At 43.8% G+C, this 72089-nt stretch overlaps 3 protein-coding genes, 2 non-coding genes and 1 pseudogene across 17 annotated transcripts; 4 read left to right on the top strand and 2 right to left on the bottom strand.

The window, feature by feature from the left end:
- Positions 1-673: 673 nt before the first annotated feature.
- On the bottom strand, positions 674-3904 carry LOC136493734 (pentatricopeptide repeat-containing protein At3g14580, mitochondrial-like). Of its 13 annotated transcripts, none has more exons than XM_066489873.1 (5): positions 3642-3904; positions 1884-3249; positions 1710-1804; positions 1496-1591; positions 674-1423 (listed from the first exon to the last, which is right to left on the bottom strand). In XM_066489873.1, the coding sequence occupies exon 2, from the start codon at positions 3244-3246 to the stop codon at positions 2155-2157; it is 1092 nt and encodes a 363-aa protein (XP_066345970.1). In that variant the 5' UTR covers positions 3247-3249; positions 3642-3904; the 3' UTR covers positions 674-1423; positions 1496-1591; positions 1710-1804; positions 1884-2154. The 13 variants fall into 13 exon arrangements, with proteins under 13 accessions (XP_066345970.1, XP_066345968.1, XP_066345967.1 ...); XM_066489871.1 differs by having other exon boundaries at positions 1515-1591; XM_066489870.1 differs by having other exon boundaries at positions 1496-1804.
- A 91-nt stretch (positions 3905-3995) lies between these two features.
- On the top strand, positions 3996-4068 carry TRNAR-CCG (transfer RNA arginine (anticodon CCG)). The gene has a single exon. It is a non-coding gene; the product is annotated as a tRNA-Arg (tRNA).
- Positions 4069-7230: 3162 nt separating this feature from the next.
- On the bottom strand, positions 7231-11980 carry LOC136493733 (imidazoleglycerol-phosphate dehydratase 3, chloroplastic-like). The gene is made up of 6 exons (XM_066489866.1): positions 11699-11980; positions 11407-11534; positions 9858-9962; positions 9510-9602; positions 8735-8844; positions 7231-8475 (listed from the first exon to the last, which is right to left on the bottom strand). The coding sequence occupies exons 1-4, from the start codon at positions 11910-11912 to the stop codon at positions 9561-9563; spliced, it is 489 nt and encodes a 162-aa protein (XP_066345963.1). The 5' UTR covers positions 11913-11980; the 3' UTR covers positions 7231-8475; positions 8735-8844; positions 9510-9560.
- Positions 11981-37939: 25959 nt separating this feature from the next.
- On the top strand, positions 37940-39384 carry LOC136494023 (uncharacterized). Its single transcript, XM_066490162.1, has 2 exons — positions 37940-38232; positions 38539-39384. Exons 1-2 carry the CDS (start codon positions 38047-38049, stop codon positions 38989-38991), a joined length of 639 nt encoding a protein of 212 aa, XP_066346259.1. The 5' UTR covers positions 37940-38046; the 3' UTR covers positions 38992-39384.
- Positions 39385-45592: 6208 nt separating this feature from the next.
- Positions 45593-45746, top strand: LOC136495081 (small nucleolar RNA U3). The gene has a single exon (XR_010768866.1). It is a non-coding gene; the product is annotated as a small nucleolar RNA U3 (small nucleolar RNA).
- Positions 45747-47870: 2124 nt separating this feature from the next.
- On the top strand, positions 47871-52041 carry LOC136492354 (peroxisomal ATPase PEX6-like; annotated as a pseudogene).
- The last annotated feature ends 20048 nt before the right edge of the window (positions 52042-72089 follow it).

The raw sequence follows: 72089 nt of genomic DNA, 5'->3' as shown, positions 1-72089 counted from the left end.
CACCAGCCGAACAGGCTGCTGATCTTCTGGCTGCGGCTGCAGGCACACAGTATTTCTCTAGTACACAAATAGAGGTACCCGCGCCCGAACGTTCGGCGCCAACAGCGCGTCTGGACACAGCTTCCAGTCCCAGACCCATCAACAGGAGCATCGCATTTCAGCATCAGAAAAAGTGAACCGAAGCCCTAACTGCCCATGTGACGAAGGGGAGAGCGTGCGCTCGCGTTCGCGCTGCCATCCGCTGCCGCGCCCCGTCCGCCGGCCCCCCGCCGCACCCCCTCTGCAGTCTGAGAAGGATGCAAGATAGCAAAAGGCGAGGAGAAGACACCAAGTCAAAGCAACAGAAGACGAGGAAGGAGATGCAACACACGATCTACTTTTAAAACATCTAGATGAAATATTTGCAACATATAAAAAAAGACAAATGAAACACTTAAAACATGTGTCTGAAACACTTGCAAAAAAGCGTAAAAAACACTTAAAACCATTACAAACATAAGCAACATCTAAATAAAACACTTACAACATAAGTATAAAACATATGCAACATACTTACAATATACGTCTGAAAATAGATGAAACATTGGGAACAGACGCTTACAACATACTGTACAAACCATTGCAACATATACAACATTCGTATAAAATACTTACAACATATCTCTGACTGAAACATACGTTTGTAACACACGTTTTTTAGCGAGGTGGAGGTGGCCGCGGCTGTCGGACGGAGGTATCCCGCAACGATGGAGTCAGCCAGCAGGCCTACCTGGGCGCTGCAGCTCGAGGATGACGATGAGGACGGACAGGGGCTACGTGGCCAAAGAGCTCGGCGGCAAAGACGATGGCTTCCTCTACCTCGGCGCCGTCGATCCACAACTGCCGCTGCCAGTCAGTACTGGAGGCACACTAGTGACCCCGCGATTTCAAAAAAGGAATCCTGCCACGACATTCTCAACAGGCCAAATTTACAGTTCTTGGAAACAAAATATGGAGAATTTATAGTGACAGAGTACTGCAACGGCAATGTACTGTGCAATACTGTACACTTATTCAGATACAAGATATAGTTGACAACGCGTATACCAGTACAGTAGCATGGTCCAAGTGTCCTAGGCAGGTGCACATGATTGGCTAAGTACAATGCAAACAATAGTTCAAATGGTGTTTCAAGACCACCACATACGCAGTTATATTGCTGAACCAGGTAATTTCTATTTTCTCAACAGTATATTGCCGTGGGCATCAAAATTGATGTGCCCATTGTTCTTTTTCCGAAACAACTGCAGTAATGCACAAAACGCATGTCCACCTTTAAGGCTTTAAACCCAGGCTTTCCAGTCAAACAGTGATAGCATGGTCCCATGCAGCTGCTTCCTTGGTCACCAGATCCTTTCCCTGCTGTGAATAGATCGTATCAAAACTGCAAATAAAATTGCAACAAGTAAATCGCTGAGAGTAATATAGTTTAAAAATCTTCATCTAGTGGGCTTACAAGACCCTCTTGTACGTACAGATCCATAACCACATAATTCTCCACGTACAGTTGTCATGCAAGGCTAACATGTGGATTTCATGACTATCAGGCAACCTAGTGAGCAGAATATATTAGTCATGCGATTACTTAAGGAGCCGAACACCAAACAGAAGAGCTAACTATTTAGGATGCTCTGTTTCTCTTCAAGGATGTAAAAGGCCAAAAGGACTACCTCATGGCATGCATCTTCATATTGTTAGCCTGGAAACTAGATTCCACAGAAAGGTCCAGAGAAGATTAGTTATTCAACTGCCAAGCATAAATCACCTGCAAATGGATTCAGATTAATATTTCACATTTTAACCTTATGAGTATTGGAAAGGTTTTTAAATTTGAAGCTACAAACCTACAAAATTGAATGGATTTTTTTGCCAGCCTTATATATTTCAGGTTGACATCCGTGGAAGCTAACACCGGACTGTAAGTCTGTAATCATGTACAGGCAGCATTCATATGGCTGCAGTATGCAAGACTACAAGCACAAACTCAAGCCAGCATTGGTCCACTTGCTTCTCTAACAAAAACTTGACGACCTTCATTCAGGTGTATGGTAAAATTTGAAGTTTCCATTCATGTGTCTTGTTAGGCCAAGGAAATCACCTATGTTAAAACAAAAACTAGAACATAGATGTCAGAAGTTCTGTCCAAGTGCCCATTCGGGGAACAAAACCTTGGCCCACCATTTGCTTCAAGACAAGATGTGCATCATCCACGCAGTCCTCACTACAGAGGCCATCAATCAGTAGCTTGTATGATTGGAAGCTAGGCCTCACACCTTCTGTACTCATAGTGCTAACAAGGCTTTTGGCTTCAAAAAACTTCCCTAAACTGATGAGACCATCGAGAAGTACCTGATAAGTGCCTGAATTAGGATAGCACCCTTCAGAAGTCATTGATTTGAACAGATCGAATGCCTCAGTCACTCTTTCCTCCCTGCAGAGACCAGAGATCAAAATATTGTACACAACTGTATCTGCAGCAATATCCTGCTTCTGCATTCTCTCAAACAGCTCAAATGCTTTATCAACCTGACTACGCTGACAAAGGAAATGCATAAAGGTCGAGTAGGTCGCAACATTAGGCTGACACCCTTGCTTCGGCATCTCATGCAGCAAGGAGATAGCCTCATCAAATTTACCGCATTGGCACAAACCCTTGACAAGAATATTGAAGGAGCAGGTGTCCAATGTCACCCCAAGCCTGGGCGCGCTCGAGTAGACCTCATGAACAACCTCGTACTGCCGCTTGCACACAAGCATGTGAAGAACATAATTGAATGTCTTTGTAGAAGGCCAACAATTATACCCAGGCATTGCAAAGAGCGTGTCGATGGCTTTCTGAGGATGTTCTGCCACGTTGCCGTACATCTTGATCAGCCTGTAGAAGAACTCGTCTGAAAACCTGAACTTTTCAGTTCTTGCCTTGGACAGCAACTCCTCCACATCACTGAACCTCCTGGCACAGGCCAGCTTGTCAATCATCAAGCTGTAGAGCGCCTCGCTGGGCTTGTAGTCTCTCCGGCTGCATGCCTTCTTGAATACACTGTTTATCAGGCTAGGGTCCCTGATGTTCACAAATATCTTGAGCACCTCATTTGGGGCGAGCCAGTCCTTGTGGTCCAATCTGCCCGTCCAGTAGCCGTCGTCGCACACTGTGGAGCGAAGTTTCAGGAAAGGAAGCACCGGGGGACGCGCTAAGGCTCTCGACATGTTCTGTGGTCAAGGAGGTAGGAACTGGGTGAGGAGTGAGCACTGGCAGACCCTGAACCCAGGGTATGCCTAGACAAAAAACCCTAATGTGCAATACGGGATAATCCAATACATATTTCGGTAAATGGTTTGATATACGAAAATAAAGAAAACATGACAATATTTTTAAAAGGTCTCATTATACTTTTAACTAAAAAAAAGATAGCATATCAGACTTTGATTTGATTTTAGGCTAACATAGCAAATCTCTAACCAATGTCCATTGAAACAATGAATGTATCCCTATGACCCTACCCCCCACAAACATGTCAACATACACACCAATTTCAAGCTAAGCTAAAAACTGCTAATCAAATGCAAAGATTCTACACTTGAAATCGTAAATCACCACTCACCAGGGACGCAGATGCTGCACGCAAAGCGTTGACCGTCGGGGTCGGGCAGTGGCCGCCCGGCGCTCAGGCGACAGGCTGCTAGCCTGCTAGAGCCTAGGGGCGTCTCTGCACGGCGCTGGTTGAGCTCCGCAGCGGTGCGCCAGCGCTAGAGGTGGAGGACAAGGACGGCCAACGGAGGCACAGAGCTTGAGGACGGGGACGCGGCTCGGTGGACGCACACGCCCCTCGGCGGCGGTGTGCCCGGACAAGGAGGGGCACCACGAAGATGCTGGGCCTCGTGGGCCGATGGATTCTTCTTAGGGAGGCCTAAATTTCACAGATCAAGAAAACCTCATCTACGACTCGCAACAACGTGACCGCGTGGCCTAATGGATAAGGCGCTCGCCTCCGGAGCGGGAGATTGTGGGTTCGAGTTCCATCGTGGTCGACGAATTAATCTTCTAAAAACTTTTTTTATCTTAGGGAAGCATCGCTGTGCGCTGTCTACATTTCAGTGGCGGTCGAGAATTATTTTTTTAACTTTTTTTATTTTTGGGGAAATATCGCTCCCTAACGTGAGTGGCGGTTGTCACGTGTTAACAAAATTTTGATGATAAAAACCTGCTTAGGAGCTGTACCATTTTAGGTAGTTTAGTAAAGGTCATGTTCGCTTGTAAGCATGGGAAAGAATGGCCCGTGACCTAGGGCGCGTTTAGTTCGGCCACCGAATCGGCGCCGCCGAATTTGCTACGCTACTGTAGCTACAGTAGTGTTTTGTTTTTATTTGGTAATAATTGTCTAATTATTGACTAATTAGGCTCAAAACGTTTGTCTCGTTAAGTACAATCAAACTGTGCAATTAGTTTTTGATTTCGTCAACATATAGTACTCCATGCATGTATCGTAAGTTTGATGTGACGGGGAATCTTCTTTTTGCATAGTGCCAAATTCTGGAATTTGGGGCAACTAAACATGGCCCTAATGTTATTAGCCCATTACTCACCGTGTAATGTCCCCGCAGCCGCAGAGTGCTGTATGCCATCCTGGCCGGTGGGATTTCCAGTGCACTTGTTGACGAACTGATCGTATCCAACGTCACAACTCACAAGTGAAGTGGAGCTTATGGAAACCCTTGTTAGTGGTCTGGTGGATGAATTTTAGGATCGGAACTGCGCGCATGTACTGAGGACTTTTTGTTATCTTGCCGTATTTTCAAACCATGACGTATTATGAATCACAGAATGATCGAGGTTTAGTTTGGTTTTGCTATCTGTCATCAGTTATCAGCGTGCTGAAAGTTTCTTATGTACAAGTCAATTTGCTTGCTCAATGCGCTCCGATTGATGGTATCGTCGGATTTTCTCGGCATCATTTGCCAAAAAATTCTTCCTATTCACTGAAAGATAATTGACTTTATTTACCAGTTTACCTATAGCGGTAATAGATTAGGATGGATTCATATCAGACTGGATGGAAGTGGCGCGGCTTTTGTTAGCACTGCACTAGCCATGATGGATGGGCATGTTTTGTGAATAACACTTATGAACGCACGCACATACAATCTAACGAATAGACACGTTGTCTATACCACTGAATCTATAGAGGTAATAGATGAGGATGAAATCACGTCAGGGTGGATGGCAGCGGCGACGGCTTTTGCTATGGTACTGCACTAGCCATAATTTAGGATCAACCGGATGGTCACCTTGCCTATCATTGAACCTATAGAGGTAATAGATGAGGATTGGTTTCATGTCAGCGTGGATAGCTGGGGTGGCAGTTTTTGCTATGGCGCTGCACTAGCCATAATCAAGGACCAACTTTTGTGAATCAACACTTATGAAGGTACACACACTCTACTGAATAGGCATGTCGCCAACCACTAAAACAAAAACACCGCTAAATCATAGAATAAATCTAGAAAAATACGAGCACACATGTCAAGTCGAGAATTTGAAATAGAGTAGTAGGCAGAGTTCACTTCGAGGATCATGTTAGGTGGTGATTTTTTTTTTTGAAAGAGTGTTAGGTGGTGGAATAGAGCCATCTAGGATACTAGTATTCATCAGTTATCACAAGATGCCATGTTTGCGTTATTGACACAAGTGAGGATCGAACTAACAAGAATGGGGACATAAATGTTAACATTAGGGTAGCCAATTAGTAGACGTTTGGAATGAATAAAGGAAGCCAAATATGAATGATTTTGCTAACTTACATATTTGTAATTCAGTGTCCAACTTAGGGTCGAGTTTGTTGTTTGCGTACCATAGCGCATATATGGATCGTATCAACTCAACCAGATCAGGATCAGGTGCATGTGTTGCTCGGTTGTTTGTATATTATTAGTTTGGCTGATAAGAGACGTTGTTTGGTTCCCTGAGTTAAGATATGCAATATGTTGCATGAGACAAACATAATACAAGACCAGGCACGCGGCGTGCCATGCTGTCGACTCCGGCAGCGACATCACCTGTCAACTACTGATGCGTGCCACATGGCCATGCGCCAAAATTATGCCGGAGACTTGGCTGATTAGGCATCCAGCAAACGTTCACGTTCGCTGATTAGTGTAACCGCAACTGGTCCCTCTTTCCAGATAATTGGAGGGCTCATATTTTCTCAACTCCAGTTTGTTGGCAGAAACTGGACACACAAAAAACAATTTATTCCCTTCAATGGCCAAACAATTACATATGTGACCGGATGATCCACGTCGCAAAGTTCATACAAGGCGCAGCTGAAGGACCGGAAACGGCGACAGAGGAGGGTGAATGGGAGCCTCAAATTTCTTTCGAAATCTTCGACCACTGTCCCAATATTAATCCCCAAAAAGCATACACGATAGACTTGATGACCACGACCCTAGAGAAGGGTGGATGCTCCCTCAGAACACAGCGGGTCACCACAAAGCAAACGGAACACAGATCGGAGCACAAACGAGTAAACTCCCAAAAGAAAACAGCACTGCCCCTGCAAATATCGGACACGTCCGGTATTATGTCGGACACGTCCGGTATTTTCGGACACGTCCGGTATTTTCAGCAGCAAGCCGACCAAGGGAGAAAAATCCAAAACCCCGTCAAACGATGTCCAAAAAACATGAAATTTTTAACCATAGCTCTTAGACACCAAGGGAAGGTCTCCACCAAATTTCAGCTCAAAACTCCAAAGTTAGAAATATCGGACACGTCCTAGATTATATCGGACACGTCCGGTATGAACGAACAGTTTCTCGGAAAAAATCAAATCAAGCCATAACTTGATCAAATCAACTCCAAATGACTTGAAACTTTGCACAAGTGTTCACAATGGAGTAGAAAGACAACCTCTAAAGGATCATGGCCTGAGACAAACTCTAACTCCGTGAATCGAAGGAATTGAAGAATCCCCAAAAATAGGTCAAGAACTAAAATTGCCCGGATCTGCGATCTTGTGAGGAATTAGTGGATTTCCTTCGGTGGAAAGCTTCCACTCATGTAATTGATCGATCCAAGTCAACAAGAACGAACCAAAACAATCCCAAAACGAAGAATCGAGAGGGGAAACAAGAGGGGACAAAAAGAGCTCGTGAAGAACACCAAAATCACATCAAGAACACAACTAAATCATGAATCCCGGAGGGCATACGGTGGTTACGGCCACCGATTCCTTCAAAGCCAAGTCACAATTTGAGTTGTGGACCTCTCTCATACATGGAAGCAAACTAGAGGAAGAAACCCTAAAGGAGAAAATGAAAACTAGAGGAGGTAAGGGCGATTGGGGGCTCCCTCATCCTATTTAACAGGGCTATTACACATTCTCAGTTTTGCCCCTAGATACAAATGAGTTGAACCGCTAAGCCCAAGGGCGTTGTTGTCCAACCCGGTGTAATCTTGATCCGACGACCACCGCGCCTTCTCACCGATAGCTTCGCTTCGACGCGAACTCCCCGATGCCGCCACGTGCCGTCCGTCCCTCCTCGGAACCTCCGCCCGGGTTTTGAGGCCCAAACCCGTAAACCGTCCATCCGATGGTTTTGAGACCCAAACCATCAAACCGTCCACGGGTAGCGTACTTCATACGCGTCCCCCGCCATCCGACGCGTGTCACCGCCATCCTCGACCGGCCGGCCCGCCAAGTCCTCCTGAGCCTCACTCGACTCGCGCGTCCGGCGTCTTGACCCGGTCAACACCGTCACTCCATGTCTTCTTGCACTTGTCGATGTCCCAAGTGTCAGCCACCACGGCTAGTCACCCGACCTCTGGGTCCCTCGGTCCAAGCCTCACGTCCGTCCTTCACCGCTCCCGGTCTGTCGGCACGGCACGTCCTCCTTAACCTTCACCTCGCCGTCGACCACCGCATCCGAGCTCCACACCTGCACAACACAAGCCAAAAGACATGTCGCACACATAGCTTTCGCCATGGTAGGGTTAGTCATCACTCAACCCGCTTCGTGGATCACATTGACAATCACTCATCACAAAACGAACACACAAGGGTACTTGTTAACCTTGTGTTCACAGCAGCATTATTCCTGACCGGTGTAGCTCTCAAAGCCACAGCTTGTCTAGACCTATTTCAATCTTCAGATATCGTGTAACTCCAGAGAGCAGATAGAGTTGCAGTAGCGAGCAGATGCGTTATGCCACTGTCACAAGGCAGATAATGAGTAGTATTTGATTTTTGATGATCTCATTATCAAGGTCCATGCTTTGGTGTTAGAGGTGAACAGAGGCTCCCAATGTAATAAACAGCAGAAACCAAGCTGTAGCTGCCTACTCTGCAGGCTTCCTCTCATTGATGTGCGCTGCAATGAATGATATGCGTTCTTTCAAACTCGCAATGCTATGATCTTGACAAAAAACCTTTGGAGCTGCCATTGAGACAACCAAGAAACATATCAGCAGACAGCAGGGGTGTAGATCGTAGAATATGAAGAGCATACTATGTTAGTTAGCTTTTAAACCCAGCTATCCTCTACCAATGCCAGATATCAATCAACAGTAGTAAACTTGAACTACATCTGCAGAATGGTGTGGATTGAAATAACAATACTTGAAGCATTTTTTCACCTACTGGTCATGAACTAAGGAGAGTTTTCTGAATAAAGTTTTCAGTAAGGTCAGACAGACCTGGGGACAGTGCCTTGACGGCGCAAGTCATATTCTGTTGCTTGTCGAAGGGCCCTAGCAAATGCTTTGAAAGACGCCTCAATGATATGGTGTGAGTTTTTCCCAGCAAGCTTCAAAAGACAATATGGAGCGAGATAAGGTGATGGGGGCAGGGTCATGCAAATTAGCTATAAAATATAGAGAAAACTCAACCATCTCGTCCTTATGCTCAACAATATCCATAGTGAAGAGAATAATAGAATAATAGCTAACAATTTGTTTCAGCTTATTAAAAAAACAAATGAGGTGGTTAAAATTTGCATATCCATAGTGAAGAGAAGTTAAAACATCGACAACATGACCATTGTGATATGTCCAATAAAATAACTTAAACTAACATGAACCAAAAATGGCAAACAAATATATGATAAAATTTAACAGAGCAGCAATCGTATTTTTTTTTCAATTTGTATGTGATAGATGAATATGAAAAACTTCATACACAAACAAAAACCTAATAAACAGCCTGAATGTTAGTGATGAAGTATCAATAAATGCATATGAACGGGCCTCTAGTAATAGTATATGCTCATGAATACATGGAAATCCAAAAACAGAGAACTAGGTGATTGAGCATTTCTTAAGTGTAGAGCATGCCAGACATGTGCAACTCAGGTACAAGCCCACACAGCATTTGAGGCTTATGAATGCATAAATGGCACATATATTGGCACATAGAGTCAATGCAAAATCACACATTTATAGTGTGTAAATACAGCAAGAGAATGCAACTTACCAGTATAACCTCAACCGCTGCCTCATCGAGGGGTGCTGTAAAATGCCCAAATCAGTTAATTCCTTTTCGATCACCAAGTGCTTCAAGTAGTGCCTGCATAGACAATAAGAGAATATCATCTCATTGATTGTCTGCCTATCTATGCTGATGCTGATTGCATGGAATTGAATTACAGGTGATTCAGCAAAAGTAAAAAACTAAAAAAAAAAAAGTTGGTGATTCAGTTTAAGTTTAGTACAAAAGTTGGGAAAGGAAACTATATGGATGTCCTAACCTCAAGTTAATAATGATCCATACAAATGCATCTAGAGGTAAAAGGGAGAAATGTTCTTGGAAAGTAATAATCACCGTTCCAATTGCCAAAGCAATGTCCTCATTTGAGTGATGATCATCAATATGCGTGTCACCTGTTGCCTTCACGTACACGTCAAAGAGTCCATGTGATGCCAGCTGCTGCAAGTTTTAAGCTCAAAGAGTCAAAGTTAATGGCCAACTTTGACTGAGAAAAGCATACTTATCTAACTCATTTAGAACCTTCTATTTTGAACCACATGACATAAGTACAATAGAATAGAGACCATTAAAGAGCAGCAGCCTGTTCACAAATAAATGCCTTAAAAGGGAATATAATGGAAATAGGTGGCCTTTTTACACGAATATTTGCTTTCTTGCTTTGGTTTATTTTAGTATTTACAGTTATTTCTCTTCACAAGTGCTAGTCACTCACCCACGTACAGTAATAATTTCTGTTACCTGTATGGAATAACCAGAGGCATACATCCCACTAACTACATTGGTTGATTGGTGGAAGAGAAGTAGCACTCTCGCCTTGGATCACATCATACTAGGAAAAGGAAAATTGAAACAGGTATTTTGCGAAGTAATTGCTCGATAGCACAGTCCCAAGAGTGACCACCTGCAACACGTGGAACTAGAAAAGTGGTAGAGTTTTCCACGTCAGGATGGCCTCAAGTTCTCATGGTACAATACATCATCAACACAACAACAACAACAACAACAACAACAAAGTCTTTAAGTCCCAAATAAGTTGGGGTAGACTAGAGTTGAAACCCAGCAGAAGCAATCAAGGTTCAGGCACGTGAATAGTTATTTTCCATGCACTCCTATCTAAGGTTAAGTCTTTGGGTATATTTCATCCTTTCAAATATCCTTTTATTGCCTCTACCTAAAACTTTGGTCTTCCTCTGCCTCTCTTCACATTATTATCCTGGCTTAGGATTCCACTACGCACCAGTGTCTCTGGAGGTCTCCGTTGGACATGTCCAAACCATCTCAATCGGTGTTGGATAAACTTTTCTTCAATTGGTGCTACCCCTAATCTATCAAGTATATCATCGTTCCGAACTCGATCCCTTCTTGTATGACCGCAAATCCAACGCAACATACGCATTTCCGCGACACTTATCTGTTGAACATGTCGTCTTTTCGTAGGCCAACATTCTGCACCATACAACATAGCAGGTCTAATCGCCGTCCTATAAAACTTGCTTTTTAACTTCTGTGGTACCCTTTTGTCACATAGGACACCAGATGCTTGGCGTCACTTCATCCACCCTGCTTTGTACATCACTTTCTAAAAAAATGATTGTCCTACTGGCCCTCTTAAACATATTCTTAAGTTAAGAGCAGTATACAAAAAGACTTTTCCTATCAGAACATGCTTCCGTAAGTCCACTTTATGGATTTGATCAAGATACTTTCATGTTAACTACGCGGTTTTGATTTTCTCCCCTTTTGCACAAAAAGGCCTAAAGTTCCCATTCCCCTCATCCATGGACACTAGAAATCACAAAGAAAGGAACCACAAGCATATTATGTCTGTACAGATACCTCCAATTCCCTAATTACTTGTACAACGCAGATAAAGTATACTCACATCAAGCATGTGATCCAAGAACGGTATCCCTGTGCTACAATCAGCGACACCAGTGCCATCGAGGTTGATCTTCACATGCACATTTGTCTCCTTGGTCACCCTCTTAACCTCTCCAATCCTAGAAGATCCTGAAGATTTTGAACGCAATCATAAAAAAAATGTGCGTGAAATAAATACAGCCAGTCGAAATAGCTAGTAGAAGAACTATGAAGTGTTGGGCACAGCTAAGGAACAAATCAAACACGAAGCAGCACAGAGAGCAAAGAATTCCACTACCAAACACATGAACTACCTATAGAGTCTCCGGGTGCGGTCGGGGAGCCGTTGCCGCCGACGCCGGCGGTGGCCATGTCAGGCGACGGCTTGAGACGAAGCGAGAAACCGAGCGGCCTAGCGGGGAAAGCAGGGACCAGACTGATAACCCACCCCGAGGTTCTGGGAATCGGGGAAGCCGGCGTGGAGGGTAGGCGGGTGGGGCAGGTTGAGACGAACCGCGCGGTGGTCATCGCCGGCGGCGCCGCGGCTGGTTTGCTTGGTGGCAGACTGCAGTGGACAGCGGAGTCGGGAGTTGGGGGCGTGTGGACTCCCGTGCATTGGGCCTTGGGTGGTGTAGAGAAGCAGGTTTGCTTAGTTGGGCCGGCTGATGGTTAATTTTCTGGGCCATCCGAGGAAAAGACTTTCGGCCTGTTCGCTGGTTGGTTTCTGGGCTGGTTTAGGCTGGCTGGTGCTGGTTTATTGCGAGAGAAAAACACTGTTGGTTGACTGGTTTGGGCTGGCTGAAACCAACAAGCGAACATGGTATTTGTTGGGCCCGCGCTTCTAAGTTCTCTAGGCTTATTTCTATTTCGATAATAATACGATTAAAACGGACGGATGGACGCCTCCGCCAGCTCATTCCCGCACGCGCTATTTGCCCAGTAATCCTACCCACTCATCCTGTCCTCGCACCCCAATGCTCGCAGCGTCTTTTTCCTCCTTGCCTCGCCGACTCGCCGTGCCCATCCGCCCACCCCACTTCGCCTCGCCGCCACAGGTCCCCCGCCGCGCCGAGCCCCATCCCCTGCGGCCTCCTTTGTGCTGCCTTCCTGTGCTGCCTTCTCCGTGCCGCATTCCTCACCAGGCTCAGTATGCCCCGCTCGCCCACACCACACTGCCTCCTCGCCGCAGTCGGCTCGCTCGCCGCGACCACCTCCATTGAGCCGGTGAGCCTCCATGATGGAAGGTCCAGCAAACAGACGAGGGCGATGAGATTCGTGTGACACCGCACCCGTCGGCGAGTTGCTCGTGCCGCTACCGCACAGCGAGGTCCATGCGCCACCGTCGATTTGTCCAAGCAAAACCCATGTTACAAGAGTATGTTTCAAGTGTTTCAGATGTTTCATCTGGATGTTGCAAGTGTTTCATCTTGATGTTGTAAAAGTAGATCGAAATGTTGCACATGTTGCAATGGCTATACGTATGTTTCAAGTGTATATTCCAAATGTTTCATCTCCCTTTCCAGACGTATGTGTTGTAAGTGTTTTCTCTGTATGTTGCATATGTTTTCACACATATGAAGTGTTGTGTTTTTAGGTATTTTTGCAAGTGTTTTATACGCATGTTTCGAGTGTTTCAGCTGTTTTGTACGCATGTTGCAAGTGTTTCATCTGGATATTTCAAAAGTAGATCTGGTGTTGCAGCTAGTGTTTCAGATGCATGTTTCATGTGTTTCATCTGCCTTTCAGACGTATGTTACAAGTGTTGCATCCGAATATTTCAAAAAGCAGATTGGGTGTTGCACCCCTGTCTATGCTTTTTTTCTGCCTCACCTTCACCTCGGTGTCTCTTCCTCCGGTGTCGGCTAGGCATCCGCTGCCCTCCCCCTCTAATGGGTGTTGGCATAGCCACCTGCTGTAGTCACCTGCAGCAGCTGTTGGCCGCGTGCATGCACGTGAGAAAGCGAAGGGGCGCGAGCGGAGACTCCTCACATGCAGTCGAACGGCGCGGGCCCTGTGTAGGCGAGCGCGGGATGGAGGTGCGCGGGGAGAGACGGAGTGTAGGTGCGGGGGTCCGTCTGGACGTTCGAACGCTAGCACTGTCATTTCTATTTTCAATTCCATATTTCCTCTCCAAAAAAATCATTATTGTGATTTCAATTTTTCTTCAAATAATAGTAAATACACAGGCGTTACACATCCTACTCCTGTAGATCCTCTGAAAAAAATAAAGTCATATGTAAAAATATGATCACCCACATCAAATTGATAGCTTAACCCGAGTGAATAGATTTTACCTTAAAAAACTAACCACTTGAGCACATAATTTGCCAAATTATTTTATTTAATAATAAATCAAAAATCTTCCTTGAACTTGAAATGGCATATTGAAGAAATAATCTGTCTCTAGAAGATCAACCTATGCATGCTGGCACGCGGTTTTAGATTAGACACTGAAATAAAACGTTCACGTGATATATATTTGAACACTACTCCTATTTGTAATAATTCTTTTATAGTATTATCAATAAAAACAGAAGAAAGAAAGCCGAAATAGTTATCTAGGAAAAGCTACATGCAACTATTTTGTTGGTGCATGATGATTACCGAAAATCAAATATAGCAACCGATGATAACCCTCATCATTACACTCATTATTATCGAGCCAAATAACCCGTCCTACTCCAACTTGTCCTTTGCCTCTCAGAGGAGGGAGCGGTCTGCAGTAGCCTTTTCTCATTTCTGGGTGTGAGGAAATTGAAGGCGAGGATAGAGATTGCCACCAATTCAAGGTGTATTTATTGGAACAGTTGGACCAAGACGCACATAACAGCACAGCACACATAGGCACAGCACAAAAGCAGATAGATTAGGAATTGTTTTTTGAAATATACCATCTCCTGTTTCCAAACACTTGCGTTTTTTTTACAACGACACACTCTCCTAAACGTAACTTTGACGAGTATTTTCTGTTTCAAAATATAAATGAACATCTTAACAGATTTATACATATCACCCTCAAACTAAAAAAGTTTCACTCCAGATTCGTATTCTGAACATCAACTATACTAGGAGTACCCCCTCTGTCCTATAAAGAATGCAATTCTAACACAGAGCAATGTTTTGGTATCTTAACTTTGACCAATTATAAATAAAGAAGTATTAATATTTATGATATCAATAAATATTATTAGATCAATTACGAAATGTATTTTCATAATAAATTGATTTAGACCCATAAGTATGACTATTATTCACTAAAAACTTAGTCAAACGTGAATCAATTTAACTGGAACACAACCCATATATAGTTGCATTCTTTGGGACATAGGAGTATTTACAAAGAATAGATAATAAAGAGTGCGGAGTATAGACAATAGGACCAAGCCAAGGGAGGACGAAGATCTTCGATGCATGGATTTGGTGGATGCTTACGCCTTGTTTAGTTGGACCCCAAAGTCTAAAAAGTTGCTACAGTACCTGTCACATCGAATGTTTGCGGCTCGTACATGGAGCATTAAATGTAGACGAAAAGAAAAACTAATTGCACAGTTTGGTGGGAAATTGCGAGACGAACGTTTTAAGCCTAATTAGTCAATGTTTGGACACTATTTACCAAATAAAAACGAAGATGCTACAGTAGCCCCAAATTCCAAATTTCGCGAACTAAACAAGGGCTTAGTTGCTTACATCAGCTCGTTTGATAAACGTGCATGTGTTTTGTTCCTCTGTACAGTTCAGTAGGCCTAGGAGGCAAAGCATAAGCATGGACATGGATGGATGAGTGGTGGGCCCACCCTAGCCTAACTCTCTACTTCCTTCCCTCATTAAGGCCTCGTTTAGATACAAGCCAAAAACAAAAAAATTTTAAGATTCTTCGTCACATCAAATCTTGCGGCACATGCATGGAGTACTAAATGTAGACGAAAAAAAAACTAATTACACAGTTAGCCGAGAAATCGTGAGACGAATCTTTTAAGCCTAAATAGTCCATAATTAGATAATTTTTGTCAAATAAAAACGAAATTGCTACCGTAGCTAAAAGCCAAAAAATTTCGAAACTAAACGGGGCCTAAATCCCTAAAAACGACCCCTCCCCCAATATCTCTGCATAGATTTTTCAACCAGGAACCACTCTGCATTCATGGAACCATTTATGATTGTGCGGGCGTATTATTGAAGACTTGTACTTTTCCCTGCTAGTAGCTGCTGCTATAGACTCCTCTCGTCCTCGGCTGGTCTGCTTCCATATGGCATATGCTGTGTGTGAGTGAACAGGATGCAGATGATGCATACTCCTGCTGCTTTGTCAAACGATGACAATCGCTCTCTGCATCAGCATGACACCCCCCATCCGTGCAGGTGCATGCACCTAATCATCATCATTTAATAATACCCGGAGGTTGGGCTGACTTGCAAGCTTCGAGCTCGTCGAGTCTGCAGAGAATTCGCAACAACACGTCCACGCAGATTACGGAGAAAACCTATCGAGTAGCAATTTAGCCAATTTCATTATCAGTTTAATCTATAAAAATAATATTAATAGGTTTGTGACGATATATATGTGCATGTGTACATTTCTTATGAACACTACAGCATTCAGAGATAACATATGCAGAGATGACATACTGGTGAATACAGTAAAAACACAAAGTACAGAGATTAGACTGTACCCAGCGAAGGGTCCCATGCCGAGGGCATCGGAGGCTTCATTCGCACTAATTGATATAGTGCGTTGCTTGAAGTCGCGGACCACAGTCGATGCAGGAAGATGTTCGCAATGCAGTCCCACGAACGGACCACCAGAAAGAAGACGCCATAACGTTCCGTAGGCAATCACCGAGAAGAAGATGTACGGACGAGTAGTCGCGGATAGCTCCCTAAAAACCTAATCGCCGCGCACCTGCTCTCCCGCTACTCCGTGCGCGCAAAGGTACGGGACAAGGAAACTAGAAGGCTGCGGAAGTGTGGCTCTCTTGGGAGTGGTTTCGGAAGGACTTTTTCTGGACTGACGGAGGACTCGGATATATGGACGGGAAGAAGAGAGGCAGCGGAGAATCCCAGGAGACGGAGACGGAGAGACGGAAGCGGAAGAGACAGTAACTGCCACAATCAGTTTGCCGCCACCATCAAGGGTGAAAGCTCTAGTTTGGTTTTGATGAATTGATGAAACCCTAAGTGCTAACCTAGTTTATCAAGTGATCATGAGATAGGTAGCACACTCCAAGTGATGAAGCAAATGAAGATCATAGCATGATGATGATGATACCATGATGATGATCAAGTGCTTGGACTTGGAAAGAAGAAAGAGAAAAACAAAAAGCTCAAGGCAAAGGTATAAATCATAGGAGCTATTTTGTTTTGGTGATCAAGACACTTAGAGAGTGTGATCATATTTAGGATTGATAGCCGTACTATTAAGAGGGGTGAAACTCGTATCGGAATACGGTTATCAAAGTACCACTAGATGCTCTAACTCATTGCATATGCATTTAGGATCTAGTGGAGTGCTAACACCCTTGAAAATATTTGTGAAAATACGCTAACACATGTGCACAAGGTGATACACTTGGTGGTTGGCATATTTGATCAAGGATGGTGAAGTTTAGGTGCAAGGGTAAATAACTCCACCGACGGAGTGTCCGTCCGTAGAGTGTGGACAGTCCGACGGTGCCATCGACGCCCTAGACAGAAAAGACGGAGGTCACTGGAAGTGACCGGACGCTGGACTCGGTTGGACCGACGCGTCCGATCAGGTTGAAGGGTCGAGATGGCGGACTAGAGGGGGGTGAATAGTCTTTTCTAAAATTAATCGCATTGGCTAACTGATACAAATGCGGAATTAAAACTATCGGTCTAGCCAAGACTACACCCCACTATATATGTTCACTAGCACCTTGCAAAGATAACAATTATGCAACAAAGGTGCCGGGCTAGCTAGACCTCTCCTAAACAATTCTAGGAGCAAGGTTACACAAACCTATGCCACTAGTACTTTGAGCAACAAGGGAGCTCCTACACATGCTAGTAAGCAAAAGCACAAAGCTAACTAAGCTCACTAGCAATGCTCAATAACAAGGCAACCAATGCCTAATTAGATAGCGCAAATACTTAGCTACACAAACTAAGCAATGTGACTAACAAGGTTACTAAAACCAAATTAGCCACGCAATGTAGCTACTTCTATGCTACACAAGCAAGAAGATAATCAGCAAGCTACACAAGCTATTTAATTACAAGAGCAACTACACAAGCTTAATATGTATAAAAGTAATTGCAAGCTTGTGTAACGGGGATGCAAACCAACGAGAAGAATAAGGTTGACACGATGATTTTTCTCCCGAGGTTCACGTGTTTGCCAACACGCTAGTCCCCGTTGTGTCGACCGCTCACTTGGTGGTTCGGTGGCTAATTAGCATCACCCGCTAAGCTAGCACGTCGGGCGCCACAAGAACCTACCCCTTGAGTGAGGGTAGCTCAATGACACGCTTTACTAAAGTTGCTCTTCGCGGCTTCCGCGGGGCGAGCACAATGCCCCTCACAAGCACTTCTCCGGAGCGCCGCACAAGCTTCTTGCGCGCTTCGACGGAGACCACCACCAAGCCGTCTAGAATGTGGCAACCTCCAAGAGTAACAAGCATCACCGGCTTGCAACTCGGTCACCTAGTGCCACTTGATGCAACCTCACGATACAATCGCACTAGAATCGCTCACTCACACCATCGAATAATCACTATCAAGTATATGTGTGATGGAGAGCTCCCAAGCACTCACAAGCATGGACACTAAGTCCCTTGAGGTGCTCCACACTAGCCATTGCCGAAGGCCACTTCTATTTATGGATGTTACCCTTTCACTGGGCAACGGTCGGGCCGACTGGACGCTCCGATCGTGTTGACCGGACGCTGGACCTCAGCGTCCGGTCGCCCGTAGACGGCCACGTATCCCGATTCCAACGGTCACTTGACTTGACCAGACGCAGCAGCTTTCAACTGACCGGACGCTGAACCCCCAGCGTCTGGTCGTTTCCAGTAAGGTACCGACCTCGATCGGACGCGTCCGGTCACACCTGATCGGACGCAGCCAGCGTCCGGTCACACTCTAGCTTTTGCGTCATCGTACGTCAGCCTGACCGGACGTAGCCAGCCAGCGTCCGGTGCATTCAGATCCAGCGTTCGGTCAGTTGACCGACGCCAGCATCTTCGCGACCAACGCATTTTCACTTCTAACTTCTTCACCCTTGCTCCAATGAGCTAACCACCAAGAATTTGCATCCGGCGCAATAGAAAATCGGCATTCCATTTTCCCGAAAGCGCCGAATGTCATGATTGGAAGCCTACTCTATGGGACCGCATCAAGACTGGATGTCATGTTTAGTGTATGCATGTGTATAAGATTTCAAGCCTCGCCAAGAGAAAGTCATTTAAAGGCTACAAAGAGAATATTGAGGTACTTTAAGCATACACAAAATGTTGGTTTGTGGTATCCCAAAGGAGCAAAGTTTTAGCTAGCTAGTTACTCTGACTCGGATTATGCGGGATGCAACGTTGAAAGGAAGAGCATCTCGGGCACATGTCAATTGTTAGGAAGATCACTTATTTCATGGTCATCAACAAAGCAAAATAGTGTTGCATTATCAACCGCTGAAGCCGAATATATACCCGCTGGTAGTTGTTGTGCACAAATACTTTGGATGAAGGCCACCTTAAGTGATTTTGGAATGAGAGTGCAATCAAGTTAACCAACAATATGATTCAACATGCAAGAACAAAGCACATTGATGTCCACCACCATTTCATAAGAGATCACCAACAAAAATGGAACATTTGCATTGAGAGTGTAGGCACTAAAGATCAACTTGTCAACATATTCACCAAGCTATTGGATGAGAAAAGGTTTTGCAAGCTAAGGAATGAGTTGAACATATTGAATTTCTCAAATATGTGTTGATGCACCTCCCCACTTATATGACATGCCTCTCCTTCGAGCAATCCAAGGTAAAAGTTGATTGACATGGCATACATCCTTGCTAAGGACTTGTTTAGTGCATCTAGACATCTTTCATGTTTAATAGGCTCATTCATAAAAATCAAATGAATTTGATGATTGTATGGTACCACTATAGCTTCTATGCTTGACTTAATCTAGTGGTAGCATATGACATGTTTGTGGGCTTGTAAATCTAGTGTTTAATCTAGAAAATAAGCTCTAAGTGTTTAACTCAATATGGTATAGGATAACCCTTATTTGGAGGTGTGAAGAAGCTTGTCCTGGAATCAAACTGAGTTAAATATCTTTGGCAAATGATCTAGACTGGACCAAAATTGTGGGAATATGATCCTCACCCCATTGATTGACATTGATAATATTAACCTATCTACTTTTTGAACCTTTGTGGTCATTGATGATAAAGGGGGAGAGAAACAAAGATATAAGTGATAGGGGGAGAAACAACAAAGATATTAGTACATGGAGAGAAAAGACAAATGATATATTAGTGTACTAAGATGGTAAAAAGGGGGAGATATATGACAAAGAAAAGGAATTAATTCAAATTTTGAGCATATAAGTAGGGGGAGCAAGCTCATGAACTTGTATGGTGCATTTGAATGTGTATTTCATATGTTTGCTTGCATGGCACAAGTTTTAAATTTTGATATCCATGCTTGTGTGGTGTATGCTAGTTGTAGGTTTGAATGATGAAACGAAAAACTAGCATGCATAGGTTATATAGTGATTTCATTTTCAAAGTGTTGTTTCCAAGTGGTATCAAGCTAACCATGATGCTAAGGATGGTATAATGGTGCACTCCAATTGGTATCACGCTTCAAAGGTCCATCTTTTATACCTTGACATCATTTGGTAGACATTGACTCATATATTTCCTATCCAAGCATATGTGCAAGCTACAATCCAAACTCTTAGCACATATGTAGGGGGAGCAATTGCTACCATTTGGGGTTCATGAAATTTATCCATATCCTTTTACACATGGTAAATATGCTTGGGCAAGCAACATAGATTCAATTGAATTCCAATTCATATTTTTGTGAAAGGATTGTCATCAATTACCAAAAAGGAGAAGATTAAAAGCTCTAGTTTAGTTTTGGTGAATTAATAAAACCCTAAGTGCTAACCTAGTTTATCAAGTGATCATGAGATAGATAGCACAATTCAAGTGATGAAGCAAATGAAGATCATAGCATGATGATGATGATACCATGATGATGATCAAGTGCTTGGACTTGAAAAGAAGAAAGAGAAAAACAAAAAGCTCAAGGCAAAGGTATAAATCATAGGAGCTATTTTGTTTTGGTGATCAAGACACTTAGAGAGTGTGATCACATTTAGGATTGATAGCTGTACTATTAAGAGGGGTGAAACTCGTATCGGAATGCGGTTATCAAAGTGCCACTAGATGCTCTAACTTATTGCATATGCATTTAGGATCTAGTGGAGTGCTAACACCCTTGAAAATGTTTGTGAAAATACGCTAACACATGTGCACAAGGTGATACACTTGGTGGTTGGCACATTTGATCATGGGTGTTGAAGTTTAGGTGCAAGGGTAAGTAACTCCACCGGCGGAGTGTCCGCCCGTAGAGTGTGGATAGTCCGACGGTGCCACTGACACCCTAGACAGAAAAGACGGAGGTCACTGGAAGTGACTGGACGCTGGACTCGATTGGACCGGCGCGTCCAGTCAGGTGTAACAGCGAAGTCACTGGCGTCGGTCAAATGATCGGACGCTGGGTCGCTCTACGACCGGACGTTGGCAGGGTGCGTCCAGTCAGTGCTGACATATGCTGACGTGAGGCGCACAGAGGAGACGTCGTCTGACCGAACGCTGGCAGGGTCCAGTCAAGCATGACCGGACGAGTCCGGTTAGCAAAATACGTTTCTGGAACCTTACTGGAAATGACCGGACGCTGGAGGCTCAGAGTCCGGTCAGTTGTAGCGGAGCATCCGGTCAACACATGACCGTTGAGATCACACGACTCCTGTTGAACATAGTGTGACATGTGGCTAACATCGAGCGACCAGACGCTGGGTCCTGTGTCTAGTCAATCTGACCGGAGCGTCCGGTCGATCCGTGTTCAGTGCAGTGAGGAGCCCAATGACTCTATTTCATGAAGGCTTCTATTTAAACCACATAGCCAGCTCAAGCTCACTCTCTTAGCCATTTTTTATTGACATAGCAACCTTGTGAGCTTAGCCAAAGCCCTCCCACTCATCTCCATCATTGATTCATTATTTTTGTGAGATTGGGAGAGAATCCAAGTGCATTGCTTGAGTGTTTGCATCTAGAGGCACTTGGTGTTCGTGTTTTGCTACGGGATTCGCTTGTTACTCTTGGTGGTTGCCGCCACCTAGACGGCTTAGAGCAGCGAGGATCGTCGAGCGGATGGTGGTGATTGTCTCTGGCTCTGATCATGATGATTGTGAGGGGTTCTTGACCTTTCCCCGACGGAGCATCAAAAGGTACTCTAGTGGATTGCTCATGGCTTATGTGATCCTCATCTTGTGTTGGTTGTGTGGCACCCTATTAAGGGTTTGGCATGTGATGCTAATTAGCGCGTGAACCTCCAAGTGAGTGAATCGCCATAACGAAGAGTAGCTTGCCGGCAAGCAAGTGAACCTCGGTAAAAATCATTGTGTTCATCCTTTGATTCCGAGGTGATTGGTCTTCATCGTTGTTCATCCTTGTGATTGATTGGTTCCTTCATCTATATGGTGGTATAACTTTCTTTATCACTCTCTTTACATTATCGCAAACTAGTTGTCAAGCTCTTTAGTGTAGCTAGTTGTGAGAGCTTACTTGCTTGGCTGGTGTGGCTCTTTAGTTAGCCTTTGAGAGCACACTAACATAGAGTAGTGTCATAGCTATTGTGTGAAAAGATACTACCTAAACTAGAATTGTGGTAGGTGGCATGCATTTTGAGTAGGCTAGCATAACTTTTGCTTCGCATCATAATTGTCTAACCATTTTGTTAAGTTTTGTTGTAGAAATTTTATTAGGCTATTCACCCCCCTCTAGTCATCAGGACCTTTTAAAGGGGAGTAACTCCCGTTGTTATGTGGATTAAGTGGTAAAAGATGGGCCACGCCCACCCGCCTGCCACGCCCTTGGCCCCGCCCTTGGCCCGGCCCGACCGGCGGCGGCAGCAGCGTGCGCGCGTGTGGCACGTCTTTGTCCTTTTCTCAGCTTCTCAATTTAGATGAATAATTTCCAACCATATAAGCTGAGTCAGCGTTCAGTCAAAATCCTGTATGGTATTAAGCCATGCAACACTTAATGTTACGTACCATAGAGTTTTATTTGATTCATTAAATATTATATGGGCCAAGCCCATATTATTTCCAATAATCCCCACCAAACTCTAGGGTTTGTAACAAAGTAGTCTCAGAACCACATTTCTTTTATATACCAGTATTTCGATGGAGACTGTTAAGTTGAACATCCATCTAGAATAATAGTTTCACTCAGTCACAACTGAACAATGGACTAAGCCTTGAATTGACAGTTTTATGTGAGGTAAATGTCACTAAAGTCCTTAGCTGATACTAGACAGCAAAAGGCAACCCCTCTATTTGATGCATATAAGTCTTACTTCAGTGCCTTTCATGAGTATTTAGAGATCACCCAAATCTCATAGACTGTGACCAGCAGTCTAACTCATATAAGTGTGTTCCTCAAAAGATGTTCTGTAGGACAATATCTTTGCTTTAACAAGCCACTTGGAACGCATTAAGGCAAAAAACCAGCCTGCCTTACAGAAAGGAAAGATATACATCAGAAATTAGTCTTACTAAGGATCTTTCCTCACAATTTACTACTAGCTTGTTTCACCGTCCTATTTCACAGGATCTCCGATCACATAGAACATGTTACCACTATAGTAATTTTCAAGTGGGTCTCAAACCCATCTCTCTCAATGCACTTTCTATCACGTTGCGTGATAGACCCTTAGTGAACTGATCTACCAGATTGTTAGACGTGTGGACATAGTCCAACGCTATTACTCTGGAGTTTCTCAATTTTTTAACAGATTTTAGTTGTCTCTTAACATGCCTTGTGGACTTTATGTTGTCCTTAGAACTGTTAACCTTTGTAATCATAGTCTGGTTATCACAGTTCATAAAAATAGCCCGTATGGGTTTTTTAACAATCGGTAAATCCATAAGGAGATCACGAAGCTACTCAGCCTCAGATCCAGCAGTGTCTAATGCTATGAGTTCTGCTTCTATTGTAGACTTCGTTAAGATAGTCTGCTTGCAAGACTTCTAGGAAACACCACCACCTACAAGCGAAAACACATATCCACTTGTGGCATAAAGCTCATCAGCATCAAAAATCAAGTTGGCATCACAATAACCTTCCAGCACTTTCGGATGTCTGGTATAACAAATACCATAGCTCATGGTTCCTTTTAGGTAGCGCATCACTCTCTCAAGAGTATGCCAGTGATCATCTCCTGGGTTTGACACAAACCGGCTCAGCTTGCACACAGCAAATGAGATGTCAGGCCTTGTTGCACTAGCAAGATACATGAGCGAACCAATGATCTGGGAATATCTCAATTGATCCCTTGCTATTCTTTGATTTTTCCTCAAGAGCACGCTAGGGTCATAAGGTGTAGGAGTAGGTGCACAGTCACTGAACCCAAAGCGACGCATCACCTTTTCCACATAATGGGTTTGTAACAGAGTTACCCCACCATCACCTTCTCTTAGAAGCTTGATATTAAGAATAACATCAGCATCTCCCAAATCTTTTATCTCAAAACTTTTAGATAGAAATTCCTTCACCTCATCGATCACTTTGAGGCTGGATCCAAAGATCAGTATGTCATTAACATATAAGCACAGAATGACTCATTCATCCCCACCATACCGATAGTACACACATTTGTCACCTTCATTCACAACAAAGCTAGTAGATGTTAAAGTTCTGTTGAACTTCTCATGCCATTACTTAGGAGCTTATTTTAGGCCGTATAATGACTTTAATAATTTACACACCTTGCCTTCTTGACTATTTGCTACAAACCCATCAGGTTGATCCATATAGATCTCCTCCTCCAACTCACCGTTTAGGAAAGCTGTCTTAACGTCTATTTGATGAACGATAAGACCATAAGGGGCTGCCAGGAAAAGCAAAACTCAAATTATGGTCAATCAGGCAACCGGTGAATAAGTATCAAAAAAATCCTCACCTTTCTTTTGAGTATAACCCTTGGCCACAAGCCTTGCCTTGTACCTCTCAATAGTACCATCAGACCTAAGTTTTTTCTTAAACACCCATTTACACCCTATAGGCGTGCACCCATAGGGACGATCAATTATTTACCAAGTTTCATTAGACATAACAGAATCTATCTCACTCCGTACTGCTTCCTTCCATAAGTCAGCATCAGAAGAGGAATATGCCTCTTCAATGGTCGTTGGTATGTCATCCACAAGGTACACAATATAGTCATCACCAAAAGACTTTGTAGTCCTTTGTCTCTTGCTTTTCCTGGTGACTATAGTATCATCCTCCTCAGGATTTTGCACATGGGGAATTATAAATTCATGACCAGCTGTGCTACGTGCGTTTTTCATGGAAAGCTCATTTTCAAAAAATATAGCGTCTCTAGATTCTATGATTGTATCAACAGCCATCTCAAGAACACTAGAGTTTATAATTAGAAATCTATAACCCATGCTGTGAATAGCATAACCAAGAAAGACACCATCAATAGTCTTTGGTCTAAGCTTTCGCTTTTTGTTTATTAGCACATTCACCTTTGCCAAACAACCCCAAGTTTACAGGTAAGAGAGATTTAATCTCTTCTTCTCCCATTCCTCGAATGATGTAATTTCTTTATTCTTTATAGGCACTCTATTTAGGACATGACATGCTGTCAATATAGCCTCACCCTACCATTCCTTAGATAGTCCCGCAGTCTCCAACATGGCATTAACCAAATCAGTTAGAGTGCGGTTCTTTCTCTCTGCAATCCCATTGGACTGTGGTGAGTATGGTGACGTCCTCTCATGAATAATTTCATGCACCGCGCAAAACGCAGAAAATTCATTTGAGAAATATTCTCCCCCGCGATTGGACCGTAAACGCTTGATTTTCTTCTCAAGTTGATTTTCTACCTCAGCTTTATAGACCTTAAAATAATGCAACGCTTCATCTTTTGTTTTTAGCAAATACACGTAGCAAAATCTAGTGCAATCATCTATAAATGTCATGAAGTATCGTCTACCGCCTTTAGTCAATTCGCCATTCATTTCGCATAAATCAGATTGAATGAGTTCTAATGGTGTCAAGTTCCTCGCCTTAGCAGCCTTGTGAGGCTTACGCGGTTGCTTCGATTGCACACACACCTGGCACTTAGAATCTTTGACTAAGTTAAATTTTGGGATTAAATTCAGATTTGCAAGCCGTGTGAGACCGCCAAAATTAATGTGACAAAGTCGTAAATGCCATATATTCGACTCATCCGAAATATTAATATTATTCACCACTTTATTACACACATCATCAAACAAAGATAAGCGGAACAAGCCACCGCAATTATAACCTTTTCCAACAAAAGTTCTATGTCTCGACACAACATATTTATTGGACTCAAACACAATTTTAAAGCCATCGCGACACATCTGAGAAGCGCTAACAAGATTCTTCTTGATGGAGTGGACATGCTACATGTTCTTTAATAGCATCATCTTTCCTGAAGTAAACTTCAGAACGATCATACCAGCACTAAGAACACGCGCATGCGAACCGTTTCCCATCAGCAAGGCTCCACTCCTGCCGGCCTGATTGGAAATGAACAAAGAAACATCAGCACACACATGAATATTAGCACCACTATCCATCCACCACTCAGGTGAAAGACAAACTGAAAGAATAAAAGATAAAGAATTACCATACCCAGATGTTCCTCCTCTAGTCTCGCTAATTACCATGTTTGCTGATTTCTTTTCTTGCTTATATTTACGGTTAGGACACGCACTTGCCCAATGCTCATCACTCCCACAAACAAAGCATCCTTCAGCTTTCTTGTTGTTTTTCTTCTTAAACTGTGCAGTCTGCTTAGGCTTTGCATTGTTGTTCTCTTGCATGTTCTTCTTTTTATTACGAAATGCAAATGAGTTTTTTTTCTACACTATATTGGCAGCGGAAGACTCAACTCCTTTTCTATGGTTATCTTTTGCTCTCGCCCTCTCCTCAACATCAAGAGATCCAATAAGCTCAGGTACGCTAAACTCTTGTCTCTTGTGTTTTAGAGAAGTAGTAAAATCCCCCCAAGAAGGTGGCAGCTTAGTGATTATACCACCGGCCATAAACTTGTCGGGCAACAGACACGGAAAATATTCTAGTTCCTTCGCTAGCGCCTGTATCTCATGAGCCTGTTCGACCACAGAACGGTTTTCAACAATTTTGTAGTCATACAGCTGCTTCATAAGGTACAGCTCACTGTCAGCATCAGAAACCCCAAACTTTGCCTCAAGAGCTTCCTATAACTCTTTGCATGATGTGCAAGATATGTAGTTTTTCTCATACTTGGGATGAAGTGCACTAATCACGGCGTCTCGAAACAGGTTATCGGCAGCCAAGAACTTTCGCTCCTCCTCAGGAGTAAACTGTTCAGGCTTCCCCTGTGCGGCGTGATAGCAGTTCATCGCAGTCAACCACAATACCATCTTAGTACGCCATATCATGAAATTCTTGCCATCAAAATTACTTGGCTTCAAAGCAGCAGCAAAACCATTGACAGAAAATTGCCTAACATTAGGTTTTTGAATTGTTAGAAATTTAGGCAATTTCATTATCAGTTTAATCTAGAAAAATAACATCAGTAGGTTTGTGACGGCATATATGTGCATGTGTATATTTTTTATGAACACTACAGCATGCAGAGATGACATACTGGTGAATACAGTAAAAACACAAAGTACAGAGATTAGACTGTACCCAGCGGAGGGTCCCATGCCGAGGGCATCGGAGGCTCCATTCGTACTAGTTGACATAGTGCGTTGCTTGAAGTCGCGTACCACAGTCGATGCAGGAAGATATTCACAGTGTAGTCCCACAAACGGACCACCAGGAAGAAGACGACTTGACGTTCCACAGGCAATCACCGAGAAGAAGATGTACGGACGGGCAGTCGTGAATCGCTCCTCAAAAACCTAATCGCCGCGCATCCCGTGCAAGGTTCTCCAGCGGACGAGGGTTCCGGAGGCACCTGCTCTCCTACTACTCCGTACGCGCAGAGGTACAGGACGGGAAACCAGAAGGCTACAGAAGTGTGGCTCTCTCGGGTGTAGTTGTGGAAGGACTTTTTCTAGACTGACGGAGGACTCGGATATATGGACGGGGAGAAGAGAGGCAACGAAGAATCCCAGGAGACGAAAACGAAAGAGACAGTAACTACCGCAATCAGTTTGTCTCCACCATCAAGGGGAGTAACTCCCGTTGTTATATGGATTAAGTGGCAAAAGACGGGCCACACCCACGGCCTCGGCCCAGCCGGTGGCGGCGCGCGCGTGCGTGTGGCACGTCTTTGTCCTTTTCTCAGCTTCTCAATTTAGATGAATAATTTTCAAGCATATAAGCTGGGTTAGCGTTCAGTCAAAATCTTGTATGGTATTAAACCATGCAATACTTAATGTTACGTACCATAAAATTTTATTTAATTCATTAAATATTATATGGGCCAAGCAGTACATACACGACCCTCTTGGCTTAGTGTCAAGCCACACTGTAGCTGTGCGTGACTTATTGTGCCAGAGGACAGTTAGCAACTATTGCAGTGCAATTTAATTAATAATGTAATACAGCAGCGATAGTAATCGTTGCGACGAAAATAAGATATGGCACCGCCGTACACCGAAACTGCTACCACCGGTACTGTACGTAACGACTTTACTGCCGCAGTTTTTCCCCCAAAACCACTGCACATTACGCCATGGCAGTTTTGTGGCACAAGTACAGGAATTGACATTCGGAAACAAGTACAGGAATTGACATTCGGAACACGGAACTAGTGCTTGTTTAGATTGCAAGTTTTTTCACTCTTTCTTCATCACATCAAATTTTTAGACACCTGCATAAAGTATTAAATGTAGATAAAAAAATAACTAATTGCACAGTTTAATTGTAAATTACGAGACGAATCTTTTAAGCCTAGTTAGGCTATGATTGGACAATAATTGTTAAATACAAACGAAAGTGCTACGCTGCTTGCTCTTTTGAGCCTAGTTAGCCTATGATCGAACAATATTCCTGCTCGTCCTTGCAGCAGTAATGGCGTTCAATCGGTTGCGTCGCATGCATCTGCGATACGCTGCTTGCTCTTTGGTCGTAGGAGGGCCCTCGAGCTCCTCCCCTCCTTGGGCCTTGTCCAGATCCCATCAAAATTCCAAGTTTTTTCACTTTTTTTTTATCACATTAATTTTTGGACACATGCATAGAGTATTAAATGTAGGTAAAAAAATAACTAATTACACAGTTTAGTTGTAAATCACGAGACGAATCTTTTGAGCCTAGTTAGTACATAATCGGACAAAGTTTGTCAAATATAAACGAAACATGCTACAGTGTCCGGATTGCAAAAATTCTGGAAGGTCGATGATGGAGCTAGCTACACGTTTGCCTGGGAAACTGAACTAATGCTGCAATTTGTACTGTCATCCGGCAGTTATGGATCAGCCGACTTCTGAACCGTTTGCGTAGAGCACAAAGTCCACGTTCTCAACTACTGCTCCTAGCTAACTACACTATCCATTGATGATTGCGTACTCCCTCCACATAGCTTTTAGATGTTGTCCTGCGTAAATCCGTTAGTTGGGCAAAGAAAGTCGTCGCTGGCGTGTATGTGTTGTTTTGGACTGCAATGCCCCTGCTGCTTCGCATGCCACGCCACCCGTTCAAGTGCTCATTTAATCACCACGCGCATTTAATCACCGTTCAAGTACTAGCAGCGCCCTGCATGCTCACTTTCCCACCAGGTACTCGTTCGCTTGCATGCGTGAGTACTAATAGCGCAGCAAAAACAAAAGCGCTCGTGAGGACTCGAACTTGAGACCCTCGGGAGACGCTGCAACAACCAATTGAGGCAAATTCTTTTCGTGTCCATGATACACCCGCAACCCTATTTAATAAGGGTAAATAGGGAAAACTTCACCCTAATTAATCACTCCTTGGTATGCACAATTATGTACTAAATGATATCTAAAAGCTATACGGAGGGAGTATTTATTTGTATTCTCCATGGGTATACCCCTATATTATTGCAATTTGACGCATGGGGTGATGTCTGTCACTCAACTTGGATGTTTTTTTCCCTTTCTGCTCAAGTTAAAGTTGAAGAGTCAATTCAGCATGGTTTCTCCCCCATTTTCCCTCGGCTGACTATTCATGCATGCAGTTGTTGTTCAGGAATCAGGATTTTGGTTGGCAACAGTTAGTTGACCATGCATGGGCGTTGCTAGCATCTTATCATCATGTAAATAAAATACCCATTCCCGAAGCCGCACGTTAGGACGGATATGTTTTCCTCCACGGTCAACAAATATGTATATTTAATAACAGATAAATAGAATAAGAACTTGATGCTCCATTTCACATTTCATTCTCGAAAAGGCTACGTCACCTGCTTAATGGCGGTCAAACGTGTAGACAGTCATATGACGCCCACACAATCATGATTCATGGATGGATGCGCATGGGGCGGTGGATAAGCTAAATCATCCAGTCTCCCTGACTCCAATTTATATGGTTAATGTTAATAAACATGCTAGCCTATAAGAAAAGAAGATAACACTTTCGCAAAAAAAGAGAGAGAGAGAGAAGAAAATGCTATAATCTCTATGAAATTCAAGCACAACTCATGAAAAGAAGATATTTTTTCGCAAACTGGGAGTAGCTCAACTCATTAGATTTGTTGTGGTAGAACCTGACCAAGAGACTTGACATAGGTGCTACTATTTTCTTGAATTTATTTGTTGATTTAACATCACCAACGAGATGTCTATAGTGACTTTGTCAATCTCTAGATTTGTTGGCTCATGCTTTCGGATGTGATCATAAGATCTTGTATGTAAGTGTCTACGTATGTACAGTACTCCGTGAAAAAAACATTTTTTTTCTTAGGGATACCACAAATTAAAATGCTATTTGCTTGTAAGCCCTTTATATACTTAAATTTTTCTAGAGGAACTTGATCCACCAACCCCCTGGGCCCTGGGTGAGCTAGGTTCTTCCTTCTTCCTGACGCAAATATAACTAATTAAGGGCCAATTTGGCACCGCTCTTGCGTGCTCCGGCTCCGGCACTGTTCACGCACTGTAGCTGGAGCCGCATGAGCTGCAAAAACGAGCTCCGCCGGCTTCGTGAACAGTGCCCAGTGACCAGTGACACAAAAAAAATAGGAGAGAGAAAAACAGCTTCAATGAACAGTGTTGCTACAGTATAAGAGGGAGAAAACGGTTTCGTAAACAGTACCAGTGTCGATGGAAGCCGGAGCCGTCGGAGCCGAAACAAACGAGCCCTAAATTAAGTGAGGCCATATGGTTTTAGCCTAATTTGACTCATTTAATTTTAATTACAATATATCTATAAAATATGAAAAGTTATATATTATAAAATAGGTAGGAGAAGCTTACACATTTGTGATTAAACATTCACGTGCCTCCACCAACTTTTTATTTAAATAACATAGTAATTATGTATAAAACATCACAAAAAACTAACTTTTTGTGTGAACTACATATTACAGGCACAGACCATGCGTATATGTACTCAATCCTATAAACACACATAAGTAAATCTATCCTCTTATGTCCCGTTTAATAGATCGAGCTCCGGTTAGCTTCGGCTTCAACTATTCCGCACACTATAGCATTGAGTTTTTTTTTTTTGCGAGTAAAGAGAGATCTTTATTAGCTGGTCACAAAAGGATTACAATCGGCGTGGCGTTGAAGAAGTTCCAAGCACATGCATGCAGTTGCTTGGCCCAGCCATGCCGCAGAGTATTTACAACGTCTAGCTAACAAATTTGAAGCATTTACTACTTGATTACAATCTCTCTTCACTTGGGAAGCCTTCCATTCACTCATTGGACGAGCAATTTCTTTTGCCTCCTCCATGATTAAGCCAATTTCCGATCTGTCTATTGAGGGGCTATTTAATCAAATTTGCTCCGAGCATCGAATTTAATTATGATGTTTCAAACTATACCTTTTTCCTACAAACTATAATTCCTAGTCGTAAATGCAAACTATGCTCTCGCAATTCCAATTCCAAATTCTATGGAATTTCAGTAACGTACGGAGTTCCTGTAAAGGGGGCCGGTGACCAGCCGTTGAGCTACCCTACCACAGAGAATCCCGGGTGAGCACTTGCGCCTGCCATTAATGCGGAGATAACCAAAGGCCCTAACAACCCATTCATTAATAAGTGCAGGCAAAGACGAAGCGCGCGTTTAGTTCGCGAAAAGTGCGAAATTTGGCTACGGTAGCACTTTCGTTTTTATTTGTTAATTAGTGTTTAATCATGGACTAATTAGGCTTAAAACGTTTGTCTCGTAATTTCCAACCAAACTGTACAATTAGTTTTTATTTTCGTCTACATTTAATGCTCCATACACGTACCGTAAGATTCGATGTGACAGATACTGTAACACTTTTTGGAAAAACTTTTCGCGAACTAAACAAGGGCGAAGATAGTGATTGCATTCAATGAGGGCCATAGAACTCTTGGGTGTGAAGATTTAGGAAGCTACTTTTCCCATGACAATTCAGTCGCCGTTGGGTTAGTTAATGCGTTTGTTGTGGGTCATTTTACCCGGCCCCACGCCCAAGGAAATGCAGCGAAACGGAGCACTCTGACCCCAACCGTAACTAGTACTCATTCAAAAATCAGAGCATGCATGCCATAGAATAAATTTAAAAATGTTATTGTTGGCAAATTTTAATGGAAGGAAAATGACAGGGACCGGCTGCCCATATATTTCTTCATCTGCAACTCATCCGCAGTCAAGTATTGGGCCTGTTCGCTGGTGGGTGCTGGTGCTGATTTGAGCTGGCTAATGCTGATTTTTTGTGAGAGAAAAACACTGTTGGCTGGTTGGTTTGGGCTGGCTGAAACCAACAAGCGAACAGTGTACTACAAGTCTACAATTAACAACCTCGAGTAATTTTAGCATGGACAGAGTCGATCAATTCAAAAGTTGCCGGAAAGCGTGTTTGATACAGTGGTAGCTATTACAGATGCATGGCAGAGCTTGGTAGCTAGTCGTGCATTGCTAAAAAAAAGTTACTGCACAAATGCTACTTACATCCTGTGAGTGCGTGTTTAGTTCATGAATTTTGAGAATTTGGCTATCGTAGTACTTTCGTTTTTATTTGGTAATTAGTGTTCTATCATGGACTAATTAGGCTCAAAACGTTGGTTTCGCAATTTCCAATCAAACTGTGCAATTAGTTTTTTTTCATCTACATTTAATGCTCCATACACGTATCGCAATATTCAATGTAATAGCTACTGTAGTACTTTTTGAGAAACTTTTTGAGAACTAAACACAGCCTGGATTGAACTGCAATCCACAAGTACTTGATGATGAATCATGGATCGAGTCAAGGCGGCAGGTCTTCACCTTCACGGTCCTTGTGTTTAATTGCGTGCGATGCAAAGATCGTCTCATCACGGGTTGCTGTTGATGCACATTAAAGGCCTTCCTATTCGGTGGTTATGGAAAACAATCTTCACCATCAATTCGTGACAGGATATGAGCTGAGTGTGATTACGTTCTGGGGCAGGAGCGCTGCCAGGTTCGTTTGGCTGATAAGCCTTGGTTGAAAGTATTGTTGGCTGATTTATTGTGAGAGAAATATATTATTCGTTGGCTGAAAAAGTACGACTTATAAGCCAAGCGAACAGGATGCACATCTCTTTAATAGTACCACAGATACGTAACCCAATTTTATTTCTTTCTTCCTAATTGGTAATCACCTAGCTACCGCTAGCTAATGATGGGGAGTATATGAGTTCCAACGAAATGTATTTATTTATTTTTAATATTACTATTCACACTTTTCCACTAATGGTCCCATTTGGCTTACACAGAAACTGGCTTATTTGGCTTGTTTTTTTCAGCCGGAATAGTGTTTTTCTCTCACAACAATTCAACCAGAACAGTGTTTTTCAACAAGTTTCAGCAAGCCGAACGGGGCCAATATCTGCATATCTTGCTAGAGTTCCATTGGTCGTAGAGAAAACCTGGCAATGTAATTAAGACACAATAGGTCCATTGAATTATTTTTGTTCTATTTATAACCAAATTCTTTCTTTTTAGTTACCACTAGCACATCTGGCCTGCCATCCTTATAGATGAACTATAATTGCACAATAAATATAAAATAAATGACACTCAAGTTGAGCATTATATTCTTCCTTAAGATTGACCACGTTCGCTTCACTGAAAAAACAAGCCAAAACACTGTTCCGGCTGATTTGTTGTGAGAGAAAAATACTATTCCAGCTAAAAAACAAGTTGAAAAAGACGGATTATAACAGGGCCAGTATACTGTCAACCACTAGATCATACAGTGTGGAGCTTTAGTGACACTTCTAGTGGCGAGTAGATGGTATGGAATATGATGTTATGAGATGAAGAATGGTGTATGTCAAATATTATTTATAACAAAAACATATGTGATGGTTAAGCAAGATCAACTCAAAAGTTAAATGAAATATGGCTTGCCAATATGATATATATGCATGATTTTAAGAATAAGTGGGAAAACCATGTTTGAATACAATCAAATCCATGCTAGTATGTATATACTCAACTATTTGCCAAATGATTAATAAATTGCCAACCATTTCTCAACTACGTCAATAGATACTGCACTCCTTTACTTCTGCATATCTGAATATCTTGCCAAGGTTAATACATATAAGTTATGGCAATTTGATTAATGATAATACATCCTTCACTTCACTGTGAGGTGTAAACGTTAACATTTTTGTTTTATTTACAACTAAATCCATTCTTTTTAATTATTACAAATCTGTCATGCCATGCTTATAGATGAACAATAATTTTCAATAATTGTGCAATGAATATGAAAATAAATGCCATTCAGGTTGAGCATTATCTCTCTTTGAAAATGAGAAGCTTTATGTTTTTTCTTTGATTATAGTATTAGCTATTGTTGGGGTTTTATATCTTGGATCAAAGGCAACTCAAAAACTGCTAAGGCGACGTTCATATGAGAACCAAGGCATCGGTAGCCGTAGCTAGTAGAGGCATACAACAATAGCTACTAGATGATACAGCGAGATGTGGTAGCCATTAGAGGCATAAAGCATTATCCACTAGACGATATGGGGAGATGTGGTACGGAGCTATAGTGGCAATAGTGAGTAGATGGCATGGGTTCGCGATAGATGTTGAGTATGCCACATGGTGCATTGTTATGAGATGGAGAATGGTGCATATGTCAAATATGATTTTCTAAGAAAAAAATGTTTGTGATGGTTAAGCAAGGGAAACTCAAAAGGTTATGCCAATATGCAACATGTGCGATTTTAAGAACAAGACAAAAACCATGTTTGAATAAATTCAAATGCATGCTAGTACACTCAGTTAGTTGTGAATTGATGAAACCAACCATTTCCCAACTACACCAATAAATAGTGCACTCCTTCATGTCTATATCTCTGCATATCTTGCTAGTGCTAAAATTAACATAGAATATCTGGCAGTTTGATTAAAATGATGATATGTTCTTTCATTTCACACTAATACAGAGATGGGCTTTACTCCCGGTGGGGAACCCCCTCTAGTCCCGGTTCCCCACCCGGGAGCAAGCATTCGGGACTAAAGGGGGGTCCTTTAGTCCCGGGTCAGGAACCGGGACTAAAGGTCCTCACAGCTTTAAAAAAAATAATGCCTCCCACCGCTGCGTCCCGTAAGATTCGAACCCAAGACCTCATGCAACCCATCGGGGGACCTTTAGTCCCGGTTGGTGTTACCAACCGGGACTAAAGGTTGGAGGACTTTTAGTCCCGATTGGTGACTCCAACCGGAAGTAAAGGTCCACCTTTAGTCCCGGTTGGTGTCTCCAACCGGGACTAAAGGTCCCCTGCCAGGGACCTTTAGTCCCAGTTGGAGACACCAACCGGGACTAAAGGTCTCTCTAGTCCCGGGCGCAAAAAATGCCGGGACTAGAGCCCATTTTGACTCGAATGAAATGTATGTTCTCTACTAGTGTCACCATGTGTGGTAAACGTTAAGCTTCTTTTTTGTTTTACTTATAGACAAATCTTTTCTTTTTAATTACCACTAGAACATCTGTCATGCCATTCTTAAATACAAGCCGTAATTCAAAATTTCACAAATGAATATGATAATGAATGGCATTCAAGTTGAGTGTTCTCTCTCTTTGAAAAATATTAAGCTTTTACTGTTGTTTCTTCTATAGTAATTGTTATTGATATGGTTTTATATTTTGGTTTCACCAAAACAATTAGAACATAGTTTATCTTAGATTGAAGGGGCGCGAAATCATCGCTAGTACTAGATGATATGGAAAATGGTCTATTTTTGGTGAAATAATAACTAGTACTAGATGGTATTGGAAATGGTCTTTTTTTGTGAGAAGTGTTCGTTGTTATCATGTTATGAGATGAAGAATATTGCATATGTCAAATATGATTTCTAAGAAACAAATGTATGTGATGGTTAAGCAAGGGAAATTCAAAAGGATCAATGAAATGAGACTTACCAATATGCCATGTGTGACTTTATAAGTAAGCTGAAAACCATGTTTGAATAAATTCAAATACATGCTAGTGTACTCGATTAATTGGAAATTGATGAAATCAACCATTTCCCAACTACAACAATAAATAGTGCACCCCTTCACATCTATATATCTGCATATCTTGCCGGTGCTAAAATTAACGTAGAATATCTGGCAACTTGATTAAAATGATAATATATTGTTTCATCGCACCATGTCGTAAACGTTAAGCTTTTTGTTTTATTTACAGCTAAATCCTTTCTTTTTTAATACTACTAGAATTCTTACAGACAAATTGTAATTCAAAAATTCACAAATGAATGCAATAGTGAATGGCATTCAAGTTGAGCATTCTCTCTATTTTGAAAAATATTAAGCTTTTATGTTGTTTCTTCTGGCTATAATAATTGTTATTGATGTGGTTTTATATTTTGGTTTCTCAAAAAATGAGACATAGTTTAACTTAGATCAAAGGGGCCACAAAATCATCGCCAGTACTAGATGATATGGAAAATAGTTTATGTTTTGATGAGACAAAGTGGGTGCTGTTATGAGATGAAAAATGGTGCATATGTCAAATATGATTTTCTAAGAGAAAAAGTATGTGATAGTTAAGCTAGGGAAACCTAAAAGGACCAATGAAACGTGACTTGCCAATGTGTCACGTGTGATTTTAAGAATAAACTAAAAACCATGTTTGAATAAATTCAATTGCATGCTAGTATACTCAATTAATTGCAAAATGATGAAACCAACCATCTCCCAACTACACCAATAAAATAGTGCACTCCTTCGTTGCCGGTGCTAAAATTAATGTTGAATATCTGGCAATTTGATCAGAATGATAATATGTTCTTTAATTTAGTAGACGCTAACCTTTATTTTTTTATTTACAGCCAAATCCTTTCTTTTTAATTATTGATATCACATATGCCATGCATCCTTACAGACAAACTATAATTAAATAGTTTCACAAATGAATGTGAAAATCAATGGCATTCAAGTTGAGCATCATCTCTCTTTGGAAATAATAAGTTCTATTCTTTCTTTTGGCTATAGTAATTGTTATTAATGTGGTTTTATATTTTGGTTCTGCTAAGAAAAATGATAACATAGTTTAGCTTGGATCAAAGGGGCTACAAAATCATCGTCAGTACTAGGTGTTATGGAGAAAGGTCTATGTGTTGGTGAGATAAAGTGACCATTTGTGCAAAACCATGGCACTTATATATAGTATGTGAAAAATGAATGGAATTCAAGTTAAGCATTCTCTATGGGTGAAAAATAAGCTTTTGTGTTGTTTCTTTTGATTATAAGTATGTGAAAAGTTATTTTTCATGGCCTATCTATTCTAGTATGGTAGATGTCAATACCCTTTCTCTATAAACTTGGTTAAATTTAAGATAATTTAACTTATAGTAGACACTTAAAAATGCCTTATATATGTTCTAAGATGGAGGAAGTAGCTCAAAGGGTTGAATGAAATGTGGAATACATGAATTTAAGGAGTTGAACCCGTGTTTGAATCAATTCAAATCCATGCTACTAGTATGCCCAATTAATTGCCAATTAATGAATAAAATTGCCAACCATTTTCCCAACAATGCCAATTAATAGCGCACTCCTTGGGGAGTATATTCATTGACCTGCCTGTCCCTGGCCTGCGGGGCCCACGTGTCTGCCAGGGCGGCGGCCCGGCGGTATATATAGGCGCGCCAACCCCCACCGCCGCTTCATTCCGCCCGCAGTCCGCCAGAGCGCACGCGCAAACCAGAGAGGAGGTGCCATTGCCAACGACCGCCGATCGAGAAAGGAATTCCGGAAGGCGGGAGCCCACAGGAGGCCAGCTCTGGGGATGATGGCCGCGGACGTGAGCTCTGTCGCGAGGCTGCTCCGCGGGGAGGCGGGGAAGAAGGGCGGGCCGGAGATCGTGACGATGGATCTTCTCGGCGGCTGCGGCGGCGGCGCGGCCGCGGAGGACGAGGTCGTGGACCTCGAGGTCACGGTGCCTGCCGGCTGGGAGCGACGGCTTGACCTCCTGGTGAGTTGATTCTCTCCCCTTATGGTTCATATGTCAATGGCTGTTCATGTGATTGAGTTTTACCCGAGGATTTGATATCTTAGATATTTGTTCTTATTTTCAATCGTTTTATCGTCGCCTGCAAGAAATAGAAATATGAGATTATATTCCCTTACGCAGATCAAGTTTTCATCTTGTTTTTGTATTGATCGATCACTCTTGAGATTCTGTTTAGTTAATCCTGGTGAAATAAGCACCGATCAGTTTCCAAGACGAATTTCTTTTGCAAAGTATACTCAACCCAGCCTTTGCTGATTTTTCTCGCAGTCCGGCAAGACGTTCCTGACTCCTCGCCACCCGAACGTGCAAGGCGGGCACCATGACCTCAACCTTCCTCCACCGGCGCCAGCCGCGGCGGCGGCGCCCACCACCAACTCAACCTCGGTCTGCACCCTCGACATGGTCCGCTCCGCCCTCGAGCGCGCGGCCGCTGGGAGGACCACCGCATCGCCGGCAACGTCGTCCACATCGACCACGTCGTCCTGCTCCTCCGCCGGAAAGCGCAACCGGTCGCCGCAGCCCGACACGACCCCCGCGATGCGCGCAGCCGCTTGCCCGTCCTGCCTCACCTACGTGCTCATCGCCGAGGAGGACCCCAGGTGCCCGCGTTGCTCGGCCAGGGTTCCACCGCTCCGCGGGAAGAAGTCCGCCGCCGCCGCCGAAGGCAGCGGCAAGAAGCCGAGGATCGACCTGAATGCGGCCGCTGATCAGACAGAGTGAACGCAGAAAGAGATTAGAGGAAATCGGAAAAGGAAATATCTTTCTTTTAGGCAATACAGTGCCTTGTCTGATAAGAATCGCCTGATCATAGTTATAGGGGCCTATATTCGTATAGATCAAAAACTGATGGGTTACATAGAAGTTGGACTTGACTTCTCTCAGTTTATTTTGTTCTTTTATTAGTTCTTCGTTTTTCCTAAAAAGTCTTCTGTACAAATAATAGTCGCTGTTCGATAGAACGCTGTGTTTGTTATTAATGGTATTCTTTTTTTCATTGTTTGGATGCATAGTATATTTGTAGGACACAAAATATTATGAGTTACAGAATTATTTAAATTTGGAGAATGAAAATTAGTCTGAACTCCAGTAGGATAGATAGATAACACGTTTTTTATGTTTTACTCCAGAATAAAATTTATATTAACTCATGATTCCTATACGCAGTTTGTAACGTATGATTTCTATACGCAGTTTATGTGATGATATATGCAATCGTAGTATATTAAATTTTATTAACTTGGCTCGAAGGACTTGTTTTTTAATTAATAAAAAATAAATAGGGCAACTCAGTTGGATGAATTATTGTTGCCATGAATGATATCCAACTAAGAGTATTTCTTTTATGGGATAAACTATGAGGCGGTTCTTCAAACTTGCAGGGGAGAGCTAAATTAAACCATTTATCTAAAAAATGTAAGATCATATACTAGTTATGTTCATTTCATGGTTTTAGACATGGACACAGTATATTTCTGCTCCATATATATTTTTTACATTACATTTTGTATCCACTTTTGTAGCAATTGTTAAGAACAGAGTGAATGAGTGCATTCCATTTTTTAATTGAAAAATCCACACATCATTTTCACGCGCCAATGCAAGTCCTAATTTTTTTTTTGTGTATTAGTGGTCAAAATATTCAAAGTTTTGGTTTGCACGTGTGTTATGAAAAAAGAAGTATACTAAGGCACGGCTTGAAAATTCTCTGGATCATCTTTGTTGAACATGATGATCCGATTAGGCATGTTTGCTATGCTAAAACTCCAGTCCAACTAGTGGTGGGAACTGCATTGATCTCTTAAGAAAATTGCTGTGGCAAATAATCAACTGAAATAAAAAAAAATCGGTCGAATTAATCAGTGCTTGAAAAATCTCATGTAGAAAATACTAAATGGCACCTCACCTTGATCAAAATTCTGAAATCTTGATCATCCAATGAGATATATCATATAGTATCGACACGGAGGACGTATCATAAGTAAGAAGCATTAATAATGCATGGCGGCCTTGGTTGGAAAGGGTGCAATTAAGCTGCTCCGCATAGCAGCTAGCGAACATAGGAGTACGTGGCAGGGAAGCAAAGGCAGGCAATTAACAGGGCTACTAGAGCAAGTATAATAGCAGGCTGTAAGGAGACTAAATGTTAAGGTGGAGGAGGAGGGGAGGAGAGAGAAGAAGCGGGCTGTAAGTTTATAGCCGACTTGGACACAAGAACCAAAAAAGTCTATGAGAAAGACAAGTGGGCCATATATTAACTGTAAAGAGCCAACTACTATATGAGTATGCTAAAAAAATACTAAAAAAAACCTTATAACCAAAAGTCGACTGTATTATTAGTCTTGCGGAGCAACGAAGAAGTGCATTGGCGAGTGCAATTCAAGTAAAGCCACGCAGCACGCACGCCCATGCATCCATCTGGTCAGTTGCCGCGCGCTCTCCCGCATTGAATGCCCCCCATTAATCCATGCAGATTGAGACGTCGCGGGCGAAACCCAATTCCACTAGCACCTCCACGGAGGTTTCGCTTAATTAATTAATCGCCACGATAATGACGATTATGAAGTGAGTAGTAGGATTAAATGCCCCGGTTAATTAGCTGGTACTAGTACGGCCGGGGCGCTCGCTGATTGGCCCTGGCAACCGTGAATATATAAAAGCTGCTCGTCACGGCAACTGACGACTGTGATGGAATTAATTAACGGCACGTTTGTTAGCTAGTAGTAGTAATCTATTTTTTCCCTTCATTAAATTGGGTTAGGCTTGCAACCGTTGATTTCGTCCCTCCCGCGGCGCGCTGATGGCAGCGGGATCAATTGCCCTGCTCCTGCTCCCGTCGGTAGGCGAACGGCCGGTTTTTGGTTAATTTGGCCTGCCATGCCATGCCTGCCACGCGTAGTACCAGGTTTTGGATAATGATGACTGTTGTTGGCTTCATTTTCCACCGGAGACAAAAAAAAACGCGGCGAGAAAAGCCTCGTGGGGCTCTGGGCAGTACAAAGGGGAGTTATTCGGTTTAGATGAAGCACCGCTGTCTTCATTAACGTGTCAACTGTGATATGTGCGCATGCTTCAATGGTACGCGTTCAGGTAGCAGCCACCACCCACCAGCATCTGATGCATCTCCCACGGAAGAAATTAAAATGATTCGTTGGAAACACAAATCATGTGACCACGGTTAACTTGGTAGTTCTAAACCTCCTTAAAATGCAGGGTTCTAGAAATACTGCATGATTCTAGAACTAGGCCGGGCCAGTTGGGCTCCATGGGCTTACCTAAAAATAAATAAATGGGAGGATTAATTAACAGATGAGTTATTTTGTAGCCAAACCTTTTGCTAGTTGTTAGTCCACTAGAACAACTCCAAAAGTCTATTTATATCCTTCCCTATTGATAGGAATATAGATTTTGTGAAAAAAAAAATCTCTTGCAACAATTTCTTCAACTCTAGATGACCAAATATTTCTATCCTCTATTTTTGATTCCTCGCTCACCAAAGATAGAGAACGAAGCTTGGTCTCCAAAGTGCCCAACAAGATATATAAAAGTTATTGAATAGTGTAGAGATATAAAGGATGTTTTTTTTATTATAATGCCTATCTAATTGAGGATTTAGCGAGTTGGTTCCAAAAAGGCGGTTCCAGATGCTCTTAGACAAGTACAACTAGTTAACAATGGTAATAGTTCATTGATAGAGATATATACACTTAGGGCCTGTTTGGATCACAACCGAATTATCATAATCTAGATTATGTATAGGATTATTATGATCAGAATTATGGATTATAATAATCAGAGTGTTTGGCTTCATAAATTATGATGATTGGTATGGTTGCTTAAAGTGAGAAATATCTATCTTATCTTTTAGTTTGGTATGTTGGACAATCGATTAGGGGGTAAGTTATACTTTCAGAATCCATAATCCCCTAAAATCTGGTCTCACCTGGATTATATAATCAATCTTGTTTGTATCAAAATCTAATTATATAATTTGATTATTATAATAAGAGGGTATCCAAATAGGACCTTATTAGCCTGAGATCCAAATGGATAATAATTAGGGCCCTGCTTGATCCATTGTTAATAATCATCTAAAATAATTTGATTATGATCCAAAAATGCTAGATTATGCAGCGGGTTATTATAATCAAATCACTAGATTATAGAACTCCTATAATGTACCTGACACTTGCTTTTTTGGAGATTATGGATGCCGAAAAATCCAGCTTTCCCCACTTTATCTAATGTTGCGCCAAACTAAAGGGCATGAGAGGTATATATTTTTCACTCTAACCAACAATAACCCACCAAAACAATCTTGGATCCAAACACTTTGATGGATTATTATAATTCGTAATCTAAATTATAATAATCCTATGAATAATTTAGATTATACTCCCTCTGCTCTAAATTATACGACATTTTAACTTTTCTAGATGCATTGTTTTTATTATTATGCATCTAAACATAGAGTACATCTAAGTATATAACAAAAGTTATGTATTTAAAATGAAGAGAGTAATAATCACTGTGATCTACGACCCAGACTCTAGCTGACTACTACTATTTTTAGATAGGTATTTTTTAAGCCCGACCTAGCAATTAACCGATCAAACAGTGCCTCTAGAGAGGAACAACCGAACACGCATACTTTGATGCACTATCCTCCACGTATGTTGGAGGCGTTGAACCGCTATCCAAGTGTTTGTGTGCCGTTGGATGCCCGCAGGCATGTTGTAAAGACTGCACTGTCACGCGCGGTACTCCTAGGACTGTGATGGATGGACATGCATGCACAGACACAGTGCTGAACAGTTGAGGGGACGAGCGAGACAGGTGGTGCGGCGGGCATGTGCAGCAAAAAAACGTGTGGGAAGTTCGTTGCCCCCGGTGCCGAGGCCAGGCCGGGACGTCAGATCTGATCAGGGCCGGCGGGAGCTAGCTATGGCGACCTGCACCGGCACCGGCATTATTTATGGGTGACGAGATTTGCAGCGGAATCTGCCGGGTCGCACCGCAATTTATTGTGCGTGTGCGCGCACCTACATGACGATCTATACATTACATGCCCGTCGTCGTCTCGTCTCCCATATCAGCATGATATGATACCGCGGCCGCTGTGCATCGGATTGCTCACCTCGCTCGTCCCAGTTCCGCCGGTCCAGTCCATGCCCCGTGGCCTGTGTATATGATGCATGGTTCGGCTCGTCTTGTACGCTTGCGCTGTGTGGGCGTGGGTCAGACAGTGCGCTATCTATCCATTCTCCATGCAGGCCAGAGAGGCAGAGCTAGTTCTCAGCTCTGTGATGACGACGTCTCAAAGTCAGCGGCGGAAAGCATGAGTGAGCGAGCGACCGCCCTGGGTCCTAGCCCGGGTGGTGTGGTGTTTTCTTCGCTAGTTTTCGGCTGGAGAATTCTCGGCCGGACAAGGAGAACTCAGAACCGACGGTCGCGGAGCAGGAAAACCGATCGAACTCCTCCTCCCTTGGTTCCTCCCTGCACCGGTCGCTCTCGCGCGCGTGTCGCCGTGGGCTCGGATAGTCGTCGGCGCCCACCCGCCCGCCTACTCCCCCGATCGATACGACGCGACGCGAGCATTTAAAGCGCGCGAGCGCCCGGCTATCGAGCCTCTCCTCTCCCCAACCGCATTGATGAGCGTGATGGGGATCGTCGGGGACGGCGACGGGAGTTAATAACCAGAGGAGAGCAGGGCGCATGCAATGCAGACGCGAGAGCGAGACGCCAGACGCAGGCACAGGAGCAGAAGCTCTCGGACTCGGACGGACCCGTGGCAGGGACGGAACCGGAACGGGAACGCGATCGAGCCACGGCGCCGATGACCGTCGACCCCCGCATTTACACGCCCCGGGCGAACCACGTCGCTGTCGGGTTTAGGTGCCAACGCCACTCGTGCCTTCGGTCTGCCGTCTCCTCGCACGCCTGCGGCCTGCCTGCTGCCTGCTGCCTGCGGCCTCATCCTCCGATCCACACGACCAATGGCCCCTGTACGGAGCACGTGAATAAGGTGGTGTTGGGATTCGGTCACTAAAATTTAGGAGGTGTGTTGGGAGGACGTTGTATGAGATGTTTAGATACTAATAAAAAAATACATAATCCGTCAGTACTCCACGAGACAATTTTTTAAGCATAATTAATCCATCATTAGCACATATTTACTGTAGCAACACATTATCAAATTATGGACTAATTAGGCTTAAAAGATTCGTCTCGTAAATTAGTCGCAAACTATATAATTAGTTTCGTAATTAGTCTATATTTAATACTCCATGCATGTGTCCAAATATTCGATGGGACAACAACTAAAATTTAGGAGAGGCAACCAAACACCACCTAACAATCATGTGGATCTTTCAGCCCTGTTCGTTTGGCTTATAAATCGTACTTTTTCGGCCAACGAATAATATTTTTCTCTCACAATAAATCAGCCAACAGTACCGAAAAAGGCTTTCGTTCTCGCCCTTTTTTTGTTTTTGCTTTTGCTTTTGCTTTTGGATTGGACCAGCTGAAATCCACTCCGGCGGCGTGGAGCTTCAGCAGACTTTTGTTCTTCAGCCCGGCCCTGCACCACGCGGGAACCGTTCGGTCGGTTTGGCCTGTCAGCGTTGTCGGCAGTTTAGGCGGATGCCTAGAGGCGTCAGTCAGAACTATGGTAGGCCGTTCTTGGAGGGACAGGTGACATTGTTGTCCCTCTTTTTCGCGTACTAAAAATGCCGTACCAGGGAACCAGGTCAGGTGGCAGATACGAGAAGCCGCACATTCAGGGCGGAGAAGGAATGGCAACCGCACGAGAATCACACGTTGCATCGAGGGCCCTGTTCGCTTCTCTTTTAATTCGTACTTTTTAGCTTGTTTTTTTAGTCGGAATAGTATTTTTTCACAACAATCAGTCGAAACAGTATTTCAGCTTATTTTTTTTTTCAGCGAAGCGAACGGACTCATTTCTTAATCTGAGCATCATGACAGATCTGCAGGCCAACCTTGCTGTCAAGATCAACGGCAACCATGGGGCAGCAACATCCAGCATTGCACATGGGCCAAAGATTGAGCTCTGTGAAGTGTGAACTACAACCATCTAGGAATCAATTGAGCTTATCATATCTTTCCTTTTTCATGTGAGGCATCAACACTTCAACAGAGGTCAAGCTATTGCAGCCTCGATGGGCTCGACTTGAAGCCCACACATAGAATACCAGAATGGCCTGGCCCAGTACACAATATGCTGGCCACTCCCACTGATTAGTCCCGCCTGGGTTGCTCACACGCGTAGAAGCTGCTTAAAAGTTCAGCTCTCGAGCCTTGAAGCACGACCTTACTTGAACAGGATCTGTTCTATAGGATCGTATTGCTGCATCCTTGACTAATAAGAAATCAAGCACTTAAGCCTGATTGATGAGCAATGACCTGTGGGCCAGAGCGTCTTGCCTGTCTGGGGTGGCCTACAGGTTGTCTGACAGGCTCTTTTTTGCTGTGCTGCATTTGAAGACCATTTGTTTGAGCAAAGTATGTCAGCTGTTGTTGTGCTGCATTTGATGACCATTTGTTTGACCAAAATATTCCGGCTGTTTTTCCTCAACATTTGCTCTCAAATTAGAAGAGGCTATTTTTCCTCAACATTTGCTCTCAAATTAGAAGAGGATTTTTCCTCAACATTTGCTCTCAAATTAAAAGAGGCAGATCTCTTGCCTATTTTTGCCATTAATAATAGATATTTTTTACTATGGGCTGCATTTGAAGGGAGTAAGCAGGATATTCCTGTCACCGGCTGCGTTTAAATGGGGCAGATCTCTTGCTCGTTTTTGCCATTAATAATAGTCTTTTTTTAGCCGTGCTGCATTTGGGAAGGAATTTGACCACAATATTCCTGTCAACAGCTGTTTTTTTGCTGAACGTTGCTCTCAATTTAAAGGGGCAGATCTCTTGCTCGTTTTGCCATTAGTAGATCAAGACTTTAGGCAGATCTCTTGCTCGTTTTGCCAAAAAAAAAAAAAGAAAGAAAAAAGCAAGAGCCGAGTTTCTGAACCTTGTGAGTTGTGACCCATGTTTATACTACAACCGTGTTGGGCTATTGGAGTATTTTGCATCTCTGCAGTGTATGTAGCTAGTAGATCTTCAGAAGCAACAGTGCATCATCATCCATTTTTCAATACTGAAACAGATCCATTTCAGTTCAGGATCTGACCCATCGCTGCTTGATTTTGGTCTCTCCGGTGCTAGTCGTTGGTAAAGATTATTAATTACTTAAATAAGTAGTATGTTCATGGAAAATCATCAACTAGGATCCATGTCAAATAGAGCATCTGAATGAAACGCTCTGTGCAACGTCTATTTCTTTACCGGCTTTCCTCCTAATTATGGAGTGGTTCTTTTATGTACTGCCAGAACTAATTTCAGTGCCAATCTTTACATAACATTTGAACTTCAATGGCTACATAATTTTGCACACAAGAGTAAGAACAAAGCAGCAGTATATCTTGCTAAAACACGGTAACATAGGCATCTTTCTTACATGACATGTGTATGTATGAAAGTGACAGGGATGGATCATGCTGCACAAAAATTCCACAAAAAATGTATTTTTTAATAACCTCGCTTGTAGAACCAATAATTTATAATCTAGGATACACTGATAACCACAACATGCACCAACCATCTTTGGGTGATAAGCAATCCAAACAAAAATGTAGCATGCTGCAACAAAATCAATCCGCTTCTACAACCAGAATGCTTCAGGAGCAAAACAATATTCATGCCTATATACTACAGAGGACTTGTTTAAATGGGGCAGATCTCTTGCTCGTTTTTACCATTAGTAATAGAGACTTTTTTTAGCTATGCTGCATTTGGGAAGGGAATTTGAGCACAATATTCCTGTCAACATCTCTCCCTCTCTTGCTGAACGTTGCTCTCAATTTAAAGGGGAAGATCTCTCTTGCTCTCTCTTGCTGAACGTTGCTCTCAACAGCTGTTCGGCTGATGGTTTCTGAGGCTGATAAGCCGGCTGAAACTTTTTTGTTGCGAGAGAAAAACACTGTACCATGGATGATAAGCCAGGCTGATAGTGTTGAGTCATCATGATTCTTCCTACTTGATCCGCAGAAAGTTCACAGTTGTTTTGATCTCCTTTTTCCTTTTTTGTTCCAAGTAAAGCTATACGTTTCAAAAAAGCTAGAGCTGAGTTCCTGAACCTTGTGACCCATGTTCATACTCATGCTACAGCCTTGTTGGGCTATTGGCGTACTATTCTGCATCTCTGCAGTGTATGTAGCTAGTTAGACATATGTAACTATATAAAATAAATAATATTTGGAATATCGAATGAGTATGATTAGATTGATAATAAATATATTTTTATATTAAATCTATCCGGAGATATAAAGTAAAAAAAAACTGATTTAGTCACAATCTGCTTCTGTCTGGAAGTGCACTTTCTCTTCAGACGGAGGGAGTACTCGTTTCATAGCGACGCGCTGTTCCTATTTTTGTCGTGTCCAAACAATTGTTTTTTTGAAACAAATGTCCAAACAATTGTATGGATGAAATCTACATCAAAATAATTCAATCTTTACTAATCGCGTCCAATAATGCGATCCAACGGTAATAACGCTCAAATCTTCTGAAGTTGTCTTTCCAGAAAAAGAAAAAAAATACTGAAGTCTGAGCTCTGAACTGTGCTTCTTGGGTTGTTCAGAGTCCAACGTCGTCTTCGCCCTCCTATGGTCTGTTTTTGAGTCAAGTGGTCTCTCCTTCCTCCGGGCTCCCGTCACAGTGGTGGCGGCGGCAGCAGCCATGGTGGAGATGCGGCAGCGGAGGAAATCGCTGGTGCTCGCCTCCCGGGGGACCGCCCGCCGCCGCCGCCGCAGGAGCCGGTGCGCCTTAGGGCCGGCGTCCTCCGCTTCCCCTCCGGCGCCGGCGGCGGCGCCGAGTTCGGGGAGCTCTCGTCCTTCGTCTCCCTCCCTGCCACCGCGCTCCGACGGCTCGCGGTCGTCACCGGCACGCCGTTGAGTCCCCTAGTTCCAATCATTTGTTGCGAATTGGAGAGTCGTGCTGGGAAATTCGATCGGTTAGGGACTTCGAAGCGGAAACTCTGCTTGGTGCTTTCAGGAAGAACTTTGGTCGTTTTGTAGAACTAGAAGGCTGTACTTGTTTAATTTTGACCACGAATTTGATGGGATTGGCGATAGACTACTCGTTTGTGAAAATGAGCTCTAGTAACTGATAACGATGATTACAAGCTGCTGCTACAAACATTGACCACTCCATGCGTGCATTTGTATTTTGATCAGGATGCCATGCACTTTTGTTCAGTGGTCTACTTAGTTTTAAACTGATGCGATCTCTGTGCAGCCTTTTGAGCTTTAATGTTAAATTGCTACCACGTAGGAAACTCTGCTTTGTGATTTGTGGAGCGAACTGGATCTCATGGAATCATTATACTAGGAGTTTGTTCTTGTGAATTTTGGTGATGAATTAGATGGGAATTGGTGATTTCTGTTCCCAGACTGAGAATGGGTGCAGTGGGCAAACATATTATAGAAAATTGCAGCTGAAAAAATCAACCACTGTAGTCGTTTGTTTGTATTCTGATAAGTGATTTAGCAAGTTCATCTCTGACATAACCCAAGTGCAACTTTTTGAGCTTAGATGGTAAATGGGTACTGTGTAGGATTCAGTTCTGTTCATTTTAGTGGAAAATAATATGCGGCTACTGATCTGTAGGTGCTTGTCAAGAACACTGACAATAATGTTGGGAGGATTGTCAAAGCAGTATTGTTTGATAACCTGTCCCTTGACGAGTCCCGCTCAGAACATAGTAAGCAAGTGGTCTCTGCCTCTCCTGATCATGCAATGGGCTTCTTACCTTGTCGCTCGTTCCCTGCTACTGGTTTTGCATCCATGGATGAAGATGTTGCTTATGTCAGCCCACTTTTGGCATTCAACTTGGGGTTGCATGTTTCTTGCCTCAAGCTTCTTATTCAAAGAGGAGTCAGCCTTTCAAGTTCTGTTCTCAAGCTGAAGAGATTGATACAACTGCCAGTGCTGGAAGTGATCTTTCTCTTCACTTAGACCTTCTTCCATGCCCTCAAGTGCCTAAATATGCGTTGCATTTACGGGTTTCTGTTGTGAGGATTCCTGATTGTGGTGTGCTTGCTTCTTTAAAGATAAATTCATCCTTTGGAGGAAGTGACTACCAAGACATGGTAGATCAAGCTTTGAACGAGTACTTTAAGTTTGATAGGTTCCTAGCAAGAGGAAATGTTTTTTTGTATACAAAACAGTTGGAACTGTGGCTCAAGCTGCTGCCTGGCATGCAATAAGCAGGATAATAAACTGCATCCCCGTAATATGATCTACTTTAAGGTATGCCTATGTTTCATACTTAAAAATACTTTAGTAAGTAAATTCTTCACATGCAATTGAACTTGTAGCTTAAATCTAACTGCATTTGCTCATAATTGTAAATGCTTTATAGGATTGCTGCCTGTTTGTTGATATTTTAATCAATTGTTAGGTGACTGGCATGGAACCATCAGATGAACCTATACTTCGTGTTAATTGCAATGAAACAGCCCTTGTGCTTGGTGGAGCTGCTTCTGCCGCAATCCCCCCTTATTCCTTCTTTGCTGCTTCTGGTAATTCAGTACCTTTGCACGGTGAAATAGTGGATCATTCAGCATCTATCATTGCGCCAGCATTGTGCCCTTCGGATATTTTACCAAAAATCAAGTTTTCCACTTTTTTATATGGCCCGTCAGGTTAGTGCACTTCAACTATAGTTTCATGAAATTTGTATTCCCTTACTACTCAACCTTCAATTGAACTCGAGTCCCAAAAATGGCCGCTTTGTAGGATGTGGAAAGCGCACAGTGGTTAGGCATGTTGCTAACCATCTTGGTCTGCTTGTGGTTGAGTGTAGCTGTCATGATCTAATGACGTCATCAGAAAGTGGGGCACCTGCTGCAGTTGCAACTGCCTTCAAAGAAGCTCAGAAGTACTCATCTTTTTCTGTCTTTCCGCTTCTTAGTCTCCACTGTTTAAACTTATTCCTGTAGTTATGAAAATATCATTCTCTTCATTTCGTTTTCTTATGGGAACAACTACATTTACGGATTTGGCCACTCTCCAAGTGATGTTGTTTACATCTTTGACTTTGTTGAATAACTTTCTTTGTGAAGGTATTCTCCTTGTATAATACTTCTTCGCCACTTTGATGCAATTGGGAATGCATCCTCCAACGAAGGTCCACAGTCTGAGCAATCTGGGGTTGCATCGAACATGCATATATTTTAATTTTTTTCAGTTTTCCACTGTCAATCTCAGGCTAGATCTGCACGCCCATGTGTCATTTTCTTTGATGAGCTTGATTCCCTTGCTCCTGCACGAGGATCATCAGCAGATTCTGGCGGTGTTATGGACAGGGTTGTTTCCCAGGTATCATTAACTTCATCCCTGAGGCGGTGTCACAACTTTTCCTCACAAGTCTTCTGTCAAATTACTTGGCCAGTCTCTTCTCACTTCCCCCCTTTTCATGTCTACTAGTTACTTGTGGAGATCGATGGGTTGAGTGATAACAGCCAGGTGTTTCCCTCCTCCATGCCGTACTTGTTTTTGATTGCCATTTCTGGGACGCTTGACATGAAGGGACTTATTTTTACAAAATCGTTTGTAGGACCTTTTCATTATTGGGGCTACCAATAGGCCTGACCTTCTTGATTCCGCTCTTCTTCACCCTGGTCGGTTTGACAAGCTTCTTTATGTCGGTGTAAATACTGATGCATCATACAGGGAAAGGTCATTATTGTTCTTTTCAATTTGCTAATTTCAAATTCATGGCAACTGTTATCTCATTATAACTTCTATACAGGATCCTTAAAGCACAGACGCACAAGTATAAGCTCCACAAGAATGTTTCTCTTTTGTCAGTTGCTCAGCATTGTCCACCAAACTTTACTGGTGCTGATATTTATGCATTGTGTGCGGATGCATGGTTTCACGCAGCGAAGCGATCAGTGAGTATTTCTGCTACCTAGCTATGTCATGTTTTGCTTTCTTAGCTTTGCTCTGTTGATCTTACATGTGGTATTTTTAGGTTAAAACATTTGAAACCGATCCTTCAAGAAGTAATGACGCCAGTGCCGAAGAAGTCATTGTCGAGATCGATGACTTTATTGCAGTAAAACTCCAAATCATTTTGAGTAACCACGGTAATATTTTTTTTGTGGTTGTGTGCTAGGAAATAAGGTGTTTTGTTACTGCACAGGTGTTAGGAGATATCGCACCATCACTATCTCTGGAGGAGCTACAAAATTACGAACAGTTGAGGCAGAAGATTGAAGGACCTTCTAGATGATGTTGGCTAATCCCTAATTATTTCAACCTGATGACTTTGTCCTTCCAGATCACTCTCAGTTGACATTCTTAAACTATTAACATCTCCAAACATTCCCTATCCTAAATTTTCTTTTTTACAAGTTCGATCCTGAACTTGGGCACTTCTCTATTCATTCCGGATTTATCGAATCACATCCTGGTAGCAGCATCTGCTAGTTCGTTCAGCTAATCTGTATATACATCAGAGCGGCATTTTCTCTGAAGAGAGATATCCTGTCATCCTTTGTGAGCTCCACAACTATTTTGACAGAAGACTATTTGATGTAAATCAATTTTGTATAGTTAGTTTTGTTGCTGTGTACCATGTTGTAATGGCTAAAGAGAATAAGAGTAAATGCAACATCTTTATTGTTTAACACTTCAGTTTTTGTGCATTATTCAGCACAACTCTGTGTGAACCGAAGCCTCGAAGAAAGCTGTTACCAGTTTTCAGAGTATTTGTGGGGGAAGATCAACCCAAATCCTCGAATCATCTGCTCGTTTCAACCATTCATTCAGTCATCAGGCATCAAAAGTTGCTTCTCTGCTTCTTCTTTTTTTTTTTCCATCAGCAACGATTTGTCAGGGTCAGGGATAATTAGTGTCTTTTTCGTCAGTATAAGAACACTTGGCCTGGCATTGGCAAGATGAGTGCCGTATGAATCACTTTTCTTCTTTCCGTCCATCCAAAGGGAAGTCTGTACATAAACCATCTATTTTCAATTGGAATTTGTCATTGCAATGACTGGGACGAACTTGTCCACTGAGAAATGATCCGTTCGGATCAGGCTCGAAGAGTCCTGAAGGGGACATATCAAATCAAAGCGAGCCCGTGAAGTCAAGCACTCAAAGGTCAAAGCCTTATTTGGGAATAAAAGCTATTCCTGATGGAAGCATCCACCAATCCAGCTAGTTTGGGTACACACTAAGGCCTCGTTCGTTTTGGCTGGAACAGTCCGGAACGTGCATGTTCCAGGTGGATCGTCCGGACTCGGAATCAATCCTAGCCCAATCGGGAATGGTTGTTCGGTTAATTTAGGGCTGAATTGTAGCCGGTCCATATCTAGCGTTTTTCCTGTCTCATTTCACAGGATCAATTCCTGGCCTCCTACCCTCAGGAAGAAAAACAGGCCCGTTTTCAATATGTTCACCAGGTTTTAGTGAACCACTGGGATCCACTCAATCCAGCTCAGGAAGGAAAACTGGTCCGTTTTGAATACGGAACAAACGAACAAGGCCTAAACCAGCTAGCTCGCTTAGGCCTCGTTCGGTTGTAATGGAACCGATCTAGACGGATTGACCCAGGGTACGTACAGAGCAATACCGACCATCGCGAGTCCTCCGATCCGCAGGCACGAGAGATCTTGCGCCGATGCCGTCGTGAGGAGTAGCGCCGCAGCAGTCGCGAGCGTTCCGCGGAGATCTGTTCCTCCACTCCAGAGCTACGGTTTGATTCCAGGCGTTGTGCAACGATATTTCGGGCCGTATAGCGGAACAGTTCCGGGTATACGAGTTTTGTAGGCTAAATGAACACGTATTTTAGGAAGGAATCCACCAGGCCGGGATTAATCCGTAACCGAACGAGGCCTTAAGAGATTCATATATATCTGGGTTCCATCATCTGGAAGATGTCTCAGAAGATTATACCGAATGATGATGTAATTTGTCAGTGACCGAAGAGGAACTAACGGCAACGTTTGTATACCATAGTCTTGTTCCTTTTCTGTGAGTGTCATTCGGTTTTAAGAAATCACAATGTGTTCGGCCTCCTGAGAAACAAGTCCGTCCGCGCGAAAGCTGCTTTATGTAGGCCTAAATTCGCAATTCGTTTTTTTTTTGGTACGGCAAAAAATCTCTCTTCCCAGGTGGAAGTGGAATCGATCCGTTCACATGAGGCTCTCGCGTTCTTAACAATAACAAGTTTGTCGTCACTGAGATTTGGCTCTGTCCGAAACATTTGGATGGGACATCCGGACATGTCAGGTGTTGTAGCACCACTCGCCGCTGGTCGGCACGTACCGTATGTAATATAAGCTCGTGCCAAAAAAATGTGTACGTCTTTCCAAAAAGAATGCAGAGAGAAAGGGTACTAGTAGTAGTAATAATGCTCTCCAGTGATGTCATTCTCCGTGACTACGCACACATTCGGGGTTGACAATTAGGTGAACCAAAACACTTGTACCACATGCGTGACAGGACAAGGTGTGAACAGCTAAAATCCCGGCCATCGTGTTGTTTGTGAGTCAACGCTCGTGGCGCGACCGAGACCGACTGACCGAGCACGTCCGTCCACTCATCGTGCGTTTCTCGTAAACGTTGGCGCGCCAAATATGATCAATCATTCGTCAGGCTAGGAAGAGTATTATGGGCCAATGATTATCCATTTTATTACTTGCTCGGCTTATATCAATTTTAATCTAATGGTTGTTGTACCACGGCAACCAACCGGGGAAGCAGCCATCGTGTCGTCGCTGCATATATACCGACTTTTCCACTGCACGCTGCATGCTCAGAATCAACGCTGATGTAGCTGACAATACTTGTGGCCACTCTCAAGGGACCCCAATTGGATCGATCCAACCAGTAGTAATGCCCTCGTGGTTTATTTGAACGGGTCCCACGCTCACACTGCAGCAGCGTGATGCACGTTACATGCATTAATCCAGTGCCATTGTCTCACGCTCACGCTCACGCTCACGTTGGAATCAGGATGGCAACGGCGCTTGCGTTGACAAACCACCGGTCGCCGCGAGCGCGCGTGCCTAACCACTACTCACAGTCACGGCGTCACCGGCGCCAGGGAGTGAGCACGCCCGCCGGCGCGTGCGCCGCGCCCGCGCGAAATTGGCAGCAGACAGAGCTAGACGACGACGTCCTGCGGTAGTGCGGTGCAAGCTGCAAAGCGTGAGGCGTCGTGGCTGGCTGGCGGCCTGCTTGGCCCGGCGCGGGCGGGCGCTAGCCGTTTCTGTTGCCTCGGCATGCGACGCGGAAGCCAACCAAGCCAACGACGCGCGTGTGACGTCTAGAGCTGAGACTTCTCCCCTGCCACGTTAAGGCCCCGTTCGTGAAGAACTACTTCATCGGTACTTTTCAATGAATAAATAGTATTTTTCTTTCACAATAAATTAGCATAAAACCCCTGCCTGCCTTCTGATGACACGATCTTTTTTTTGCTTGCCACGTACGTACTGGATAATAAAATTTGGTTCGTATCGGTACATAACAGCAGCACGGTACGGAAATTGCTCATCATCCATTGGTGCTTGTCTTCTACCCTACTCCATACTATACGCCTAGTATAACAATTGTCACCAAAGAAAACACGAAACGTGTCTTTTGTGTATATATGGGATGTGTAGCCATTTGTTAATTTTGGGAAGGAAAATGCTGGTAAACCTAGACATTTCTAGTGCATAGTAACCTCCTCTAATGAATAACCTAAAGCACACTACCGATTCTCAAGTCAATGGGCGCCCGAAGAAAACTAGTTTCACCGAGGACCGTACTTGGACTGACATGGCACAAAAGACGGACCAACGGACCATGGGCATGCATGGTCCGAAGCGACATGAAACACGAGATGGTTGAACTGAGCGAGCATGGCTGCCCAAGTCCTAGCTCTAGCGTCGACTGTCTAGTTTTGTTGTTCCCAATTGTACGTGCGGAGCAATTTCGGACATGTCTTATGGATGCAGACGCACAGTGCTATAGTAGATCCACCAGTCCTACAGCTCGTACACTCAACAAGCGTGCAACCGCAACTCGGCCACAGGCCGCCGCCAGTCCCGCCAAGCGCCAGCAGCCAGGAGGGCACCCCAGTCGCTGGCACGGGCCGGCGCACGCCAAACACCGACACGGTAGCCAGAAACTTGTGCAGATCTTGATTGGGTATCCTTTGGAATGAAATTTAGAGGTAAAGTCTTCAAAATCTACCTCCGCAGAGATAGAAATGATGCGCAAATTCACAATGGCTTGTTGGACGCACGACACATAAACCATGGGAGTGACAGAGTTAATCAGCTCTATTTCGTTCAAAAAATGATTCAGCAACGCTGCAGCCCGAAGGAAATCGATCACAAGCGTTTCAAACAAGCTCAAGCCAAATAAAATCACGCAACGGATCAGGGTTAATTGACCAGCTTTTGGTTGACGACGACCATGACTTAACTTATTATTATCATGCCAGTGTGTGTGTTCAGTTGATGCCGAACCTTTCTATCCTGAGAGTGAGGAGACGACGTCCGAAATTTCCGGATCGTGCATGCAGGCGATTCTGGTGGCCATTCCACCCCTGACCTCGATCTAGATCCCCAACTCCGGTGATCTGGATCAACAAACGTCGGCGACCACTCCGGTCTCGACGTCCCCACCCCGTCCACCGACCTCCAGTCGGCGACAGACATCGCAAATCACCGGTTAGCCGTCCTGGCGCCGTCGATCAACAATTCCCATTAGGGGCTAGCGCCGCTAGGTTTCCCTAGGTCAGGATTACTGCTGTTTGTGCACGTCGCAATTAGCACGCGGCACAATCTTGTCCCCTCGACGATCTGTGCCATGGACGCGGTCGGAGGAGGGAAGCCAGTGAATCCGGATGAGCACGTTGCTGATCTGCTGCAGAACCTAAACCTAACGGTGGAAGGAGATGTGGTGGCTTTCAGCGATGATGAGGATGATGGGGAGGTCTCGGTTGTGGAGTGGATCCTAGTTGGCAAGGTGCTCTCACCGGCGATAGTAAACTCCACAACAATCTTCCGCGCAATGAAGCCAGCATGGGGAAACCCGCATGGCTTGAAGATCAGATCGATTGGTGAAAAGGAAGACAATCTTTTTGTGGCGGAATTCAATTTCCAACAAGACATGGAGAGGTCCCTGGGCGGATCGCCGTGGATGGTTGGCAGACATGCCTTACTTCTGTAGCACTACGACGAGCGTCTCAGGCCGTCTGAGATTAGATTTGATAGAATGGATATTTGGGTAAGGATTCTAAACCTCCCTTTAGGATGGATGAACAGGCACCGTGGGGAACGGGCCATGAGTCTAATTGGCAAGGTGAAGAAGATAGATGCTGATAAAGATGGCAAGGCCAATGGATCCTTTCTCCGAGTTCCGGTTGCCGTTGAGGTGGCGAAAGCATTGAGACGGGGTGTGCTTCTGAAGACCAGGAAGGATGGAAACCCTAAATGGTTCGATATACAGTACGAGAAACTCCCGTTCTACTATCTGTCGTGCGGCATTATGGGACATTTGGAACTGGAATGCGATAAACCTGTTGTTCGTAATGACTCTAGGAAATTGCCCTATGATTTGAAGTTAAGAGCACCAGAGACAAAGAAGAAGTTCCTGAGCTTCCCGGAGGCAGCTGCGGAGTCTTTTGGTAGCGGTACATCGTCTGGCTCCAAGCAGTTGCGGTCTACACCAATGCCGAACGACAACCGCTCACGAGAGTCAAAGAGAAGCTCAGGAGAAGAAGAAGGAGAGGAGGTGCTCTCGCCTCTAAAGAAGGCTACTCCCCAGTCCAGCAGAGGGGCAAAGATGCAGCATTGAAAACAATCCATCCACTCTTTCAGGCCCAGAAAGGTAAGGGGCAAAAAGAGGATGGTCGGACAAAGGTGCGGAAGAGAAAGTCTAAGGGTTCAGAGCCCTCTCTCACACCGGACCTCAATTTGCCGGTCATTGATACTTCGGCTTTAGTCCCATTGGGCTTAGTCACATCAAGAGTTCAGCAGTTGGCAAAAAGTGGGGCTGGTGCTGGTGGTTCTAGTTTCGAGGAACTGGCAAAGAAGCAACTCCGTTCCTCAAACCAAACAAATGCAGGATCAGCGGCGGCTATGGATGGTAGCCCCCCGCCAGGCACAATGAATCTGCTGAGTTTGAACTATCGGGGCTTGGGGCAGCCCAAGGCAGGTTCATAGCCTCATCTAGTTGCATCGCTCGCTGGTGGTGTTTCTGTCGGAAATGAGATTTTTTAGCAACAATGTGGATGGTTTGAGACCAGATCTTGGCTATCCTAATGGTTTTGGAGTTGGTAGTTTTGGTCAAGGAGGAGATTTGGCGCTCCTTTGGTCAAATGATGTCTGCGTGAAGTTGCAATCGTACGATAAACTTCACATTGATGTGACGGTGATTGATCCTATCTCGGATGTTCACCTATGGTGGTTCACCGACTTCTATGGTGATGCGCGGCGTGAACTCAGACACTGGAGTTGGGAGCTCATGAACGTCTTGAGCACCCAAAGCGATGCCCCGTGGATTTGCATGGGAGATTTCAATGAGATCTTGGATGCTCGGGAACAGTTTGGCGGGGTAACTCGACCTGAGCGTCAAATGGATGGTTTCTGGGATGTTGTGGATGCTTGTGGTTTCGTGGATCTTGGTTTTTTTGGGTTGCCATATACTTGGGACAACCGATAATAAGAGGATCACAATATCAAAGTTTGGCTGGACCGTGCATTTGCTAACCAGGCCTTTGCTAAAATGTTTAACGATATCAAGGTGTGGCATGTGCAGACCACTGAATCTGATCATTGTTGCTTGATCATTTAGTGCAATTGGAGCAGGAGGAGAGGGAGAAGGAGGCGGAATTTTAGATATGAAAATATGTGGCGCTGTGATCCCTCATATCTGCGAATGGTGAGGACTCGTGGGGTGACGTGGGAGCTATTTAGAACCTAGGCCATCTGCAGTCGAGGTTGGGACAAATGCAGACCTCCATGAGTCAATGGGATATTTCTATTTTTGGCTCGGTGAGAAAGGAGCTAGGGCATCTACAACGTGAGCTAGAGGATGTGCGGCGACAGTCTTTGTTCACCAGGCCTTCCCAGCATGAGAAACGAATTATGGCTAGAATCTCTGAGCTACTGGCTAGGGAGGAAACCATGGAGAAACAACAATCATGGATTACTTGGCTCAAGGAGGGAGACCAAAGCACAAAGCTATTCCAAGCAAAAGCTAGAGAACAAGCCAAGACTAACCGGATTACTGGACTACGGTCAGCAGAAGGTGTGCTGATCACTGAACAAAGGGATCTGGAGCATATGGCGGTTGAATTCTACAGGGACTTGTTCATAGTACAGGAGGAGTCCTTCCTAGAAGAGATTTTGGTCCATGTATCGCAGCGAGTCACAGATGAGATGAACGCTTCTCTGACACCCCTTTTACTGCTAAGGAAGTTGAATGTGCCCTATTCATGATGGGGGCAAACAAAGCCCCAGGGCCTGATGGTTTCATAGCAGGCTTCTACCAGGCGCATTGGGGTTTTGTTGGCCAAGATGTCATAAGTGCAGTGCTTGACTTTCTACATGGCGAGCATCTGCCCGAAGGTATAAACCAAACAACAATTGTGCTCATCCTGAAGATTAAAAATCCATAGGGTCTAAAGAATTTTAGACCTATATCTTTATGCAACGTCATTTATAAGATTTGTTCTAAAGTTCTTGCTAAAAGACTCTGAGTCTTTCTGGATGATGAAAGCATCTAGGCCCCTAGTTGGGTTTCGGTGATTAATGACAATACGTGATTACTATGACTAACATGTGTTTTGAAGAGGCAATTAAGTTAGGTCACGGTAATGGAGATTGATTGGGCAATCATGGTGGTCATGCCCCTACGATAGAAATCGTTTTGGTTTTCAAAGGATGGACGACAAGGTTAAGGATGGACTAGTTCTAAGTGTCGTTTGGAGTTGAAGAGACACTTAGAGTAGTTTAAGACTTTGTTTTTCCTTTGGCCATACTATTAAGGGGGGTATGGATGGGTAGCTTGACCTAGGTGAGTCTAGTGAGTTAGGTGTGGTGCACACTTGCTAAATCTAGCACTAGGTAGCTCCAAAATAGCCCTTAGATCCCATAGAGCAAACTTCATTCACATATGATCGAGAGTTGGAAGTGAATGGAGGGTCAAATACTGACCGGACGCTAGCTCCGATGTGACCGGACACTAGCTGAGGGTCCAGTCAGTTCATTTGACTGAGGTATTTTCATCTGGTGCGACCGGACGCTGAGAGGTCAAGTGACCGGACGCTGAGGGCCAGCGTTCGATCACACTGTAAACACTGGAGTTCAGGGTGAACTGACTAGCGCGTCCAGTCAACATGACCGGAGCGTCCGGTCACCCCGTAGAGGCACATAACGGTTCATTTTTCAGCCCATGTCATAAACACTTCCTCCATTCATGTGTGGAGGTACTTTTCCTTATTCCAACAGCTAAGAAACACCTTTGAGAGTGCCAAGAAGAGCAAGGTCCTAGTGAGGTGATTGAGATTTGAGAATCCCAAAGAGAGCCCTTATTAGTGAGATCAAGAGTAGCAAAGTGTGCATCCACCCTTCTCATTAGGCTTGTCATGGTCAAGTGAGAGTTCATGCTTGTTATTCTTGGTGATCGCCATCACCTAGATGGCTTGGTGGTGATTGGGAGATTGGTGATCATCCGGTGGTGCTTATGGATGACCCAATTCAAGTTGTAAGCGGTTGTGGGTGATTCACCGCGATGGGGTGTTGAAGAATCAACCCATAGAGAGCACTTGATCCTTGCGTGGATCAAGGGGGAGCTACACCCTTGCATGGGTGCTCCAACCAGGACTAGTGGGGAGTGGCGACTCTCCGATACCTCGACAAAACATCGCTGTATTCCTCCTTCTCTCTTTACTTTGAGCAATTCAATTCTTGTCATTTACATTCCTAGAATTGCCATGCTAGAGTAGGATTAGAACTTAGGGTGCTAAACTTTTGTGCATTAGATCAATAGAAACACTTTCTAGGCATAAGGGATTAATTGGGCTAACCGTAGAGTTTAATTATTGCAAAGAAATTTAAAATTATCCCAATTCACCCCCCCCCCTCTTGGGCATCTTGATCCTTTTAATTGGTATTAGAGCCTCGTGCTCATGTATTTAGGCTTAACCGCCTAGAGAAAGATGTCTCACAGGAATGGACCTCCTCCTATCTTTGAGGGGGGTGATTTTCCATATTAGAAAATTCGCATGGAGGCGTACTTAGAAGCTCTAGATGTTGGAATACTTAGAGCCGCCTCACAAGGCTTCCCAAAACCTCAGGATGCTACTAACCTACAAGGCGATGAGTTGAATTATGAAAAATGGAATGCAAAGGCTAGAAACACCATATTTAGAGGCCTTTGTAAAGATGTGTTCAACCGGGTGAGGAACCACAAAGACGCCCATGCACTATGGTCAGACGTTTAGGCGCTCCATGAGGGAACAAAGAGTGAGCGTGAGGAACGCTATCATCTCGTCATGAAAAAGCTTAACTCTTTTGAAATGTTTCCTAAAGAATGTGCTAATGAAATGTATTCACGTTTGAATGTTCTTGTAGAGGAAGTCAATGGGCTTGGACTAACTCAAATGCAACCATCCGATGTTGTAAGAAAGATCTTGAGTGTCCTCCCCATTGACAAATATGGTCATATTGTGATCGTGCTTCATCAAGGTGATCTTTCCACCACTACACCGACACAAATCTTAGGAAAGATCAATGCTCATGAGATATACATACACATCACACCTCAAGATGACTCATCCTCTAACAAGAAGAAAGAAAAGGACTTAGCATTCAAAGCTAGTCAAGAGAAGGGCAAAGTAAGGCTTGAGTATGAGAGCTCAAGTGATGATGAAGTTGATGATGCAAGCCTTGCTCTCATGGTGAGAAAAACTGCTAAGATGCTAAAGAAGCTCAACAAGAGTGGCATCAAGTTTGATGGCAAGAAGAAGAAGTTCTTCACTAGCTCTAGAAGGAAGCCAATCTCCGAGATGGATTGCTACAATTATGAAGAACTTGGTCATCTAGCTCACCAATGCACAAAGCCCAAGAAAGACAAATTCAAGAACAAGAACAAGGGCAAGAAAGATGACTCAAGTGATGAAGATGAGAAGAAAAAAGACAAGCCATACAAGAAGAGAGATGGCAAGAAGGACTTCTACAAGAAGAAGAAGAATGGAAAGGCATACATTGTTGATGATTGGCTCACATATATTGATTCATCTAGTGGCTCATCCAATGATGATAGTAACAACGAGAAGGTGGCCACCATTGTTATTGACTCTTCATCATCTTCACCGTCACCATCGTCATCATCCTCTACACACCTATGCCTTATGGCCAAGGGTGAACGCAAGGTATCAAATGATGATGAGAGTAGTGGTGATGAACATGCTAGTAATGATGATAGCGATAGTGATGATGATGAATATCAATCACCTTCTTATGATGATCTTGTTAAATTGCTAAATAAATACTCCAAGATCATTATAAAGACTAGAGCTAAGAATGACAAGCTAGAAGCTAAAAATAATTCTCTTTTAGCTAAATGTGATATAGCCGAAAAGGCTAGTGTTGAGCTTAGAGAAGCAAATGAAGCTATGTCATCCAAACTCAAAGAGCTCAAATCTTCTAAGAAAAAGCTTAAAGATAAATATGATAAACTTGAGAGGATGCATAAAGAGCTCATCACTAGCCATAATATGCTAAAAGATGAATATACTACTCTTAAGATTAATCATGATAATCTAGTTATTGCTCAAGAATATTTATTTAATGAGCCACATGATGCTACTAACAATGTTGTTAAGATTGATATAGCTACATCATGTGATGATTTGATCATTGAGAGCATTGAGCAAAGTTCTAGTAGTAAGGGCAAGCAAGTGGTTGAGGCCAATGATTATGATGAGTTTGTCAAGCTCAAGAATGACAATGAAAAACTCAAGAAAGATATTGAAGAACTCAAAACCATCAAGTCCGTTGTGCTAGAAACTCTTGATCATGATGGTGAGTTGATGCTTGAGAATAAGAAGCTCAAAGAAGAAAATAAGAAACTCAAGGAAGAGAAAAACAATGATGCTCTTAAGGAAGAGAACAAGAAGCTCAAGTTGGAGAAAGAGCATCTCAAGATTGGATTGAGCAAGTTCACTAGAGGCAAGTATCTTCAAAGTGAGCTACTAATGAACACCATCATGAAGATGGATAGAAGTGGCATTGGGTACATGGCAAACAAAGAGAAGAAGGCTCAAGCTCAACAACAACAAAAGCCAAAGCCAAAGAAATGTTTTGAGTGTGGACAAAAAGGTCACTTTGCTCATGAGTGCCAAACTCCACCACCACAACCCTTGCCTAAGCATGCTAGACCTTTTGCCTTCAATGCTCACTACATGCTTAGAAAGGATTCTAGTGGAAAGATGAAAGTCATGTTCTGAGGATCTCCCAACAAGAATAGGCCTACGAAAATTTGGGTTGCTAAGTCTCTTATTGAGAAGGTGAAGGGCCATCAACAAGTTTGGGTTCCTAAAGCTTGATCTCTTGTGTGTAGGTGAACTACAAGACCGGTGGAAGTCATTGGGTTATTGATAGTGGTTGCACACAACATATGACTGGTGATCCTCGGTGCTCAGACATCACCGCCTACGTCGGGGACTCCTCGCTCCTCGGTGCTCAGTCATCGTCAGCGACGCCGGGGACTCCTCACTCCTCGATGCTCGGTCATCGCCAGCGACATCGGGGACTCCTCGCTCCTCGGTGCTCGGACATCGCCACCTACGCCGGGGACTCCTCGCTCCTCGCTCCTCGATGCTCGATCATCACCAACAACATCGAGGACTCCTCGCTCCTCGGTGCTTGGACATCGCCACCTATGTCAGGGACTCCTCGATGCTCGGTCATCGCCAGCGACGCCAGGGACTCCTCGCTCCTCGGTGCTCAGTCATCGCCAGCGACGTCGGGGACTTCTCGCTCCTCGGTGCTCAGACATCGCCGCCTACGCTGGGGACTCCTCGCTCCTCAGTGCTCGGTCATCGCCAGTGATGTCGGGGACTCCTCGCTCCTCGGTGCTCGGTCATCGCCAGCGACGCCGGGGACTCCTCACTCCTCGGTGCTCAGACATCGGCGCCTACGCTGGGGACTCCTCGCTCCTCGGTGCTTGGTCATCACCAGCGATGCCGGGGACTCCTCACTCCTCGGTGCTCGGACATCGCCAGCGATGCTGGGGACTCCTCGCTCCTCGATGCTCCCTTGGTGGTCAGATTTGCTACGTCTCATTGGTGCACTAACAAGCTGCTCCATGCTATTTGGATCTAGGTGCTAATCTTGGACAGCATGTTTGGGGTCTTGATACGCGCGTGTCAAATGATGTCGGCAAGCTTTCAGACTTCTTTTCCTTTGACCCTGCTACAAGATTCATTCTTCATCTTCCAGCAGGCTCGAGGACTAAGTGGGCACACTTCACCTTGTGGTGAATGTGCTTGTTCTCATCTCGAGGCTATGCCCAGGGACTGGCTGCCTGCTCGGCTGATTTTCTACTTTATGACCCTGGCACCACATGACTACATCACCTATTGTTAGGCTCGGGGACTAGCTGTGGGGGTATGGCCCCCAAGACATGTGCCGCACCATCAGAGGTGGCCCGGCCCACAAGATTAAGGCGTGCACGGCGCTGCTCGACGTGCACCGCAAGACATTGTATAGTACCAAATAGGATACTTTACTAGTAACCCTACCCCTCTAGAGTATATAAGGAGAGGTAGGGGTCCTCTACTCGACATCATGTATTCAATACAATACACCAAAGACACAGGACATAGGGTATTACGTCGATCAGATGGCCTGAACCTATCTAAATCGCTGTCTCTGCGCCTTGTGTCATCATTCGGTTCCTGATCACGCGCACCCCCACCGATAAATCTACCATCACGGGATACCCTTCAGTGGATTGCCGAGCATATTCTGTTGATAGAGGCTATGAAGAACATTCTGGTTGGAGACATCAAGCCTAAAGATGATGAAGATGATGTACAAGTGATTGATCCACCTTCTTCATCAAGTGTGCCACAAGATGATGATAAAGATGGGAGAGTAGAAAATGAAGACACTCATGTCTCCCATGATCAAATGGTGGCACAAGCATAAGATGTTGATGCTCCATAACCTCCTCCTCAAGTGGTCAATAGAAGAAATACACCTCTACTACAAGATCATCCACAAGATCTCATCATAGGGAGTCCATCAAAGGGTGTAATGACTCACTCACAAAAACTTGCTTCATTTATTGCTCATCACTCTTTTTTCTCTTGCTATGAGCCTACTAAGGTAGAAGAAGCTCTTCATGATCCGGATTGGATAAATGCCATGTAGGAAGAGTTGAACAACTTCACCCACAATGAAGTTTAGACTCTTGAAGAGTGGTCAAAAGGTGTAAGAGTCATTGGAACAAAGTGGGTGTTCCACAACAAGCAAGATGATCAAGGCGTAGTTGTGAGGAACAAGGCAAGACTAGTTCCAAAGAGGTTCTCTCAAGTTGAAGGATTGGATTTTGGAGAGACCTTTGCACCGGTTGCAAGACTAGAAGCCATTCGTATCCTCCTTGCATATGCATCACATCATGAAATGAAACTATATCAAATAGATGTGAAAAGTGTATTTTTAAATGGCTTTATTAATGGACTAGTCTATATTGATCAACCTCTCGGGTTTGAAGACCCTAGATATCCTAATCATGTTTATAGGTTGTCCAAGGCATTATATGGGCTTAAGCAAGCCCCAAGAGCTTGGTATGAGCGCCTTTGGGACTTCCTTATTGAGAAGGGCTTCACCATCGGGAAGGTCAACACCACACTATTCACCAAGAAGCTTAATGAGCATATCTTCATTTGTCAAGTGTATGTTGATGACATCATCTTTGGATCATCAAATGAAGATTCTTGCAAAGAGTTTGGTGAATTGATGTCAAAGGAGTTCGAGATGTCAATGATTGGAGAGCTTATATTCTTTCTTAGTTTTCAAATCAAACAAATGAGAGAAGGGATTTTCATCTCTCAAGAGAAATATACAAATGATCTTCTCAAGAGATTCAAGATGGATGAATGTAAGCCAATCAAGACACCAATGCCAACTAATGGACATCTCGACCTAGATGAGGGAGGTAACACGGTTGATCAAACTATCTACCGCTCTATGATTGGTAGCTTATTATATTTAACCGCATCTAGGCCTAACATCATGTTTAGTGTGTGTATGTGTGTAAGATTTCAAGCTAATCCTAAGGAAACTCATTTAATTACCGTAAAAAGAATCATTAGGTATCTTAAGCACACACCAAGCATTGGCCTTTGATATCCCAAACGAGCTATATTTGAGTTAGTTGGCTATTCCGATTCGGATTATGCCGGTTGCAAAGTTGATAGAAAAAGCACATCCGGAGGGTGCCATTTGCTTGGTAGATCACTTGTGTCTTGGTCCTCTAAGAAACAAAATAGTGTGGGTTTATCCACCGTCGAAGCGGAATACATTGCTGTGGGTGCTTGTTGTGCATAAATACTTTATATGAAACAAACTTTTCTAGACTATGGTGTAGTTCTAGATAAAGTACCTCTTTTGTGCGACAATGAAAGTGCGGTAAAACTTGCAAATAATACAGTTCAACACTCTCGCACCAAGCACATAGATATCCGCCATCACTTTCTTAGAGATCATGTTGCTAAAAATGATATATCATTAGAAGGTGTAAGGACCGAGGATCAATTGGCGGATATCTTCACTAAACCGCTAGATGAGACAATATTTTATAGATTGCGGAATAAGCTCAATGTTCTTGATTTTAGCAGCTTTACTAAAAAATGAGCTTGTGTTGTCCCTTGCATTGCATTGTAATATACAACATGTTTAATTTTTGGTAATGCATATAGGGCTTGTCTAACATGGTTAAGATAACCGTCGTAAAGTGTGTGAAGAAGCTTAACCTTGGATCAAACTTGACAAGCAACTAGATTTATCTTCCAAGTATTCCATTGCATATGCATGAATGTTGTTTTATTGTTTATCTTCAATTGCCTCTTATTGCCTATTTTCATAAAAGAATAATAGCCTAAGGCAAAATATTTTTGAAAAAACATAAGGGTTTGAGAGAGGTCACTCACATCAGTCCCAATTGATGTTTATTTGGATCTTATTGGAGTTGAAACTTGATTGGGAACATGCAGCACGAAGGACTTTGAAGATTCGCTGGAAAAGGAGTGACCGGACGCTGCATCGGACTCTGATGTCCAGTGTCCGGTTAGTTCACAGAAGGTGAACTTGCTGTGAAGGAGTGACCGGACGCTGGAACAGTGTTCTCCCAGCGTCCGGTCAGATGGTGGCTCTGCGTCCGGTCGATCGAAGACGAAGGAGACTGCTTGCACCGAACTCTGGCTGTGTCCGGTCGGTGTCCACCAGACACGTCCGGTCATGATTCTAGGGGTTTTGGACCTTACTGGAATCGACCGAATACTGGGTGGTAGTGTCCGGTCGCTACCACCAGAGCGTCCGGTCAGTAAAAAACGTGCGCGTTCTGGATTGTTTTCCCGTTTCCTTCTCTATCTTGTAGGGGACCCCCATATAATGCCGCGCGACGTACCCTAACCCTCATCCTGCATCGCGCCGACTTCGCCGAGCCACCGCATCGCCATCGCACCCGCATTGCCGCCCGTCGAGCCTCCGCGCCACGTGCCTCCACCCGAGCTGCCACAACCGCACCACGTCCTCCTTGCGCCAGCGCCGCCGCTCCCGCACTGCCACCGTTGCGCCATTGTGCCCCTGTACCAGCACTGTGCAGCAGCGTCCCAACGCCGCCATTGAGCCCTGCTAGAGCACCTGCGTCACCCAGACCCTAGGGCCTCTGCCACCATGACATTGCTCTACGCCAGTGCCTCCACTGCAACCCTAGCCATTTGATTCATCACATTGCATTACCGATCCACACCCAACAGCACATCGTGAACCCTAGCCTCTCATTGCCGATCCGGTGGTTCCCCGCGTATCGTATCTCGTCTCTTCGGATCGCTGGTTCGTCAGGTAGCAAGCCCTCGATTCAATTTTGTACCTAATTGCTTGCTTTCTTAGGGTTTTGTATCTCTAAAGGAATAATTAAGATTATTTGTATATCCTCTATTCTATCGTGCAGCGAGTTGGTGCCATTGAGGTCCTATTTGCAGTTGTTAGTCAACTTGGGGCCAAGCTCGTGAGTACAGATCGAGGCCAAGCCTCGAAAGTGACAGTTGGTAGTTGTTTCTTGTCAGTGGTAGTTGTTCTTTTTAGATCCAACCGATGGTTCACGTCAAGAATGTTGGAGGTGGTCCCGAAGATGAGTATCCGAGGCGTCCACCTCGCTTGCCCACAAATCCAAAAGGCAAGGCAACAAAGAAGCTGGCAACAAAGAAGCACAAGTATCCAGATGCAGATACAACTAGAGCAGCCGCAGTTGTAGAGGCTGTAGAGAGTGCTGAGAGAGGAGGTGCTCGTAGTGGTGTAGTTATTGTAGATCAGCATCTCTTATTATTGATCCGTCCCAAATCGCTTCAGCGTCACTTCTAGCTACAGAGGGTCAGCCAGCTCAGAGCTCTGGTTTAGATGATGATGGCACTCAGTTCCAGCTTGCTCCTTATACCTCAGCGCCCGACTCGTCCGCTATAGCCCCACCGACCGACCCTTAGGTTTTGGTGTTTGATGCCAAAGGGGAAGAGGGATCGAGTATGCTAGACTTAGGGGGAGCAACTTAGGGGAAGCTTAGTTTACTTAGTCTACCTATTATATTTGGTTTTCATGTGTGATACACTATTATGCATTCGTCGTGTGGTTACTTTTATGCATTAAACTATTTATCTAATAGTGATATCTACGTGATTGTGATATATGACATGTGTGCTCTCTACTTTGAATTATTTACATGTCATATAAGTTGTGCTATGCTCATTTGCTTTGCTTCTGCATTTCACTCTAATGCAAATGAGCTTCATTACTTGTACTCATGCTTATTTCATATCTTTTGAGTACATCATGTTGGCTTGGGTCATATAAGCTTGCCTAACACTTTTGTTCTTATTGCCAAAAGATTATATGAACCAAGCATGTTAAAAACCTTATCTCTTTCACATACTCAAGGTGGTATTGTCATCAATCACCAAAAAGGGAGAGATTCAAAGCATCTAGGCCCCTAGTTGGGTTTCGTGTGTTTTGCAGAGGCAATTAAGTTATGTCACGGTAATGGAGATCGATTGGGCAATTATGGTGGTCATGCCCCTACGATGGAAATCATTTTGGTTTTCAAAGGATGGACAACAAGGTTAAGGATGGACTAGTTCTAAGTGTCATTTGGAGTTGAAGAGACACTTAGAGTAGTTTAAGACTTTATTTTTCCTTTGGCCATACTATTAAGGGGGGTATGGACGGGTAGCTTGACCTAGGTGAGTCTAGTGAGTTAAGTGTGGTGCACACTTACTAAATCTAGAACTAGGTAGCTCCAAAATAGCCCTTAGATCCCATGGAGCAAACTTCATTCACATATGATCGAGAGTTGGAAGTGAATGGAGGGTCAAATACTGACCGGACGCCGGCTTTGGTGTGACTAGACACTGGCTCAGGGTCCGGTCAGTTCATTTGACCAAGGTATTTTCGTTTGGTGTGACCGGACGCTGAGAGGTCAAGTGATCGAACGCTGAGGGTTAGCATTCGGTCGACTCCAGTAAGGTTCCAGAGAGGGAAAATCTCGACTGGACGTGTCCGGTCAGTGCTGATCGGACGCTGGCCAGCGTCCGGTCACACTGTAAACACTAGAGTTCAGGGTGAACTAACCGGCACGTTTGGTCAACATGATCAGAGCGTTCGGTCACCCCATAGAGGCACATAACAGTTCATTTTTCAGCCCATGTTATAAATACTTCCTCCATTCGTGTGTGGGGGTACTTTTGCTCATTCCAACAGCTGAGAAACTCCTTTGAGAGTGCCAAGAAGAGCAAGGTCCTAGTGAGGTAATTGAGATTTGAGAATCCCAAAGAGAGCCCTCATTAGTGAGATCAAGAGTAGCAAAGTGTGCATCCACCCTTCTCATTAGGCTTGTCATGGTTCGTGGTCAAGTGAGAGTTCATGCTTATTACTCTTGGTGATCGTCATCACCTAGATGGCTTGGTGGTGATTGGGATATTGGTGATCATCCGGTGGTGTTTGTGGATGACCCAACTCAAGTTGTGAGCGGTTGTGGGTGATTCACCACGACAGGGTGTCGAAGAATCAACCTGTAGAGAGCACTTGATCCTTGCCCGGATCAAGGGGGAGCTACACCCTTGCACGGGTGCTCCAACGAGGACTAGTGGGGAGTGGTGACTCTTCGATACCTCGGCAAAACATCGCCGCGTTCCTCCTTCTCTCTTTACTTTGAGCAATTCAATTCTTGTCATTTACATTCTTAGAATTGTCATGCTAGAGTAGGATTGGAACTTAGGGTGCTAAACTTTTGTGTGTTTGATCAATAGAAATATTTTCTAGGCACAAGGGGTTAATTGGGCTAACCGTAGAGTTTAATTATTGCAAAGAAATTTAAAATTATCCCAATTCACCCCCCCCCTCTTGGGCATCTTGATCCTTTTAGATGAGATCATATCTGTAGAACAAAGCGCATTTGTCCTGAGACGGCTGATTCTGGACAATGTGCTCATTGCTTATGAGTGCATGCATTACCTAAAGAGGAAGAAAAGTAAAACCGGGGCGTATGCTATCAAGTTGGACATGGCAAAAGCATATGACCAGGTGGAATGGAATTATTTGCATGGTATTATGACTCGGTTGGGCTTTGTAGAAAGGTTTGTCGATACAATGATGAGATGTGTCTCTTCGGTGGAATTTTTAGTTTGGGTGAATGGCAACTTATCAAGGCCGTTCAAACCGACTAGGGGAATACGCCAAGGTGACCCAATCTCCCCTTATTTGTTTTTGCTTTGCTTAGAAGGACTCTCTTGTCTACTCAATGTTGTTGGCCCATTGCATCTTTCAAGAGGGGTTCAAGTGGGTGTCCATGCACCATGGATCTCACACCTCCTGTTCGTGGATGACTATATTGTTTTCTCCGAAGCCTCTCGGAGAGGAGCTGAGCGCCTACAAGGAATACTAAACAACTACAGTAGAGGTTCAAGTCAGTTAGTAAACAAGGAGAAGTCAGCGGTGTTCTTTAGCTCTAATTGTGATGATGATATCAAGCAAGAGGTGAGATCAGTATTACAAATTGAGAAGGAGGCATTGGCAGAGAAATATTTGGGCCTTCCAACTGCTTTAGGATTCCAACCGCTTTAGGGCAATCTTCAAAGGAAGCATTCGAGTACATACCAACAAAGCTCTGAGGGCTAGTTGGGTCTTGGACTGGACGGGAAGCTAGCTGTGCCAGTAGGGAAGTCCTACTCAAATCAGTTGCATAGGCGATTCCTACTTATCCAATGAGTTGTTTTCTGGTACCGAAAGACACCTGTCGGAGAATGAGAATGGTGATTTCGAATTACTGGTGGGGCAGCTCAGTGGATAATAGACACATACATTGGGAGCTATTGACTAAACTAAAGGTGCAGGGAGGGATCGAATTTAGTGACTTGAGGCTCTTCAACCTGGCAATGTTGGGAAAACAAAGATGGAGATTAATTGAGAATCTAGATTCTTTGTGTGTTAGGGTGCTCAAAGGAAGATATTATCTATTAGCCCACAGGATCATCGGCTCAGGTGAGTCGACCACTCACCTGTCTTGCCGACTATGGCCGAGCACGACAGACATTGTCTAACCATACACTATGCTCCAAGGTAGAAGAAGAGAGAGAGAACAGAGCATACACACACATTAGAGACACAAGCGTTGGCCGGAGCCCTGTATAGGAGATGGCAAATCTAAACTCTCTTTATTGAGTTACAGTAGTAAACTATTTATACAACTCTATCCATCTAGTCTTAGTATAGCTGTCATATTGCTATAGTGACTAGATAACACAGTAGGACTGACTTCTATGTCTATCTCTGCTGTGGCTATAGTGAGGCAAGTGAGTCGTTCGACACCTGCCTTCTATAGCGGCTATAGTACCACAGTAGAAAGTCTTTTTGGTGTCGCCTTCCCTTGCTGTGTGTTCACACAAGGAAGTAGTAGATTATCTAACAATTTTTTCCCTAATCCTACTGCTATCCCTTGTACCCCTCCATGCCGATCATCTCCTTCAGCTCCATGAGTCGAAGATGTCCGAGCGGCTTGGTGAGGACGTCTGTGAGTTGCCGACTAGTTTCGACGAACTCGATGACGATCTGCCCTCCATCGACATAGTCCCTGAGAAAGTGGAACTTCATATCGATGTGCTTGCTCTGGTTATGGAGAATTGGATTCTTTGCAAGGGCGATGGCAGGATGGTTGTTCACCATCAGTGCTGGTGGGTGAGCTTCCACACCAGTCAGCTCGCCCAGCAGCCGACATAGCCACACAACTTGGCACGCTGCTGTGGCTGCCGCTATATACTCTGCCTCGCATGTAGACAACGCCATCACCTTCTGTTTCAGCGACAGCCATGAAATTAGAGCTAGCCCAAGGAAGACAAGTACACTAGAGGTGCTCCATCGTCCATCAATGTCCCCCGCCATGTCTGCATCATTGAACATAGTGAG

This window comes from Miscanthus floridulus, chromosome 11 (assembly GCF_019320115.1).
Source record: "Miscanthus floridulus cultivar M001 chromosome 11, ASM1932011v1, whole genome shotgun sequence".
NCBI lineage: Eukaryota > Viridiplantae > Streptophyta > Magnoliopsida > Poales > Poaceae > Miscanthus > Miscanthus floridulus.
Note: the sequence above shows the minus strand (reverse complement) of the source record. Positions and strands in the feature narration are given on the sequence as shown.

What these genes read in the sequence shown, in the direction of transcription:
- LOC136493734 (XM_066489867.1), bottom strand. Translation starts at nt 3,246, where the DNA reads ATGTCGAGAGCCTTAGCGCGTCCCCCGGTGCTTCCTTTCCTGAAACTT.
- LOC136493733 (XM_066489866.1), bottom strand. Translation starts at nt 11,912, where the DNA reads ATGACCACCGCGCGGTTCGTCTCAACCTGCCCCACCCGCCTACCCTCC. An exon ending in CGCACCCGGAGACTCTATAG is followed by an intron (nt 11,535 to 11,698) that starts GTAGTTCATGTG and finishes CAAAATCTTCAG; the next exon opens with GATCTTCTAGGATTGGAGAG. An exon ending in TCTTGGATCACATGCTTGAT is followed by an intron (nt 9,963 to 11,406) that starts GTGAGTATACTT and finishes TAAAACTTGCAG; the next exon opens with CAGCTGGCATCACATGGACT.
- LOC136494023 (XM_066490162.1), top strand. Translation starts at nt 38,047, where the DNA reads ATGATGGCCGCGGACGTGAGCTCTGTCGCGAGGCTGCTCCGCGGGGAG. An exon ending in AGCGACGGCTTGACCTCCTG is followed by an intron (nt 38,233 to 38,538) that starts GTGAGTTGATTC and finishes TTTTTCTCGCAG; the next exon opens with TCCGGCAAGACGTTCCTGAC.